At 43.9% G+C, this 72089-nt stretch overlaps 1 protein-coding gene across 1 annotated transcript; it reads left to right on the top strand.

The window, feature by feature from the left end:
* Positions 1 to 14971: 14971 nt before the first annotated feature.
* Positions 14972 to 39789, top strand: LOC126194226 (uncharacterized). The gene is made up of 4 exons (XM_049932748.1): positions 14972 to 15064; positions 25031 to 25105; positions 29776 to 30018; positions 37776 to 39789. The coding sequence occupies exons 1-4, from the start codon at positions 14983 to 14985 to the stop codon at positions 39512 to 39514; spliced, it is 2139 nt and encodes a 712-aa protein (XP_049788705.1). The 5' UTR covers positions 14972 to 14982; the 3' UTR covers positions 39515 to 39789.
* Positions 39790 to 72089: the final 32300 nt, after the last annotated feature.

Raw genomic sequence — 72089 nt, 5'->3', positions numbered from 1 at the left:
GTAGATGCAAGTTATGGAGCAAAAATGTCAGATGTCAGTGCGCACATGGGATTTGTTTTTAATATATCGGACAAATCTTATAGGGTTCTCAGTTAGGTGACGTTAGGAGATTCTGCTACAAGGCATGCTCTCACGATACGTTTTTTAGGTTTGTAAACGCCAGCATAATATACCTCTGCATTGGTAAAACGGGACCTGCAATAAGAGTACAAAACAACATCCTCTAGAATAATAACTTGTTGTTGCTCAATTTAAAATGATTGTGTTTTTTTCCGACAAGTGAACAAATGACGTGAAAGGTTGTATTCTGTAATGTTATTTCACATGTTTTAGTGTTTGTATATACATGAGCATGACAGTTTATTTACACACACTGATTTTAACACCAGGGACGCTCTCAAACCATGCAATTTTGTTCAACAAACTGAAACATATCCAAAATATCCACGGGTGTACTGCCGGTCTACAATGTCCAATGGGCACAATATTTCGGCGATCATACATGTCGTCATCATCAGGTGAACTGACGGACTGAGCTTTTGATTATCAAATACGCCGGGAGAAACTAAAGACTCACATGAAACATATCGCTTAACATATATGGCTTTTTTTTTCTTTGAAGTTTAAGTTCTCGCTTTTCGTTTACTCTAATGAAAGTTTCGGGGTAATGATCGATAGTTTTCGCAGTGAAACAGTGGAAGTATTTCTGATTATACACAGGATGGACACGTATAGGAGATGTTAGATAAGTTAATACATCCGTCAGATGTATTGTTATAGAGCTCCAACCTCTGCAGTTTGGTCATCTGTAATCGGTGGTACTAGTGTAGCTTTTTTTCACATCGTTGTATGTCACGAAATAATAGGAGGCAGAGAGCCGGCCGGGGTGGCCGAGCGGTTCTAGGTGTTACAGTCTGGAACCGCGCAACCCCTACGGTCGCACGTTCGAATCCTGCCTCGGGCATGGGTGCGTGTGATGTCCTTAGGTTAGTTAGGTTTAAGTAGTTCTAAGTTCTAGGGGACTGATGACCTCAGAAGTTAAGTCCCATAGTGCTCAGAGCCATTTGAACCATTTTTTGAGCAGATAGAGAGAGAGAGAGAGATGTGAATTGTATACTGTAGTCGAACATAAAAGAATGACTGTATCGATGTCGTTCTATATTGATAATTCAGTAATGCCCTCTTGCATGACAATTTATGATTTGAACGTGATGAATACTTTCAAACTATACCGACTTTGTACATAAAACTAAAAGGAAATGGACTGCGTCTATTATCGTGGAAACAGAACATTTCTTATCGCCACAATAGTATAGTTTTTTAATAGATGTTGGCGTATAAGATGTGCATTGACATTAAATACAATTGATACAGTGAAATGTCTTCCTTCGGAAAATGGTGAGTGCTTGTGGGGGCAGAATGCTGGCGGCGGGGGCACATGACTCATAGGCTCCCACAGCTGCAATTTGAGACAAACAACACATGGTCGGAGTAGCTGTCATTTATCTTGGTTTGTTGTGTGGCTCTCTGTCGTCACGGCATGCTGTGTAGGTGTAGCTTTTGTGGGCACTGATGCTGACTGCCTGGACTGCCTCGTGCTCTGCCGGGGAGGCTGCACGAAGGCCCCCTGCTGCTGGGGTGGGTTGTGCAGCTGTCTGCTGAAGTGGCAGAATCTGTTTCCCATTTGTTAAGCTGGTTATTTCCTGACCGCTCATCGAGGATAACACATGTGTCAAATGGTTCAAATGGCTCTGAGCACTATGGGACTCAACATCTTAGGTCATAAGTCCCCTAGAACTTAGAACTACTTAAACCGAACTAACCTAAGGACATCACGCACACCCATGCCCGAGGCAGGATTCGAACCTGCGACCGTAGCAGTCCCGCGGTTCCGGACTGCAGCGCCAGAACCGCACGGCCACCGCGGCCGGCTAACACATGTGTCACTGCTGCCCCCTCTCTCCTCGTGTGATCTTTTGCTGTCGGTTTTTCTGGTAGTTGTGTTATTACGATGATTTCCTCAATGCCCGGTACATGCGTCGCATTATGACACATTGTTTATGAGTGCTGATTTTTTTTTTCACGACACTTTAGATGTCTAATTAGGACAGTGAAGCATTTTCCATCAATTGTCATAGCGTGTATTGGCACCGCCAAATTTCGAGCATCAGGGCTGCGGGGTGATTGTCGAGCAATGCAGCGGGAGGCGTCTGTAACGAACTCTGACGTCAAACAGCTATAGGCACAGTCGTCAGCTGTATGCTTATTAAATTCATGTATGCGCAACACCAACACTTCGTCAGGTGAACAGATGTCCTACCACAAACAATGATAGTACCTCCCACTCTAGCCTTCTTCCCACCAGCTTGAAGGAGTCGTCCTGTTTGGGTTTTGAGTACGGTTCCCAGTAGTATTGTGAATTTTTTCCCAGCAGGATAGCACTAGTTGTGTGATATGGTCAGTTTTTGAGCTGTATCGCGATTTTAGGGGCTCCTTGTGTAGCGTTATGCATGTACATGTGTAATTAGTTCTGATCTTTATGATTCTCCTGTAATTAGGAGCGATCTTTACCTCAACCGGCCGCAGTGGCCGTGCGGTTCTAGACGCTGCAGTCTGGAACCGAGCGACCGCTACGGTCGCAAGTTCGAATCCTGCCTCGGGCAAGGATGTGTGTGATGTCCTGAGGTTAGTTAGGTTTAATTAGTTGTAAGTACTAGGCGACTGATGACCTCAGAAGTTTAGTCGCATAGTGTTCAGAGCCATTTGAACCATTTACTTCAGTTTCCCACCTAAAATAAATAAACTGCACTAACCTAACCTTCTGCTCCTGCATCTGGATAGTTTCCTTTCGGCCCAGGAGGAGTGGGGTTCGAGCCCAGAAAGGGCACCGTCATTTTGAATTTCCAGTTGAATTTCGGGTTCGAGGTGGTGTGTAACGTCAGTAAAGCACTGAGACATAGAAATTACCGCCATTTTTGAAACTTCCACCTTTTTTTATTCCCAAAAATTCGTAATACCCGTGAATAGCTCACGTATGTGGGGAGGGGGGGGGGGATTAGGGAGGGGACCTCGATGCTTGTGCAACCTGCGGAGAACTCACGACATCATATGTTGTTGAGGGTGGGGGTGTAATTATTGATCAATTTAATTAATTTCGGTAAATAATTTGATATCAATTTCACATCAAAAGTGCACCAGTAAAGCTGATGATGTTTCCTGCATGGTCGTAACTACACCAATTGGTGGACTACTTCTGCATTGTAGCCTAATGGTTTTGTGTACTCGTGTCCACACTTCAAATAAACATTAAAGAGTTGCTTTTTCCACACATACTTGGAGTTACAAACCAACCTAGAAACATAAGACTTGTAATAGCCATAATTATTAGTCTGCAAATATGTAAATACTAACGCAGTGTTGTTCAGTACACTGTCCACAGTCACCAATAGAAAAATCTGCAGTTATAGCCCCTTGCACCCCGTATTTCAGGAACAACGTGCGCTCCATGCACACACTATCTGATCGAAAGTGTGTGGACTCCCATTAATGGCCATTAATATGGGATGTTTCCACCTGTCACCTTTATGACGGTTAACTCTACTGTGGGCACTTTAAATAAGATGTCTGAATGTCTGTGGAGGAATGGCAGCCCATTCTTCCACAGGAGCCGAGACCACAGAAGGAAGTGATGTTCGATGCTAGAGTCCAAAGAGAAGTCGACGTACCAACTTGTCCCAAAGATCCCTCACAGAATTTAGGTCGGGACTCTGCGTAGGCCAGTCTGTTTCAGGAATATGGTATTCCACAAAACGCTACCACACAGAAGCTGCTTTGTGACAAGCTACATTGTCACTTGAAACAACGCCATTTCCGAACTGATTCTCTACTTCTGAGCAGGCTAGCGTAGTGGTCAGCAAACTGAACTGGCAAACTGAACTAGCATTCGGAAAGACGACGGTTCAAAACAGTGTCCAGGCATCCTAGTTTCCGTTTTCTGTGATTCCCCTAAATTGCTTACGGGAAATGCCGGAATCGCTCCTTTGAAAGGACTCGGCCGATTTCCTTCCCCGTCTTTTCTTAATCCGAACTTGTATTCCGTCTCAAATGATGTAGCTATCAACAGGATGTTAAAAATTAATATTCCTTTCTTGTGTCTCTGATGTATGCAGTACACAACGCTTAATTGGAATAAGGGGGCCGTACACCAACCACGCAAAATATCCCCGTACTGTAACAGCTGTTCCTCTGTGCTGGCAGTACACGGTGTGGCTAGTAACATTCTCCAGGCATTCGCTAAGGCGAAACTCTTCCTTCGGATTCCCAAAGCCTACAGTGTAATTCATCACACCCAGTGACTCGTTTCCAGTCATCCACTGTCCAGTGCCGTTGCTGTTCGCACCCCTTGAAACTTCGCTTATCGTTAACTACAGATATGTAGTCATTCTTTTAAAATTGCTAAGTAAATCCACTGGGTTAGCAACATTGCTGGTACCACTTTGGAACTCACGAGTGACTCCTTCCTCTGCTTCCATGCGAATGTTTTACAATCATCTTTAGTAACGCTCCGAAGTACTTATCCGTCACTGCAAGAAGTCTACCTGGTCTTGGTTTGGCTATGGTTGTTCCTTCGAGTTTCCGCTTCACAAACACTTCACTAAGAGTCGATTTGGGCAGCTTTCGAAGAGTTGAAATGTCCCTGATGGATCTGTTATTCAGGTCACATCCAGTGGCTACTGCACGTTCGAAGTCACTGAGCTTGCTTCCAGTGCACGAGGTCCCGGATTAGATTCCCGGAAGGGTCAGGGATTTTCACCTGCCTCGAGATGACTGGGTGTTTGTGTTGTCCTCATCATTTCATCATCATTCATGAAAGTGGTGATATTGGACGGAGCAAAGGCTGGGAATTTGTACGGGCGCTGATAACCACGCAGTCCACAAACCAAACATCATCACCATCTTCTGACCGACCCATTCTGCTGTCACTGCCGCTCTGGTGGCAACACTGTACTCCCCGCCTCCTTTTATACTGGCGGGCCGGCCTCTCGTGGCATCTAGTGGTCAGTTCTGCATTAAACAAATGTGTCCAGATACTTTTGACCGGATAGTGTACTATTTCTGACCTAATTTTGGTGTATTTCCCCAATGTTGCGAACGACATTGAAAGAAACTACTTTCCAACGTCGTAGTAATTTAAATTTCTTTGTTCTTATTCACATCACATCTTAATGTACTGATCCTGCACGACGTGTTGGCAGCCATTCTCAGCGTCTGCGGTTTCTGCCTTCGCGGAAAGGTGAAGCGATCGTTTTCTCATTCATCTTCGTGCGATCATCGAAGTCGTGGGATTTCCGCGTGAGGGCCCTTGCGTCTTCAGTACTTTCCTTGGTAATTGGACGCTAGCATTCAAAACACTACATGTCGACAGGCACATAAAAGACATGACTAAATAACTTAAGGGCCGTTTGTCTTACGAAATATCCGTACCTATGATACGGAAAGCATCACAACTAACACCAATACACAAGAAAGACAATAGTAATAATCCGTTGAATTATATGTCGGTATGAATGACATCCGTTTGTAGTAGGGTTTGGAACATATAATTCTTGAAGGAATTTCGGAAAACCGTGTTTAGTAACTCTTGCTTTAGTGCCTCTGTCAACGGTAATATTACCACTGCTAAAGTGCAGCGAAGGTGTTGGCTGTGCCTAGCCACTGGTATATTTTTACATACGACCAGAGTCTCTTTGGATTGTCTACCAGATTTCGAGGCACAGTTTCACTGTGGAAACTACCAGAAGCATCTCGCACCGAAGACGACGATAAATTTCGAGCTTCAGTGAAACTTCGCCAAACTTCAAAATTTGGCATGCTTTTTTCGTAGCTTCCACAACATGGTTCTCACCTGTTTAATGTACCCTTGGGGATTAGTAACATCTCCTATTAATTTCTTTGGCATATGTCTCTCAACTGCTTTCGATACTTTATCTTTGAATTGAAGCCACGGCTGGTCTACGCTTATATAGTCAGTTTAGAAGGAGTGGAGACTTTCTTTTAGGAAGGTGTCAAGCGAATTTTTATCCGATTTCTTAAACAGAAGTATTTTGCGTTTAATTTTGGTGGATTTGAAAGTTACGTAATTCAGTCATGCTGCAACTACCTTACAGTCACTAATTTCTGCATCCGTCCTATTTACTCAGACTTACTTGTTTCAAAGATGCCAATTATATTTCCATAACCATTTACATTTCGAGTGTGCTCGTGAAGTAATTGCTCAATATAATTTTCGAGCAAAGCAATCAGTACTAATTTCTGACGATATTTTGTACCTACCACCGGCTTTGAACATGCATTTTCGGAAAAATGTCGAAGTTAGATGATCATCTTAAATTAGAATCATCATATAAAAATAATGTAGAGAAAGCGAGTCAAGCACTGCGTTTCATTGGCCGAAGATTTAGAATATGCAACACACATACTACGCTTGTCCATACTCTTTGAGATACTTCTACGCGGTATGCGATCTTTACCGACAGCATTGATGCATTTCTTAGACGGCCAGTTCGTTTTGCATTATCAGGAAATAGGAGATAAGTGTGTTCCAGCTATAGTAATCTAGTAGGGACGGCAATCTTTTTTTTTTTAAAAAAAAGAGCGCTTCTTGGGGCGCTATGTTCTCGCCACCTTTATCCTCCGAATGCGAAAATATTTTGTCGAGTTCCATCTACAGAGACATAAATGAACACCGTAATAAAATAAGACAAATCAAAATTGGCAAGGGGAGGATTATGTGTAAATTCTTCCCAGCTACTCTTCTAGAGCCAGCCGCTGTGGCCGAGAGGTTCTAGGCGCTTCAGTCCTGAACCGCGCTGCTGCTACGGTCAGAGGTTCGAATCCTGCCTCGGGCATGGATGAGTTAGTTATGTTTAAGTAGTTCTAAGTTCTAGGGGACTTATGACCTCAGATGTTAAGTCCCATAGTGCTTAGAGCCACCCTTCCAGACTGGAAGATCGAGAAATTGTCTGAAAATGCTGCTCTAACAGACTGCCAAGCATTGAAGTGTGGTTTGGAGAGAAGGTCTGTAAAAGCGGAGAGAGAGTAGGGGATAGAGAGATAGAGAGACGTGTTGGCAGAAGCAGGGTTAAGACGAATAGCGTCGGGACAGACATAATATCGTGGGACTCTATCCGTTTTGTATTATCGCGAAATAGGGGAGATAGTGTCACAGACATGATACATGAATTGGAGTGGCAATCATTAAAACAAAGGCGATTTTCGTTGCGACGGGATCTTCTCATGAAATTTCAATCACCAGTTTTCTCTTCCAATTGCGAAAACATTCTGTTGCCAACCAGCTACATAGGGAGAAATGATCATCACGATAAAATAAGAGAAATCAGGGCTCACACAGAAAAATTTAACTGCTCGTTTTTCCCGCGTGCCGTTCGAGAGTGGAACGGTAGAGAGACAGCTTGAAGGTGGTTCATTGAACCCTCTGCCAGGCATTTTATTGTGAATAGCAGAGTAATCACGTAGATGAGATGTAGATGTAACTGCTAGGGTTTGCCCTGCAACGGAAGGGGAATTGGTAATGTGACCATCCTCTCAACGGGTGAGCTTATTTTCAAAATTTTACCGCAATCTCTCGCAGACTAGTGACAGTATCTGTCACAAAGTATGCCGTGAGCCGCCACCGGAATTGAAAATTCTCTCCCACTGACATCAAAAGCACAAGCACGAAAATAATTTCTACACGCATTTGTCTCTGTTGTCTACTCTGGGCAGATGATGTCACGTCATCGCAGCGGAGCGATGTAGCGTAGTCTGAACCTCGTTTTCCGTCATTTTCCTCAACGTCTTAAAAGCAAGTAAAAGGATAAGATATTCAACAAAGCTACGGCAGTTTGGTTTCAATATCCTTAATCAATTCAACTATAGATCACTCTATTTAGAAATGTAAAGAGAGATATCCAAAGAACAAGGTGGAAAGCTGGGCTGTTCAGCGCTAGGCAGATAGTAAATGACGATATACTGTAGGCAAAGACATAGAGAACTAAATCCTTGGCTGTGCCAGTTGAAGGCCCCGACAAAAGCAAAAGTAGAACAAAATTAAGTAACTATTGGGGTACATAAGTCTTCTCTTTAATGTTTCTTTCGTATAAAAATACTAAGTACTTTCTTCAGAAAGGTATGTCTAGGCAAGCTGGTCATATTAAAAGAAATTTCTCACGTTTTCTCGGCGTGATTGATTAATGGAGTACTCAGGTGAACAGCCGAGTTGTCTCCGTTTTTGCAAGATATTTCGACGACTGACCAACTCGATCTTTCTACAGGTGCTCCGATTTGTGCTGTTCTGTGCACTCGCTGCCTACACTTCAAAAAGACTGAAGTACTGTTGGTCTCGCGCCGCTATTTATAGCTGATTGTAAGTTCGTCTCTCGACGTCCACTGCGCCATTTGATGCTATTTTGTTTCTCAGTGTCTGCACTGATATTCCGCGAAATGCACATCCTCTCCGTGCTACGCAGCTCAGGTTGGATTTGATGGCCGGCGAGGTCTTTCTGAATTCGTGCTATACTTCAAGCTTCGTCTAAATTGAGACCTCTGTCTGTGTTTGTCAGCTTTTTCGACACATTTATTTCCATAGGTTCCTTAATCATGCTGTCTCAGAAATTCACAAAACGATACTAGGCTCTTCATACTTTATTTCATGGTTATGTTTGAGGCTCATTTCATAATTATATTCGAGGCAGTGGTCAGTGACAGCCGATTTGCTTGATGGTTTCAGTAGGGTATGCCGGTAACGTTCCTTGTATCGCTCCTGGACTGTTCTAATCGTCTACTCTACGTAAGACATGTCACATTTGCATGGAATTCGTAGGAGACCTAGATCGTCTTTAACGTTACAAGACTTTTCATCTTTGTTGACAGGAGCGATAAGTGCTGGACGACATGTTTTCTCCGTCGTCAATCGATCTTCTGGGGTACCAGGCCAGGATAAGGATGGTAAGCACTTTTTGGCTTCTCTTCCTCTTCTCAGTCTCAACCTCTGTCGCCAGCGTCTTTAATTTTGGCTGTAATACCTACTCGATTTGAAGATCTGCGTATCCATTGAGATCAGTCCGAGTAGGTTTTCTATTAAACACTGAACTAATACGTCGAGGATACATTTGCAACTTCCATCGTGAATTTTATGTTACGATGGACAGAATGTAAATTTTCCAGTTTTTCCGTTCCACATTTTCCACCTAATCACTCCATAATGTGACGTCCACTTATTGAAATAAACAAGTTCGTTTCAAGTGGGCATATCATAGTGCCTTTTCCTGAAAGCGTTCCATGTATAGGTTCCCCCACGAAAGGCGATAATGGACTACCCACCGCCAAGCCATCGGTTTTGTTCGTACTATTTCGGGCTGAAGAGGAAGTAAGCTGATGTCACAACGTGTTTAAAAATTTCTGTAAAAGAATTGCTGATTCCATGGAATCGGTGAGACTCTCCTAAGGAGGGAGACTTCATGGAAACTGACATAATAATCCGAGCAGTTCGCTCAGGTGGTGAACAAAGTCAGCTAATCTGCAAATATGGTGTTCGCACTTCCCCCCTCTGTGTGGAAAACGTTTTGATACTATTGATGTAGCTTCCAGTGAGATGATCTGAGTAATCAGACAGCTCAACAATGAAGGATCCCTACCCAGTATACAGAAGTTGCCAAAACATTGGGAAGTTGACAGAAGCAAGAATCGAGAATTACAGTATACTGAAGAACTGCAAAGATATTTTGTAAAACAAATTTTCTTCAGTTCTATCTTACAGTTTGCAAAATCTTTGAAACGACCTAGGTATCTATAGTGTATAAGGCGAACAAGTCACTTCGATTTTTGTATATTATCTACGTGCACGTCAGACAGAGAGAGCAAGTTATGTTACTGTTCAACAATCTTTGGTCTTGTTATGGCATAGTCTTTGCCTTTGAGCAATCTGATACATTCTTTGTTGAAGTGTGGTAGGTAATGGACGTATTCAGTAGTGTTGACTTGTGATTGTATCTGTTAGGCGAAGAAAGATCTATTGTAAAGGATAGCAGGGATGAATATGATGTATGTAATGGAAGGCGGAAAGAATATAAATTTTGAATAATGTTGCTATTTTTGAAGAGAAGTTTGAGGTAAGACTGCAGCAGTGTGCTGTTTGCTTTTTAGAAATTCTCTGTTAACATTGCACCGTTTTAAAAAACATTGTTAAATTTGTTAAGCATACTTACGTTCAAACCAATACTATGTGTGAAGATCACGTGAAGCTTTACTCCGTCTTTTTGAATACATACTTCATTCTAAAATCGTTGTCATGTAATGTCGTTTCATAGGAATAGCTACTCTCCCATCCCAAAATGTAAAGAAGGTTGATGATTACACATTACTACATTACATCATACGATATGCAACAGTTTGAATATTGTTTGGAAATTTTACACCTAAGAACCAAGGAAACTGGTACAACTGCCCAATATCGCGTACGCATTCGCAAGTACACAGAAGTGCCGCAGCATGACGTGGAATGGACTCGACTAATGGTTGAAGTAGCGCTGGAAGGAAGTGACACCATGAATCCTGCAGGGCTGTAAATAAATTCGTAACAGTACGAGTGGTGGAGATCTCTTCTGAACACCAAGTTGCAAGGCTTCCCAAATTGCTCAATAATGTTCATGTATGGTGGGGCTGGTGGCCAGCGGAAGTGTTTAAACTCAGAAATGTGTTCCTGGAGCCACTCTGTAGCAATTATGGGCATGTGGAGTGTCGCAATGTTCTGATGGAATTGCCCAAGTCCGTCGAAGTGCACAATGGACATGAATGGCTGCAGATGATCAGACAGGATTCTTACGTACGTGTCACCTGTCAAGAGTTGTATCTAAACGTATCAGGGTTCCCATACCATTCCAAACGCACACTCCCGACACCATTACAGACCTTTCACCAGCTTCAACAGTCCCCTGCTGTCATGCAGGGTCCATGGATTCATGAGATTGTCTCGTAGTCGTACACGTCCATCCGCTCGATACAATTTGAAACGAGACTCGTCCGACCAGGCAACATGTTTCCAGTTATCAACAATCCAATGTCGGTGCTGACGAACTTAGGTCAGGCGTCAAGCTTTCTGTCGTGCAGTTATCAAGGGTACACGAGTGGGCCTTCTTCGAAAGCCCATATCGACGATGTTTCGTTCATAGTTAGCAATCTGATACTTGTTGGTGTCCCAGCATTTAAATCTGCAGCAATCTGCGGATTCTCTTCAGTCGCAGTTGGTCCCGTTCTTACAGGATCTTTTTCTGGCCACAGCGATGACGGATATTTGTTGTTTTACCAGATTCCTGATACTCACGGTACAGTCATGAAATAGTAGTGCGGGAAAATCCCCAGTTCATCTCTACCTCGGAGATACCGTGTTCCACCAGTCGTGCGCCTGCTATAACACCACTTAAATCTTGATAACCTGCCATTGTATCAGCAGTAATCAATGTAACAACTCCGCCAGACACTTGGTTCCTGCTACAGGCGTTTCCGACTTCAGAGCCGTATTCTGCCTGTTTACACATCTGTGTATTTGAATAATTATTCCTATACCAATTTCTTTGGCACTTCAGCGTATTTAAAAAATGGAAATCTAGCTTAGCCACTGCCTGCTTGCTGTTTGCTGTTGTATTTCCGAGAAATCTGCAACAATGTCGTCAAGACGCGAAGTAAATGGAAATTGTGATTAGAGCCAAATAATTGCTTTACTTCAGTTGCGCATCTAATATAAAGACAAGTTGTACTGAGACCAGTTACAGTTCATTTCAAATTCTCTTGAATCAAAGATTAGCATATGAGTTTAAGTTAGAAAAAAGTTTGTGAGTACATTATTTTAGTAATGCGTTTTTTTATAGAGTGGGAGGTAAAGCTGGGCTAAATTTAATACAAAAATATATAGTAGGGAGCTTACAAATGATGTAAAAAAAGCTGGACGAATATTCAGATACAGCTTTATAAATTTTTGAGTGAACATCAATTAGCTTTAAATTTACAGAAATTTAAGATTCTGCACTTCATAAAACGCAGAAAAGTAATAACCTACGGTTACACGATCAGTGAGTCGCTGTTGGAAGGAGCACATAGGCTCAACTCGTAGGTAATGCAGGGCAGACTTCGGTTCATTAGCAGGGGTCTGGGACAACGCATGCAGCGTACAGGGCTGACTGCTTACAAATCAGCTGCGAGTACCACCGTAGTAGACTACTAAGGACTGCAGGAATGGCTACAGACCCGTTCGAGTCACAGGAAACCTGAATTAAGAGGTAGGCGCCAATTATTCCTCGAAATCCTACTTCCGAGATTTCAAGAAGCAGTATTATGGAAAGAATCCAGAAATATTATTCAGGCCCCTACGTATCGTTCTCGTAGGGACCGTGAAGACAAGATTAGACAGGACGCTATGAGGTGTTTAAGGAATCACTTTCTCCCTTTCTCCAAACGCTATTGGAACGAGATGAAACTCTAACATATTGTGCAATGCTAAGCATCCTCTACTATGTACTTCGCACTGGTTTGTTCAATATATATACGTTTGGAACTGGGTTTTTGTGATTTCTCCGTCCATGACTAAGCTTCGCTATATTGTCACATTCCCCGTGAGATGTTCCATATGAAAAATACTGCTGTGAGTTTTCCATGATTTGTTTCACCTACATGTACATCTACACGAATGGTCTCCAATTTATACTTAAGTGCCTGACAGAGGGTTCGTACAGCAACTTTCAGCCTGTTTCTCGACCGATTAAATTCTCGTAACTGGGGTTCACAGTCATGTGCAATTTCGAAAAATGACAACTTATATACAGTGTACACGAATAATAATTTGATATGACTCATGCGAAAGATGTTAACAACAGCCGGCCACGGTGGCCAAGCGGTTCTAGGCGCTTCAGTCCGGAACCGCGCGACTGCTACGGTCGCAGGTTCGAATCCTGCCTCGGACATGGATGTGTGTGATGTCCTTAGGTTAGTTAGGTTTGAGTAGTTCTAAGTTCTAGGGGACTGATGACCTCAGAAGTTAAATCCCATAGTGCTCAGAGCCATTTGAACCATTTTTTTGTTAACAACAGCAACTAAAATTAAAGACCCAACTTATGACGTGCCTCGCATATGCCACATGATTTTTAGATTTTGACTTGTGTGAAGGACAATTATTTTCATATGGTTATGGAGACACTGCCAAAATTGTAATAGTAGGTTGCACAAATAAATGATTTTACAGCTGAAGTACATCATATCATGCACAAAATTACTCGATCGTTCCACGTGGTAAGAATGAACTGCTAAATCCTTCCGTACGAACTCTGATTTCTCTTATGTTATTACGACGGTTATAGCAGCTATAAGGCGGGTGTCAACAAAATATTTTCACATCTACATCTACATGATTACTCTGGAATTCACATTTAAGTGCTTGGCAGAGGGTTCATCGAACCACAATCATACTATCTCTCTACCATTCCACCCCCGAACAGCGCGCGGGAAAAACGAACACCTAAACCTTTCTGTTCGAGCTCTGAGGTCTCTTATTTTATTTTGATGATCATTCCTACCTATGTATGTTGGGCTCAACAAAATATTTTCGCATTCGGAAGAGAAAGTTGGTGACTGAAATTTCGTAAATAGATCTCGCCGCGACGAAAAACGTCTTTGCTTTAATGACTTCCATCCCAACTCGCGTATCATATCTGCCGCACTCTATCCCCTGTTACGTGATAATACAAAACGAGCTGCCCTTTTTTGCGCCCTTTCGATGTCCTCCGTCAATCCCACCTGGTAAGGATCCCACACCGCGCAGCAATGTTCTAACAGAGGACGAACGAGTGTAGTTTAAGCTGTCTCTTTAGTGGACTTGTTGCATCTCCTAAGTGTCCTGCCAATGAAATGCAACCTTTGGCTCAACTTCCCCACAATATTATATATGTGGTCTTTCCAACTGAAGTTGTTCGTAATTTTAACACCCAGGTACTTAGTTGAATTGACAGCCTTGAGAACTGTACTATTTGTCGAGTAATCGAATTCCAACAGATTTCTTTTGGAACTCATGTGGATCACCTCACACTTTTCGTTATTTAGCGTCAACTGCCACCTGCCACACCATACAGAAATCTTTTCTAAATCGCTTTGCAACTGATACTGGTCTTCGGATGACCTTACTAGACGGTAAATTACAGCGTCGTCTGCGAACAACCCAAGAGAACTGCTCAGATTGTCACACAGGTCATTTATATAGATCAGGAACACCTGATATCACTTCAGTTTTACTCGATGATTTGCCGTCTATTACTACGATCTGCGACCTTCCTGCCAGGAAATCACGAATCCAGTAGCACAACTGAGACGATACCCCATAGGGCCGCAGCTTGATTAGAAGTCGCTTCTGAGGAACGGTGTCAAAAGCTTTCCGGAAATCCAGAAATAAGGAATCAAGTTGAGATCCCCTGTCGATAGTGGCCATTACTTCGTGCGAATAAAAAGCTAGCTGCGTTGCACAAGAACGATGTTTTCTGAAACAGTGTTGATTATCAATAGATCGTTCCCTTCGAGGTGATTCATAATGTTTGAATACAGTATATGCTCCAAAACCCTACTGCAAACCGACGTCAATGCTATAGGTCTGTAGTTCGATGGATTCTCCTACTACCCTTCTTAAACACTGGTGCGATCTGCGCAGTTTTCCAATCTCGGAGGAGAAAATCGCTGACAGAAATTTCTCGAACAGAGTAGAGTGCAAGGGAAATCAGTATACGATACGCGCGCTGTGGGATGGTTTTCTTGACCTGTGGCCACGTAGAGCCCTTCCAGTGAGTGGAGGTGGGCTGGGCGTCAGAGCTCGTTCCAGGTAGCGACCGCAGCTGCGGGTATAAAGCGCGGGGCGGTGCCAGCCATCGCCAGTCCACGGCTGACCGCGCCATGGCCACCTCCTGCACTCCGAGGATCGCCGTCCTGCTGCTGCTGCTGCTGGCTGCCGCCACGGCGCGCCCAGAGCACAAGGGTGAGTCTCCTGCCGTGTCTCGCCGAGACGTGCCTCAGCTTCATACATTCCGCTTAATGGACGTACCCTTTCGCGGCTAAGACCATTCACGTTCAGCAGTATTTTATAACTTTAACTCCATTTCACATAACACAAGGCTTCTATAGATGATTCATTCGCATTCAGAGCTTGATTTTAGCCAAAGTACTACACATACAAATATGACTGATGCATGAATAGAACCGTATAATCACCGAGATCGCATTTTGCACTCTACAAATGTTCTCTGAGTGACCCTTGAAAGCTGACAGTTCTTAAAAGAAACTGTCATGCAATATAAAATGACTTTTATCTTAATAATATAAATATTTATATATGTGTTTGGGGAGAGAGAGAGAGAGAGATTGATTTTTGATTGAGATTTTTACTACACTCCTGGAAATTGAAATAAGAACACCGTGAATTCATTGTCCCAGGAAGGGGAAACTTTATTGACACATTCCTGGGGTCAGATACATCACATGATCACACTGACAGAACCACAGGCACATAGACACAGGCAACAGAGCATGCACAATGTCGGCACTACTACAGTGTATATCCACCTTTCGCAGCAATGAAGGCTGCTATTCTCCCATGGAGACGATCGTAGAGATGCTGGATGTAGTCCTGTGGAACGGCTTGCCATGCCATTTCCACCTGGCGCCTCAGTTGGACCAGCGTTCGTGCTGCACGTGCAGACCGCGTGAGACGACGCTTCATCCAGTCCCAAACATGCTCAATGGGGGACAGATCCGGAGATCTTGCTGGCCAGGGTAGTTGACTTACACCTTCTAGAGCACGTTGGGTGGCACGGGATACATGCGGACGTGCATTGTCCTGTTGGAACAGCAAGTTCCCTTGCCGGTCTAGGAATGGTAGAACGATGGGTTCGATGACGGTTTGGATGTACCGTGCACTATTCAGTGTCCCCTCGACGATCACCAGTGGTGTACGGCCATTGTAGGAGATCGCTCCCCACACCATGATGCCGGGTGTTGGCCCTGTGTGCCTCGGTCGTATGCAGTCCTGATTGTGGCGCTCACCTGCACGGCGCCAAACACGCATGCGACCATCATTGGCACCAAGACAGAAGCGACTCTCATCGCTGAAGACGACACGTCTCCATTCGTCCCTCCATTCACGCCTGTCGCGACACCATTGGAGGCGGGCTGCACGATGTTGGGGCGTGAGCGGAAGACGGCCTAACGGTGTGCGGGACCGTAGCCCAGCTTCATGGAGACGGTTGCGAATGGTCCTCGCCGATACCCCAGGAGCAACAGTGTCCCTAATTTGCTGGGAAGTGGCGGTGCGGTCCCCTACGGCACTGCGTAGGATCCTACGGTCTTGGCGTGCATCCGTGCGTCGCTGCGGTCCGGTCCCAGGTCGACGGGCACGTGCACCTTCCGCCGACCACTGGCGACAACATCGATGTACTGTGGAGACCTCACGCCCCACGTGTTGAGCAATTCGGCGGTACGTCCACCCGGCCTCCCGCATGCCCACTATACGCCCTCGCTCAAAGTCCGTCAACTGCACATACGGTTCACGTCCACGCTGTCGCGGCATGCTACCAGTGTTAAAGACTGCGATGGAGCTCCGTATGCCACGGCAAACTGGCTGACACTGACGGCGGCGGTGCACAAATGCTGCGCAGCTAGCGCCATTCGACGGCCAACACCGCGGTTCCTGGTGTGTCCGCTGTGCCGTGCGTGTGATCATTGCTTGTACAGCCCTCTCGCAGTGTCCGGAGCAAGTATGGTGGGTCTGACACAACGGTGTCAATGTGTTCTTTTTTCCATTTCCAGGAGTGTATAAGTCGTAACTGGTACCTGAATTTTGGTTGCTGTCTCCTTGAATGATCAGCTTCTCCACCAGTTGCTGACGTATCGTAATTCGGAGGAAGTTATTGGGTTGGGTTGTTTTGGGGAAGGAGACCAGTCAGCGAGGTCATCCGTCTCATCGGATTAGCGAAGGACGGGGAAGGAAGTCGGCCGTGCCCTTTGAAAGGAACCATCCCGGCATTTGCCCGGAGCGATTTAGGGAAATCACGGAAAACCTTAATCAGGATGGCCGGACGCGGGATTGAACCGTCGTCCTCTCGAATGCGAGTCCAGTGTGCTAACCACTGCGCCACCTCGCTCGGTGAAGTTATTGTTCTTTAAGGTTTAAAATACGACTCTGTTAGTTACTTGGCCGTATTGTGGATAGCTTTGGGCCCAAGTTTTCGTAGCTTTTCATACCTTTTCAGACCACTGTTGTAAGTAAATAAGGAGATTGCTTGGGCACACAAACTTCCTTCATACTACACGTCCTGCTACATCAAAATTGGTCAGTGGAGTTCAGCACCATACTATTGTACAAGAACATAATCCAATTACTGTAATTAAGAAATTATGAGACGTTGTTACTTATTGAATGAAAACTACAGAGAATGCATTTCCTTTCTTGTATAAAAAGCCGGCCGAAGTGGCCGCGCGGTTCTGGCGCTGCAGTCTGGAGCCGCGAGACCGCTACGGTCGCAGGTTCGAATCCTGCCTCGGGCATGGATGTGTGTGATGTCCTTAGGTTAGTTAGGTTTAACTAGTTCTAAGTTCTAGGGGACTAATGACCTCAGCAGTTGAGTCCCATAGTGCTCAGAGCCATTTGAACCATTTCTTGTATAAAAAAAATGGTTCAAATGGCTCTGAGCACTATGGGACTCAACTGCTGTGGTCATTAGTCCCCTAGAACTTAGAACTACTTAAACCTAACTAACCTAAGGACATCACAAATATCCATGCCCGAGGCAGGATTCGAACCTGCGACCGTAGCAGTCGCACGGTTCCGGACTGCGCGCCTAGAACCGCGAGACCACCGCGGCCGGCCTTTCTTGTTTATCAGTGAACTTTGTACACTTACAATTCTGTCAATTGATAGACGGCGACGACAATGAAGTTCACCGCCTTTTCCAAAACCGAGATATCTCTATTCTTCACTTCCTGAAAATTTGTATTCATAAGTGTTTGGCAACTCTTACACATACTTTACTCGGTTTTGTCACTAACATATCAATTTTCATTAAATGTAACAATACGTTCCGAGCGACTGCCTAGCAACACGCCCTCTTTCCACAAGATACACATTAAAAGTCCTCTTTAAAAAAATAAAACTATTGTTTTTTTTTTTTTTTTTTTTTTTAGTCCATACTCAAAGATTCACAACTACTATAGTTGCGGAAATTGCGCGCTAAAGAGTTTCTTGCTGTCCAGCTGCGCTTGACTTTACCTCAAGTACTTTTTGTATCAAATTTACATTTACGGTATTTACAGACATTACTGAGCTTCTCAGAATAAAATCAGGCACAAATTAGTTAAAAAACAGCAGTGAGGCACACATAACATTACACCCTCTGGTCACACGACATATTTCCATGCTGTAGTGAAGTTCGTGCAGCAACATCCTATCAACGTGTTGGGGCGTTCTCTGATTCCGTGTTCTTGGCAGTGGGTGTACTTAAACAGGATCCTTAATGTAACCCTGAACGAAAAAGTCGCAAGGTGTTAGGTTAAGCCGACCCTGGGAGGACAACGGAATAGAGGCACATCATCTTCGCTACTATGTTCGATACAGCAGTGTGGAAATCTTCAACTTTTGTAGTCCTGTCTTCCTCAGTTGCGTGTAATATTACGGTATATTGATAATTTTTACTTATGGACAGTATGACAGCAACTGAATAGAACACAATTTTAGTGCCATACGCGTTTCGCCTTTATTTTCTGCAAGGCATCATCAGTGGCAGGTTGCGTGGACAGTTTCTTACATATTACGCTCCTGTTGCATTTTTGGTCTTCTTATGAATGCCAATTTGCGGTTTTTCCCCACGTTCCACAGGACTATGAAATGAACGCTTGTTTCAATACGTATTCATTTCATACTGCTATGGAATGTGGGGAAAAAACCATAAATTGGCATTCATAAGAAGAAGAACAACACCAAAAATGCAACAGGAGTGTAATTGTAAGAAACTGTCCACGCAACCTGCCACTGATGATGCCTTGCAGAAAATAAAGGCGAAACGCGTATGGCACTAAAATTTTGTTCTATTCAGTTGCTGTCATACTGTCCATAAGTAAAAATTATCAATATACCGTAATATTACACGCAACTGAGGAAGACAGGACTACAAAAGTTGAAGATTTCCAATATACAGCAGTGTGGAAGTACATCGTTTAGGAAGTAACGAACATCGGTGCTCCCCGACCTGTTGGAGGATGGAAATCTCGGAAACAGCTGTCAGTTGTGGAAACAAGCACAACTGCAACGTATCAGGGTAAGAGATATCTTCCCAGTCTCCTCAAGAAGAAAAGCGGCCCATACAGCTTCGTCTGTCACATTCCACGGAAAACATTAACCTTCGGCGAATTTTGTTCCCGCGCCACGATTTCAGGATGATTTTCAGTTCCCCATGCTCTTACAATGTGGCGATTAACCTTTGCAGATAAAAGGAAGGTAGCTTCTTAGCTGAATATCAGCTTCGAGGTGGAATGTTAATCCTCAAGGACTTCCTGCATTGTGGGGGAAAAACTAAAGGAGCCGGCTATTATCTTTCGGTTGCAGCCGGCCGCGGTGGTCTAGCGGCTCTAGGCGCGCAGTCCGGAACCGCGCGACTGCTACGGTCGCCGGTTCGAATCCTGCCTCGGGCATGGATGTGTGTGATGTCCTTAGGTTAGTTAGGTTTAACTAGTTCTAAGTTCTAGGGGACTAATGACCTCAGCAGTTGAGTCCCATAGTGCTCAGAGCCATTTGAACCATTTTTCGGTTGCAGACCGCTCAGTTTGAAATGCAACCGCCGCCGCATAACTTTCCAGTTTGTTTCATGCGGTCTTCCAAATTTGAGACTTCCATCGACCGTTGATCTTTTTGCACTGCGTACGAACTTTTCCTCATCCTCCTCACAGCTGACACACTCTATCGACTGGAACTTTTGTGTTTAAGGACACAACTTGTATCTGTAAATTGTCGATATCAAAGTACAGTCCTCTACTTACATGGTGATCCTTCTCCATATTTCCTTCTGAATGCATACTGCACTGTTATAAAAGAGAAACATCCGCATATTCTAACATACAAAAACTTGCCGCTATTTGGTCAAGGAACTACACTCTCACAAAGCAAACTCGCTATTTAAGGTTATACTCATGCATCAGTCACATCTGTGTATGTAATACTTTGGAAAATGTAACATTTTCAAAACGAGTGAATCGTTTATAGTAGCGCTGCAAAAAACGCATTTCGGAATACAATGTTCGCACCATCCGATTGTCGACACTCAGCTCAATTGGTAAAGTACTGAAAGCTCAGACAACACATTTCAATCACTCATAAAATGAATACACATTGTACAGCGGATCCTAGCCTTACATTAAAATCTTCCTCTTCTGCCAGGACGCGAGAAGCGCCAACTGGACACTCTCGATCCCCACAGATGATGATAACACGATGACCTGGTACGCGGTTACGGTCTGTGGTGTGATTTTAATGTAAGACGAGGACCCATAGTCTACTGTACTTTTCTGTTAGTTTTGTTAACACTGCAAGTATTTTTCAAAGACAAAATAAATTTCGTGTAACCAATTACGCTGCTATGGGTATCCTTTTATTTGAAATATAGGCCTATCAGGTTATCCGTAATAGAACATTTTATAAATTTTGGTACGTTTGTTGTATGACATATGAGTTACTTATGGATAATATTATGTTAGCCTTGTTCAATTTTACACTTTCTATTAATTTTTCCATTTTAATTTTTATGCGTATAGGACGCAAAATATTCCCCATAATATTGCATGACATAATGAAAATTGCATAGTGCAAATGTTGTTAGAGTTTTTAGTATTTAATCGTGATATCTGACTGTCGACAAACTGATGATGATATTGCCTCTCGAAACGTGTTTTTTATGTGAAGTGGTATTAAAGTGATTGAATGCTAGCAATTATCGACGATGAAGTATAACAACATCTACCTCAAATTCGAAAAATGGGTAAAAACATTAAATCATCCACTGTTCTCTGTATTTCTTCATTGTGTTTCATTATATTGGATTCATTTGCCACTTTATCTACCTTATGTGTCCCATACGAATTATATAGTTACGTACCGCCTAGCCTCTGACTTGGAACCAAGAAAACTAAAGTATTTCCTTGGTCCTCTATAGGTATGGTTCTGGGAACATAAGATTCCTGTGTGTTAATAATACACAGAAGACACAAAATAACTTTTCAAATTGTCTTGATATTCTTATTTTTATTGTAACATAACTTCACTTCCGAGTAAGCAGTTGCATTTTTGCTTCTTTTATGCTACTGTTAAACACGGCACATTGTGGTAATACTGATCACTTCGCACTGTAATGGCGATATGGCGGATATTTGATAATGGCGGACCAGGTAACAAACAGTGTCCGGTTGCTTTCATTGACGATCTAGAACTAACTTCACCGGCATCGTCTCCTTCATCGAGAAGGAGACCAAAGAAAGAAAATAAAGAAAGAATTGCCGTGCGGGGTAGCAGCGCGGTCTGCGGGGCCTTCTCACGGCTCGCGCGGCTGCCCCCGTCGGAGGTTCGAGTCCTCCATGCGTAAGTCAGTTCCCATGTGTAAGCCTAGGGACCGATGACCTCAGCGGTTTGGTCCCATAGAATCATGCCACAAATTTCGAAAAAAAAAATTCGTAGAGAGTATCAAGAATCGTTGCCCTACTTTAACGGTGGTAGTAAAATATATTTAACATTTACACATTGACATGTTTTGTTGTTAAACAGATATTATACAGTCCAGCAATTATCACTATCTTGATTATGTTCCAACTTTGTAAAGTATGTAATGTGAAATGAGATAGGTTAAGTCATGCCGAGAGATTATACAGCGCAACATGAGAGTATTGTAAGCTGACGATTTAATAAAAACTGCCATAGTACTACTTTATATTCAGGAATTATTTAATATTACAAAATAATAGCAAGAGATAAATATGAACGCCACTACCAATGAGGGTCGTAATTCGCAGATCTACATAGCACATGAAGTACGATCGATTTCTTATTACACATCTAGTCCGCTGAGGAGAATTCGAAATATTTCTACCTACATCTGTTCTCCTCAAGCCATCTTACGATGTGTGGCGGAGGGCGGAGTACTTCGAGTACTACTATCATAATCCCCATCACCACCACGACCTTTCCCTGTTTTCCCTCCTCATAATCTCTAATTTCTGTGATTTTTTTGCCGTTGTCATTTCGTCAAGTGGCTGGTAATAATGATTCCCAACTCTTGCTGGAATACACCCTTTCGGAATTTCACAGGTAAACCTCTCCATGATGCACAATGGCTGTCTTGTAGCGCACATGCCAACGTAACCTTTAAAACAATGTATTGACAAATCGATCCATGCCACATTCTGTAGGCTCACTTTAACAACTCAAGAACATTGAGGTGGGTGATATCTTCCTATTCCTAGAGCAAAGTAGGAATTTCAAATTTACAATAACGTCGTCAGAAGGAAGCCACTGATATTACAAGAAGTGTTCCGCGCTACACACTGTGACCACCTGTCTCCATCACCTTACCGATGCAAACAATATCAAATAAGAACCCTCTACCTTACGTCAAAGGTGTCAACGATCGAACAGGCAATGTTTCTTGCCGAGGAGGCATGGAACGCCTAAAGCAGAATTTGATAGAAACCACCAAGGCTGCTGTAAAAGCTCTCAATATCGCACGTGTACACGAGATGCACTGCGAGTGCGGTGTCGCATACAATGGGAAAACCGGAAGGCCTGTTACCACCCGAATAGCAGAGTTATGTTCGACTGGGGCAGCAAAAGCAATTGGTACTAGTGGAATCCCAAATGCGATTTTTGGGAGGCTATTAAGTTTCAGAAAGCCCGACAACTCGCGAGACAGTCATCTGTGGGCTCGTATACAAACTAAGAAAGGCGACTGAACTTCTGAAGCAGCCTAACAGCATGGATAGAGAGGACGTTCTGGCAGCCCGCATTGAGACTGCAGGCCACCAGCATCATCGGACAGTGCCGAGAGCAGATTAACAAACAGCGCTTGAAAAGTTGTCGTGGTTGCTCTACGACTAACAGAAGAAAATCCCTGTTCCATATAGCCTGCCACGTCCCCTCCCCGCCGGCCGGGGTGGCGAGCGGTTCTAGACGCTACAGTGTGAAACCGCGCGACCGCTACGGTCGCAGGTTCGAATCCTGCCTCGGGCATGGATGTGTGTGATGTCCGTAGCAGCATCGCGGTTCCGGACTGAAGCGCCTAGAACCGCTCGGCCATAGTGGTCGGGTGATCCTCCAGTCCTCTCAGCTCTAACGGAATACTCCTCTCCATATCGGGACTCCGCTTCACCACGTCGCATCCTTCCCCCCCCCCCCCCCGCAGCTTTCCTCCCTCACTTTCCAAAAGCTTGGCCAACGGTTCCTCCCTGCTCCACCCTACATCCATTCAAAAGCACTCTCCCTCCAACAATCCTCCTCACCTAACGGTCATCTATTGTAATTTCAGTAAAGTTAAGTGCTTCGTTTCTGTTTTTCATTGAAATTATTTTGGCTCATATGGTTCATATGGCTCTGAGCACTATGCGACTTAACTTCTCAGATCATCAGTCGCCTAGAACTTAGAACTAATTAAACCTAACTAATCTAAGGACGACACACACATCCATGCCCGAGGCAGGATTCGAACCTGCGATCGTAGCGGTCGCGCGGTTCCGGACTGCGCGCCTAGAACCGCTAGACCACCGCGGCCGGCGAAATTATTTTTAAAAAAAGGTCGTGATTTACATAAATCTTCAGTGACAAACGTCTGTTTTAAAAGCTTTAGAAACAAAATTATTTAATATTTTTAATGTTTTTCTGGAGTACGTGTATTTTATAAATGCACTCCGCCGAAACGGGGCAATGTTGCGCTGCCAACCGGTCCTCGCCTTGATGGACGATAGAATGAAATATAAACAACAACAAAATCACTGGTGGCTAAATCAGCCCACATCCTGACACAGGTCGCTGTAACATGACCGAAACGTCGATTCTTTTAGCATTTTAAGTATTTTATTAAACGGCCTTCCTGCAGTGGTGACACAGGTGCCTTTCAGATCGCCGAAGTGAAGTGCTGTGTGTGTGTGTTTGAGGTTTATGGACGCTAAACAGCGTGGTCATCAGCGCCCAGTGAAGTGCTATTGGGCTTGGGTCCCGCATGGGTGGGTGACCGTCCGGGTCTGCTGAGGGCTGTTGGCAAGCAGGGTGCACTCAGCCCTTTTGTAGCCAACTGAAGAGCTACTTGACTGAGAAGTAGCAGCTCTGGTCACGAAAGCTGATAACGGACGGGAGAGTGGTTTGCTGACCACATGCCCCTCCATATCCTCATCCAGTGACGCCTAATGGCTGAGGATGACTCGGCGGCCGGTCGGTGCCTTTGGGCCTTCAGAGACCTTTTCGAATGGAGCTTAGTTTTTAAGTATTTTAGTAAAGGACGGGGCACTACGTTCAGAAAGATTTTGTTGAAAATAAAGTAAGTAAGTCCACTGCAGAAAAGATATTTCTGTCGATCACGTAAACAAAGCTAGTGAGACATGTTTCTGATGAAAATCAGTTGAATGCAAAATTGCTAATGTTCTGGAAAGTATTTTATGGTTTTTCCCACTATGGTTACATAATGCAGTACCGGCTATGTCTGAGCTATTCGTGGCGGCTGTTGTTTCGTTACACATCCACTGAACATATTAATAGTGCCTGATGCAACTGAATATTTCTGTGGAACGCAAAACTGGTCTCGGACGTCATACAGCTGCGTACGGCGAGGCAGAGGGAAGGAACTACAGCAGAAAGAGTGCCGCCGCGTGCAGTCGCGATTACGCAAAGGCCAGGCTTTGATGTTGTTCTGGTGTTGTGTTGCAGGCGGCGTCAAGGGCGTGAAAGGCATCGCGGCTGGCGTCGGACGTCCCTCAGGCAGTGGGTCCCTATCTGGTGACGGTAAGTGTCTGCTTATAGGCAGCCGCAATTCGTGACGCCTGAACGGAACCGCAAAGAACAGAAAAAGAAACGAATTTTATTCCTCGTGTCCACATCGTTGTAGTGTTCGTGTATTCTTGTCGCCAGCTGTAACAAAATATATGAAATCGACATCTCTCTCTCTCTCTCTCTGTAGGCCTATGTATCTACCTATCGGGTGATCAAAAAGTCAGTATAAATTTGAAAACTTAATAAACCACGAAATAATGTAGATAGGTAAAAACTGACACACATACTTGGAATGACATTGGGTTTTATTAGAACCAAAAAAAACAATGTATTGCTAGACGCGTGAAAGATCTCTTGCGCGCGTCGTTTGGTGATGATCGTGTTCTCAGCCGCCACTACCGTCATGGTTGGCCTCCCAGGACCCCAGACCTCAGTCCGTGCGATTATTGGCTTTGGGGTTACGTGAAGTCGCAAGTGTATCGTGATCGACTGACGTCTCTAGGGATGCTGAAAGATAACATCCGACGCCAATGCCTCACCATAACTGCGCACATGCTTTACAGTGCTCTTCACAACATTACTCCTCGTCTACAGCTATTGTTGAGGAATAATGGTGGACATATTGAGCATTTCCTGTAAAGAACATCATCTTTGCTTTGTCTTACTTTGTTATGCTAATTACTGCTATTCTGATCAGATGAAGCGCCATCTGTCGGACATTTTTTGAACGTTTGTATTTTGTTTTTGGTTCTAATAAAACCCCATGTCATTCCAAGCATGTGAGTCAATTTGTACCTCTCTATCTACATTATTCCGTGATTTATTGAGTTTTCAAATTTATACTGACTTTTTGATCACACGGTATTTCTGTAACGGCCGTAATCGGTCGTGTAAGAATTTTTTGTTGGAGCACCTGGAGTTGCCATTCACATAAAACTAGTACTAAATAATACATGTAGTGTTGCACGATGTGAGTATTGCAGCCTGTCGTTTCAGTATGTGGGTGATAGAGAGGTGAACCCTGCAATGCTCCTTTTTCTGATGAAACCTAGTTACATTTGTCGCGGAACGTGATCTGGCAGAGCACATTGGTGTTTTGAAAAGTTTCTGCACTAACATCGAGAGCATGTGCATGATGTGAAGACTCGAGTGCGAAGGGCAATTAGTTCCACATAAATTTTCGGACCGATCTTTTTCCACCAAACACTAATTTATAGTGGCTATGTGAACCAATATATAAACTTTCTAAAATTCTTCAGCCGCGTCAAGGGATTTAAAATCCAGGAGCTCTCGGCCGATTGTTATGGGGCTGCTGCTGACGTTCTTAAAGAGCCGCTCTGACTCCTCTGACGTCACTGGTGCTCACTCTAGCATCATTTACGGTAATGTTTTCGTTGCGCACCCACCGCGCCCTCTTCACACTTCCCATGGCTAGTTCTGAAGCTCTCCTTCTTTGTGATAACACCTTAATAAAGCCGGCAGCCTGAAGCTAAGCACAGCTTTGTACCCGGACATCGAATGGTTGAAGCGGGCGCGACGGGGCGCAGTAAAAACAATACTGCATGTGTGGCTGAAATGAGCACCAACTGGCGTCACGAAAGGAGAGCTGCTGTATAAGGAGGAGGAGGAGGAGATTAGGAGGAGGAGATTAGTGTTTAACGTCCCGTCGACAACGAGGTCATTAGAGACGGAGCGCAAGCTCGGGTGAGGGAAGGATGGGGAAGAAAATCGGCCGTGCCCTTTCAAAGGAACCATCCCGGCATTTGCCTGAAGCGATTTAGGGAAATCACGGAAAACCTAAATCAGGATGGCCGGAGACGGGATTGAACCGTCGTCCTCCCGAATGGGAGTCCAGTGTGCTAACCACTGCGCCACCTCGCTCGGTATGCTGTATAAGGACGGCAGTAGCAGATACACAATAGTCGCCGCTGACAATAACCGACGAGCACTCACCGAAAGCTCGTGCATTTTAAACCCTTGACGCACCTGGAACCGCGAGAAAATTTTGTCAATTCGCATAGCCGCGAACCCATGAGTTCGTGTATACTGCAACCTTTTCTTTTCTTCAGAGAACTAAAGGAAATACTTGTGACTATTTCATGCATGACAATGGAACTGAACACATTGTCAATACAACTATGACTGTTTTCCCATGTGTTTTTGATGATATGAATAATCCTATTTCACGATCAACCTCTCCATCGTGTGCAGACTGCAGTATTCAGTTGCAATACTGGTGCTCAACAACAATACGTGAGAACTGGTCAGTCGATACACTACCGCCAATCTGCAAGTTTCAATTTCAGTTAGTGCTCATTTCTGTAAGTAAATGCTACTGACGTGCTAAAATATGGAAAGGTTTTTCAAGACCGTTCCTAATTGGTCTGCCTTATTCTTGTCAAACTGCCCGAACAACTGCACGGTGCGTCAGGCGGTGTTCGCAGTCACAGCCTGCCTACGACAGTATCTAAATACCGCCGAACCCAGGAACCAGCGCTTGCAATGAACGTGAAGCACCCTGTAAATATTCAGAATTGCTATGCTGAGGAAGCAATGGCGGAATAAAAGAAAGGTTCATAAGTAGGTTGAAATTCAGGGTGAAAGGATATCAATGGTAAGATTTGATGATACTGTAAAAGTGAAGAATTACAGGACGTAAACAAGAAGACGCTTGTGGGTTAGCCATAATCGGACACTAGCACATTTCAGATATAGCTTATGCATTCGCCCCTAACATTAATCATTCAGAATTATTAATGGAAGGACATTTCATTAACTGCATTTAAAATTACTCAGTAAATGTCTGAAAATGGCCTTGTAAGCCGAAAACCGATTTACACAATAAAAGTAATACTGTGGAACAAAAGCAAAATGGTGCTTCTCATTTATTATACATTTAAAAGGATTTTACAGTCTTCATAACAGGTTGAAATTATGTCAGCATCTGACTGGATCTTAACAGTATTTCTCTCTCGCATAACACATCACCGTATAGTACTGCATAAAGAACAAGATCGCCGAGAGTAGAATTATTATTTTCTACCACGCTGTTAACAAGTAACGAAAACATCAGGGGAGCTGTTTACTTTCTCGATGACTCTCTGCTCGAATAGCCTGCATTCTGACTTCCAACAAAGTCGCATTAGCGTGGATTGTGTACTCAGTCTTAAGATTTTTAATGTTGAAGTTTTCCGAAGCCCTCCAAAAGTCCATATGTATTTTCGAAGGAGCGACAGTTAATGACCAACAGCAAATCAACGCCAAGAACATTACTTCCAGTATACCTGCCGACGTCACAAGCACAAAATGAAGAGTGAGAAAACGGGTAATTCAGTAAACAAGGGTCGTCCATTTGAAAGGCTTAGGTAGTACAATATTAGAACCAGAGTTTAACATAGCTTTGGGGGACTTGCTGTAAAATAATGCAGAAGAAATAGATAACGGGTGTTCGGAATTTCTAAAAACGTTGATAGAAGTGGCAACTAGTCAATATTCAAGCTGGTCTGTAGAATCTATGAGGTGGTAGATGTACCATAAGGCTTCCAGAAAAATATCATACACACAATTCCGAAGATAGCAAGGAGAGATAAGTGCGAGAACTATCGCACAGTCGACTTAACAGCTTACGACAATGTAAACTCGTGCAGTTCCGAAATAGTGAAAAAATATTGTCAACTTATAAGGAAAGATGGTAACGTGCAATACATGCAAGAACCAAGAGGTAACGATAAGAACAGAAGACCAAAAATGGAGTGTTCGGATTGTAAAGGGTATACTTCACGGCTGAAGCCTTTCTCCCGTGCTGTTCAGTATCTACGCTAAGGAAGCAATGGCGGAAATAAAAAAAGGTGCATGAGTAGGTTGAAATTCAGGGTGAAAGGATATCGATGATAAGATATGATGATACTGTAAAAGTGAAGAAGAATTACAGGACCTGTTGAATGGTATGAACAGATTAATGCGTGCATAATGTGTATTGAGAGTAAACCAAAGAAAGACGAAAGTAATGAGGAGTATCAAAAATGGAATTAGCTCTAACTTGACACCAGAATTTGGTAATGCGTAAGCAGACGAATTTTGTTAGCCTGGAAAGAAAATAACACGTGACAGACGAAGCAAGGAGGACACAAAAAGCAGAATAGTACAAGGGAGGGGACCGTTCCTGGCCCAAAACAAGTATCGAACATCGCCCTTAACCTGACAAAGAAATTTGTGAAGCCGTTCGTTTGGAGCACAGCGTTGTATATTAGTGAGTAATGGGTTGTGGGAAATCGGAAAAGAAGACAAGCGACGGGTTTGAAATTTGATACTATAGTAGGATGTTGAAAATTATGGGGACTGGTAAGGTGAGGAGTGATGAACTTCTTCGCAGAATCGGTGAAGAAAAGAACATGTACAGAGCATTGACAAGAAGAAGGGAGAGGATGATAAAACAAAAGATATTAACTTCTATGGTACTAGAAGGAGCGGGTAAAATCCGTCATGGAAGACAGAGACTTAAATTTATCCAACAGCTAATTGGGAATTTAAGGTACAAGTGCTGTTCTGAGACGACAAGATTGCCACAAGAAAGGAATTGGTGGTGCGCCGCTTCAAATCCGTCACAAGACTGATGACTTAAAATAAGAGGCTGACAACCGTATACACTTACTGACAGTACTTTTCTCCGCTATGTGGCACAGGCGCGTGGGTGGGCTCTGGCAGCTCCTCCAAGTCGTCGTCGTCCTCGTGGTCGTCGTCGGGCGGCGGCTCCGGCAGCGCCAGCGGCAGCCAGTCGGGCAGCTCCTCCTTCGGCACTGGAGGCTCAGGCTCTGGCTCCAGCAGCAACGCCGGCTCCTCCTCCTCCGCGGGTTCTCTGGGAGGCGCCGGCGGCTCAGCCTCTGGAAGCCACAGCGGCAGCCACGCCGGATCTGCGTCCGGGTCAGGTGAGAGTACATCCCAGTACACACTCTTACTTCTCCACTGGCTTCCAGAGTGCCAAATGTGGGCGAACTGCCCAAAGCTCTTTGCTGAGGTTCTCGCCCACTGGTGGACAATAGAATTAGACTGCGCGGCTGCTGTCCATACGGAGGATCTGGCCTCTGAACGGCCACGATGATAGCAGGCTTCTAATAGTCAATTTTTCCTAGATACTTTTATTTCTCGCTCCCTACATACAAACGCTGGTAATTCTAAGACCTTTTCGCTTGAAAATTTCTTAATTTTCAATTAATAGGAGTACTGCACAATTTCTGTATTGGTCACTAAGTAAGAAGCCACCTGTTGATAAAACAATGACTTTGTTTGATGCGTTTCCGGCAGAATCCATTCTCAGATCGTCCTCAAACCAGATGTGCATAGCAAATGACAGAAAATGTAGCTACAGAAAAAATATACAAGAGTACGAAATTACTAGTACCGTCAAAATTAAACAGCTATAATACACATCATGAACATCGTGGTGAGATATATAAAGACAGTATGTAACAAACAGTGAGGTCATGACAGACTAGCTGACTAGTTACAACACGATAACCGTGAACATAATTTAAGCCACCATAGAACCGTGATGAATACAAAAGTAGTGCCACGTAGCGACAAAGGCAGAATTTTTTTTTATATTTCATAATAAAATGTAGTATATAAAATTAAACTTTTACAAAGTGCGAATAATAAAATGAGAGAACAGAAATTTACAGTTACGTAAAAAATGCCATCGACAAAAAAGGCTCACATGTAAAATTACCAATAAACACAATAAAAATTCCAGAACAGTTACATAAATTCAAGGCAGCAAGGCAGTTTAATAAGATACAATAAAATATAAATAATAAAAGCTGTCGCAAGATAGGGTAAGAACTCAAACCCTTGCAGGGTTAGATGAGGAACGTCGTGCAAGTGAAACCCGATAAAAGATGAAATAAATAATTCTTTCTTTCTCTTACGCCACATTCCCGCAGCGATCGCAGGGTCGGCGTGGTTACAACGGATTTGGTAATGTTAGTGTTAGGGATGGCCGGATGCCCTTCCTGCCGCCACCCCGTAGCCCCCAGGATGGAATCAGAGTACCCCAACTGTCTGCGTCTAGTGTACGAGTAAATCGTGAAATAGTGCGGACGTGTTTCAAATGTCTGCGACGCGTGTAACTGAGGCGGAACGTGGGGACCAGCCCGGTATTCACCTAGCGGGATGTCGAAAACCGCCTAAAAACCACATCCAGGCTGGTCGGCACACCGGCCCTCGTCGTTAATCCAGCGCGCCTTCCCGAGTCCAGGAAGCAGCGCGTTAGCGGGATCGGCTACCCTGGCCGGTTAAAAGATTTAATAAATAATGTAATAATGACAGACCATAATAACACAAAGGAACACAGAGGGTGTAATATAATTTACAAAATCATTAAGCTAAGCGATGACAACCTATTTAGTACATGAGCATTAATTATTTGACATCAAGGATGCTGTGGAATCAAACCCTCAAGAAGTACATATAACAAAAATGATAAGTATGAAAAACAGCTACGTGGAGGTATAGGTATAAAGAATGGGGTAATACATGCGGAAACGCTTGAAATCAATGGTCCAGTTTTTCATTGAATATTTAAAAGAACCACTTGCGTCTAGACGACAGCTGTTCGTTTAAAATGCGCCTCGTTTAAAATGCACCTCGTTTAAAATGCGCCTCGTGCATAAAGTTTGTAATTCCTCTAATATATCCAACTCACGCTCTTTTGGCTGAACGTGGAGTATCTGCACTCCTCTCTCTATTAGTAACATAAGCTGCCCCTCTCACGACTGAAACTGTCTTCCTGGTTATCGCGTTATAGCTAGTGAGTCAGTCTGTCGTGACAGCTTGTTTGTCACATAGTGTCTTTATATATCATATCACCAGATGCTCACGATGTGTATTTTAGCTGTTTAATTTTGACGGTACCTGTAGTTTTACCTGTAGTTTCATACTCGTGAATATTATTTGTATAGTTACGTTCTCTGCTATATGCTATGTATTTCTGGTTTGCACACCAGCTGACAATGGGTTCTACCCGGAACAAATTGGAAAAAGTAGATAAACTGTTTATTATTTCGAAGATAATCCCCATAACTGTTAATACATTCATCCCACTGTCAGAATAGACGATCAGTGGCTTAATAGAAAGATATTTGCCGTTGCCTACGCGACTATGATTGCACACAGGCGCGTACCTCTTCGTCCGAAGCAAATTGACTTGCTTCAAGACTCCAGAAATATTGAAGTCGCATGAGATAGATCGGGATTATATGGATAAGTGTAAACGCTTTCCAGTGAAACTTCTGCAGCACAGTCGAAACAGCCGTGGCACCGTGTGGGCGGACATTATCCTGCAACAGAATGATGCCGTTCGTCAACATTCCCGGGTGTTGATGGCGCACTTCAGTTTTTGCAAAGTGTCCAGGAACCCTGGCGCGTTAATAGTAGCACCTTTTTCCAGAAAGGCCCTTACACTCAAAGAAAAGGGTCATCATGAGTTTCCCGGAGATGGCGTTCTTGTTGTTTCGCCTACGCTCAGAAGTTTCGCTGGTAAGTACTTACATATCAGTTATAAAGTCCTGATTTATCTTCATGCGATTTCAATGTTTTTGGAGTCCCGAAGGAAAACATTCGTAGCTGTCGATTTGTTTCGAACGAAGAGATGCACGCTTACGTACAATCACAGTTCCGTAGGCAACAGCAGACATGTTTCCACGGAAGCACTGACCGTCCTCTCTGTTAGTGGGATAAATGTATCAACAGTTATGGCGACACCTCTTGAAATAATAAACAGTTAACTTACTTTTTCCCATTTGACTCATTTTCATTTGACTACCTCTTATACTAGGTAGATGGCTTTGAATTGCACAACAGTGGAGAAAGATCGTTCCGTATTTCTGAGGTAACCGGAAGGTCTGTGCGTAACGTGTAAGCGTTACGAGCTCTCACCCCTGTCTTCTCGTGGTTACCACTATAAGCTGATGTGATAATAGTAGAAATACCTGTATTGGTCTCTGCTACTCGATGAAATTTTGGAAGGAAAAAGTAATCACCTGTGTACTATCACTGATTAAAGACAGCTACACAAGGTGAGCTAGCTGAGGTTAGGAGAGACACGAAATGCAAACTCCAACATGACACTGACCGGGGGTTGACCGTCACAGATTTGGCGCAAGTATCGTGACGCAGATTGAACTGTCTGTTCAGAAAACATGTTTCAAGGGTTAGTATCTCTTTTGCTTACCTTCCTACCAGGTGGAGACCAAACCTGTTTCACACATTTCCGAATATCGCACGAACTGTACACGGAGCGCTTATCTCCTTCAGGTGTCTCCTCTAGGGCATGTCCCTTGGTTGCCGTTTTACGGTGAAAATGATATTAAGGACTGGCACCCGTGTGGCGCTTGATGGTGACACGTTGACACTTGCTATTTTTCCTTCGACGGCGTGAGCATCCCCCGCTTGTATGCCAGTACTCAGCATTCCTAGGCCTAAAAGACGGCAGTGTTACGAATTTGCACCAGCGGAATCTAGCAAACATACTGTCGCGGCAACTCTAACACAATCATATTACCAGAAACCTCGAGGTAGTCAGTCCGGCGTCCAGGTCGTGTTGTCTAGGGATAAAAGCGGAACAACGGTGAGAGCGTCTGTGGTTTTACTGTTTGCCCATCGCCGTCGGCCAGCGCGTCTAGTTTCGCCTCTCGGTTTCCCCTAAGTTGCAACTGCCGGCAGTTGTAAGCCACGACAGTATATCTTTGACAGTGCGGATGTTGTCTGTTAAAGGAAAAACTTATGTTTACCTACTCACCTCTTCATTCTAAAGTGTAACATTTTATGTGAAGCATTATGTACATAATCAAGACTCTAATACTGCATTTTTCCAACCTCTGGTCACAGAGGGTTCATTTGGTGGAGGAGACCAAACAGCAAGGTCATCGGTCTCATCGGCTTAGGGAAGGAATTCGGCCGTGCCCTTTCAAAGGAACCATCCCGGCATTTGCCTGGACCGATTTAGGGAAATCACGGAAAACCTAAATCAGTATGGCTGGACGCGGGTTTGAACCGTCGTCCTCCCGAGGCCAGTGTGCTAACCACTGCGCCACCTCGCTCGGTCTTCTGGTCACAGAAATGGTATCACAATGGTTTTGACTTCCTAAAAGGCCAGCATCACATGGCCCTTTTACAAAGACAGGAAATAATAAAATACTATGAAACTATATAACGAACTCAGCCAAACTTCCGCCTACAACTACACGCATTTCAGTACGTTACATAGTAGTTTGTCACATACAACTGAGAACTGACGAGACAGAGAGAGACGCTCACTGTGTGAACGTATTCTGATCGGTGAAACAGAAGACTACAATTAATTGCCTAAGAGTATAAGTCTTGTATCTTTCAAAACGCAGACATTAAGTTGAAAGTATTAATATAACTGATTCGCCTCGATGGACGATGGATCCACCACATTCCGTGCGGATGTACATTTACGTCCGATATTTCTAAGTAGCGAGCATGAAGGACATGGACAGGAATTGCGGATAGGTGGCACTTGGTGGGAATGTAGATCGGCCGAAAGGCGTGCCTAGATAATCCGCGCTGTTGCGATAAACTCTCTGTCCCGGTGACGCAGTAGTTAACACAACTACCCTATTAAGTGGAAGATCAGGGGTCAGAATCCCGGTCCAACACACATTTCCGCTCGCCGTTGCTGATGCCGCACAAAGTCCTGATGCAGCTGATATTTATAATCTCTTCCCTTTCCTTTTCTTTGTCCCCCCTCCTACTTCAATTTACATAATCAAAATGCAAAATTGATTTTGGGTGGGATATACTCGTCTCAAAGTAAATAACTGACCGAAATTACGTAACTACTAGTGTAGGTAGTTAGACACTCACTTGGGTTAGATGCCGCCAAAAAGGTCTCCGTCGGTTACAAGTGTACACTGAACAGTCCGTATGAAACACGTGAAGATACAGTTAGCAAGTGCGAACCGTCAGAAAAAGAAACCCTAACAAAAGAAAAAGTAAAAAAAAAAACAAGGAAGACACACCATAACAGATTAAAAATTATTTAAAATATAGAGATTTTTGTTATTTTTCATAACTGATGTGTTTTTGTTTTTTAGTTATGGAAACCTACTCTAAGTTCTTCAAGTGTCTCTAAACGTACTCTTTATAAATGTAATGCTGTCTAACAGGATGTAAATGTATCATTACATACGTCTTCTGCGTTCACAAACATCGTGGAGAGCTGATCATCCAGAAGTGAAGTTATACATACACCGAAGAGCCAAAAAAGCTAGTACTCCTGCGTTATATCGTGTAGGTCCCCTGCGAGCACGCGGAAGTGTCGCAACACGATGTGGCATGGACTCGGCTAATATCTGAAGTAGTGCTGGATGGGACTGACTCCATTAATCCGGCATGACTGTCCATAAATCCGTAAGAGTACAAGGGGGTGGAGATCTTTCTGAACAGCACGTAGCAAGGCATCCCAGATATCCTAGATATTCTCAATATTGTTCATGTCTGGGGTATTTGATGGCCAGCGGAAATGTTTAAACTCAGAAGAGTGTCCCTGGAGCACTCTGTAGCATTACTGGACGTGTGGTGTGTCGCATTGTCCTGCTGTAATTGCCCACCTCCTTCAGAATGCACAATGGACATGAATGGATGCAGCTAATCAGAAAGGATGCTTGCTACATGCCACATATCAGAGTCGTATCTAGACGTGTCGGGGGATCCCATACCACTCAAACTGCGCACGCTCCACACCATTACAGAGCCTCCACCAGCTTGAAAAGTCTCCTGCAGGTATGAAGGATTCCATGGTTCATAAGGTGGTCTCCATCCCTGTACACGTCCTTCCACCTGATACAGTTTCAAACGAGACTCATCAGACCAGGCAACATGTTTCCAGTCGTCAACAGTCCAATGTCGGTGTTGACGGGCACAGGCGAGGTGTAAAGCTTTGTGTCATGCTGTCGTAAAGGATACACGAGTGGATCTTCGGCTCCGAAAGCCCATATCGATGACATTTCGTTTAATGGTTCGCAAGCTGACACTTGATGATGCCGCAGCATTGAAATCTGCAGAAATTTGCTGAATGCTTCCCCTTCTGTCAGGTTGAACGATTCTCTTCAATCATCGTTGGTCCCGTTCTTACTGGATCTTTTTCTGGCCGCAGCGATGTCCGATATTTGATGTTTTACTGGATTCCTGATATTCACGGTACACTCGTGAAATCGTCGTACGTGAAAATCCCCACTTCATCGCTACCTCGGAGATGATGTACCCCATCGTTCGTGCGCCGACTATAATACCACGTTCAAACTCACTTAAATCTTGATAACCTGCCATTGCAGCAGCAGAAACTGATCTAACAACTGGGCCAAACACGTTTTGTCTTATATAGGCGTTGCCGACCGCAGCGCTGTATTCTGTTTACATATTTCTGTATTTGAATACGCGCGCCTACCTTTGGCGCTTCAGTGTATTTCTTCTATCGTATTCTTCCTCTTTTCAATTTATTGATTAGCAAATGTTGGCGGGGAATATTGATGGCCGTGTGGTAAGCACTGAAATCCGTCCTCTGTGGGAGTGAAGAGGACTGAAGAAAGCAATGTGGTAAAAATTAATGTTTCTTGTACATCCAATTAAACAACTTCGATATTGTACATATGAGTAGCATCAACATAACCCAGCTTTATACTTACTGGCGGTTTATACGTTAGTAGCTACAGAATGAAAAAATATAAGTTCCATAATATGTACTTTTCCAGAAGACAGACAACTCACTACCACGTTTCTGACCATAGTTTGCCGACACTCTCGATGTAAGTTCATTCTTTCACTGGTCACGGTGTTACAGAAAAAATCGAGAAATTTAGTCTCAACTACGAGTCCATTTAGGACAGTTTCACATAAAAGTTTTTAATTTGGCAACAAGGTCGTATAATGTGGATTAATTAAGAATTAGGGAGCACATTGGGGATTGGTTAAACGTATTGAACAGTAATATTTCGAGCATATTTTACAGTCGCAAGTTCAAAATATTTACATTTACCTATCGTTGTAGTCGCATTTATTTTATAGATAGAAAGAATTTTAATTTTTAAATGAGTTTAGTATTCGGATCAAATGCAAGCAGATTTTAAGTGCAGTCTGATAGCAATTTTGATAATTAAACTAGCAACTCATCATCTTCATTGGCACAATACATTTTGTGCATGCTTCTTGTATGTCGTGTGATCGAATATGTTTTAGTGAGAGCATACTTCTCTTTGTCACTCAGTGGGAAATAGACTTTTTCCCAAATGCTAACTGCTCGATGGTAGCAGTTTCAGATATGGTAAGAATAATCAGAGCTCACACGGAAAGATTTAAGTGTTCGTTTTTCCCACATACTGTTCGAGAGTGGAACGGTAGAGAAGTAGCTTTAAGGTGGTTCGATGAACTCTCTCCTAGGCATTTAATTGTGAATTACGGAGTAATCATGTAGATGTAGATGTATGATAGTTTTTTATTTATGTTTCAGTTTACTTTCTGAATTTTATTTCAAGTAGCAAGCATTCTATAACAGAAAAATTAATGATTATATTGCAAAAATAACCAATAAACATTTAAATACTTTCAGTTAAAACGTTTTTATTCCATTTCAATTTACAATGTAACTGTAGCACTGTTCCTACAGGTGGCAGCAGCTCTGGGTCTACCTCTGGATCTACATCTGGCAATGTGGGTAGTGGGTCAAGTGGAACAGGAGGTGGACCAGCTGGAGGGTATGGTGGAATCACTGGAGTGGGATCATCAGGAACAGTAGGCCTTGGAGGTGCCACAGGTGGTGCAGCAGCCACTGGAGGCAGTGCTGGATCCCAGTCTGGTGGGTCTGGTCATGGTAGTGCTGGAGCAAGTGGTATAGGAGGTGGCTCTGGAACAGGAGGAATAGGGTTTGGTGCCCATACAGGAGCTGGTGGACATGGAAATGTAGCTGGTGGTTCAGGTGGAAGTGGCGCTGGAGGCTTTGGACCTGGAGGAACTGGTTCTGGCAATGGTGGATCAGGTACAGGAGGCTATGGTTCTTCTGGATCCGGAAATGTCGGAAGAGGAACTGGACCTGGAGGCATTGGAGGCAGTGTTGGTGCACCATCTGGTGGGTTTGGCACAGGTGGAGTTGCTGGTGGCTCAGGGATATCTGGAGAGCATGGTGGTGCAGGTGGCATTGGAGGTATTGGTGGAACTGGGTCAACTTCTAGTGGACATGGAAATGGAGTAGCTGGTCATGGGACCCAAACTGGGTCTGCAGGCTTTGGTGCAGGTAGTTCATCTGGTGGAGCTGCTGGTGGATCAGGTATATCTGGAGGATATGGTGGTGTAGGTGGTGCTGGAGGTATCAGTGGAACTGGGTCAACTTCCAGTGGACATGGAAGTGGAGCAGCTGGCCAGGGAGCCCAAACTGGGTCTGCTGGCTTTGGTGCAGGTAGCTCATCTGGTGGTGCTACAGGAGGTTATGGAGGCACTGGTGGTATTGCAGGTGGATCAGGATCTGGCAGCATTGGTCAAAGTGGTGCTGGCAGTGCTGGTGCAAGTGGTTCAGGAGGTTTTGGTGCATCTCAAGGAGGTTACACTGGAACTGGTGGTGCCTTCAGTAATGGTGGCACAGGAGGTGCTGTGGGACATGGTGGTCCTGGAGGGGCTGGTCATAGTGTGGGAACTGGTGGAGCTGGTAGTGCTGGTGGAAGCCAAGGAGGTTACTCTGGAAGCTCTAGTGGGGGCTCCTCTGGAGCTAGTGGCCTGGGTGGAGTATCTGGTGCTGGTGCTGGCAATTTAGGACATGGTGCTGGTGGGGCTGGTGGTTCTCTGGGTCATAGTGCAGCAGGTAGCCATGGTGGAATAGGAAGCTCTGGTGGTGGTGCTGGTAACTTTGGTACTGGTTCCATTGGAGGAGGTTCTGGAGCTTCTGGGCCTGGTGTGAGTGGTGGTATATCTAGTGGAGGTGCTGGAGGTTATGGCGGAAGTTCTGGTGTTGGAAGTGGTGCTGTTGGTGGAGGCAATCATGCTGGAGGTGCTGCTGCTGGCTCTGGGCACGGAGGTCTCGCCACTGGCTCCTCTGGACAAGGTGGCAGTGCTGGCTTAGACTCTGGTTCCTTAGTCGGTGGTGGAGCAGGACAGTCGGGAACTGGCTTTTCGGCGGGAAGTTCGGCTGGATCCTCCTCTGGAAGCTCTGCTGGCGCTCTTAGTGGCTCTGGCGGCAGCTCTGGAGGCTCAAAAGCCAGTTCCGGCAGCTCTGCAGGCAGCGACGCCAGCGCTGGATCAGGCTCTGGTGCGTCTTCAGGCAGCAAGGCCAGCTCCAGCGCGAGCTCAGGAAGTGCTACGGGCAGAGATCCCCATGCCCGCAAGGGCGTCAAGGGATACCACGGGAGCCATCACTGACACGCAACACTGTTTGCATCTGCACACAGATAATCTTGCTGAATTCTAGTATGTCGCAGTGTATGAACATTGTGTTCTGCCAAATTGTACAGACATCTATCTGTGATCTATTATACTACATTACATTTCAACACAATTTTCTAACTGTTCAGTGTGCCTGGCTCTAAGTTATCAGAAAATGTGAATTTTTTATTGAATCAGTTGGGTGTAAGAGTCAAGTAAATCGTTTATTTTCACGCAGTGAATCCATTTCATAATTAATTAACTTTTGTCATTTTGTAATACTCATGTATGAATGTTGTTTCTCAGTGAGTTTGAAAATATACAACTGTCAACAAATGGATTTTTGTTTCATTAGTTTCCTTATAAATAATTTCCTAAATTACGTCCAATTTATATATTCTGTTAGTATTTTGTTATCAACAAATTACTTCTAGTTATGAACAACAGTTTTCTGGCACACTGCAGAATTTTATCTAGCATTCTGGAACTACGCAGAAGTTGCTCTTCCAAAAACGAAATGCTCCAATTAAAAATAAACTTGCCCGACAGAAACCTGGTCATGAAAATCATTATATGGCATATTTTGTCGTAGTTTGGCGGATTCACGACATGCTCCTACAGTGGTGATAATACATAGTTTTCATTGTATCGTACGGGTACACATTGCAGTCGATCGCAGTCAGGTGTTTCGCACGTTGTCTGTCGTAAAATCGTTGTATATGGCAAATGTGGCTGACAGCAGCAACGTGATACCGGAAAGACTTTAAAAGAGAAAGGCCTTTGAGATGCTGTTTTGGAGCAAACGCTAAGAAAGGGAAACCTGTTCCCGGAGAAACAGCCTCCAACAACATGTGAATGCCATAACGACCTACAGAATTGCAATGTTGCTGTCTGTATGAGCAGTTCTAACAAAGCTATCGACTCAGACCATATGTCTCGTAATAAACGCAACCTATCACTAAAGATAAGCACATAAGCCAGTAACTCGAACAGAACTGTACTAAAAAATGCACCAGTGAACCGAATGATCTTGATGGACAGTGATATTTAAGATCATTTCGCCGTGTGCGTGATACGAACTAAATAGCTTACGTCTGTTTCATACCTTGTTGAAAATCTTATTTTATTTTGTTTTAAGGATGGAGCTGTCGGTCGCAATAGTTGCTTTAAAACTGTGTGTAAAAAGCTAAACTTGAAAGTGAAGCCGGCCGAAGTGGCCGTGCGGTTAAAGGCGCTGCAGTCTGGAACCGCAAGACCGCTACGGTCGCAGGTTCGAATCCTGCCTCGGGCATGGATGTTTGTGATGTCCTTAGGTTAGTTAGGTTTAACTAGTTCTAAGTTCTAGGGGACTAATGACCTCAGAAGTTGAGTCCCATAGTGCTCAGAGCCATTTGAACCATTTTTTTTTGAAAGTGAATCGAATATGAAGATCTGACTACATCTCGTTTTACTTGACCGACTGTCTGGTCACGCTCGACTGTTCATGGTGCGTGCACGTCACACACCAGCGTGTGAATTAGCCGCTGACCATGTAAGAAGTGAAGTGATGAGATCAGTGACTCACTGATTGTGCTGAGTATAGAATTTAAAAAAAAAAATTCGTATGTTGAAAACTGAGGAAAAACAACGGACGACAGCATCGTTGCTAACATCGGAAGTTAAGCAATTCTCACCTCGATTACTTATTAACACAGAAGTTGTGCTTTTGTCTCTTTTTAATCTTTATTTTATTGTTTGGTGCGTTTCCGTGACAGGCAACATACGCCGCATGGGGACTTGGTCTATTTCCTACGAGTGTTCTCCGACAAAAGAAATCAAATACCTGAAAGCATAAGCTATTTACATTTCACGATACCTGGAAAAAGAAAAAGGCTATAGTATCCATAAATAAGAATTTAAAAAGATAAAATCTTTTTTTGTGAAAATTGTATGAGCAGTGAGAAAGTCAAATGTTGAGGAAGAAAATAGTTTAGAATGTTATTTGGACCTTAAACGTGAAAAAACGACACAAAGGATAAAGTAAGAAGCCGCAATACACTGCCCTCTAAATAATGTTTGATGTATTTGAATGCAGTTACATCCTCGAGCAAATATATATTCAAACAAAATTTTTCTATTCTGTGAGCCGGCCGGTGTGGCCGTGCGGTTCTAGGCACTTCAGTCTGGATCCGCGTGACCGCTACGGTCGCAGGTTCGAATCCTGCCTCGGGCATGGATGTGTGTGATGTCCTTAGGTTAGTTAGGTATAAGTAGTTCTAAGTTCTAGGGGACTGATGACCACAGATGTTAAGTCCCATAGTGCTCAGAGCCATTTGAAGCATTTTTTTTTTCTATTCTTTCCGTTTTCAGCGTTGTAGAGAGTTTACCATCGATTATGAATTTCGCTTTAGTCTTCAATAAAACCCGTTATCATAACTAGTATCTTAATAATTATGTTACCCTATGCCGACGTTTTGTTATAAGAGCAGCAGATATGTAGGCCAAATGAATTTGGTTAGAGAATTCAGCGTGTTATGACTTCAGTGGAGTGAAAATGCTAAATCTCACCTTTGTCAGAAGCAGCAAAAAACAATAGATCTTTTTTTGTAAACAACTTATAGGTTTCCAAAGATGGACAGGATATTTTGATACCACAGAGTTTGCTGCTAACTTCATCCACGCAAAAAGATAAAAACACATATTACAAAATAAATCAATTTATTAAGAACGCTCTAGGCGGTATAGTAGGGAACTAATTGGTTCCAAGTGGCGATAAGACAGTTTATGTTTCAAGCATAATTAATACTTAGACGCTGCCCTTTTTTGTGGTAATACAGGAACAGAAATACAGCAGTTGTAAGTAGTGGAGCTGCAGTCAACAAAAATGATTTATAATATCTTTCATATTTTTTAAAAGAGAATAGAAAAACTAAATTCAAGAAAAATCTTTCAGAATTGATTTCTGTTTCTTTCACATACAACACTCTTTGGTTCAGATGTTGCAAAGAACTCCCTGTGCTGCTAACTAAGAAATGGCAACATCGCCATCAGGTTTTCCGCTTTTGTAAGTGACGAACATAGCTGGTCTTCTATAAGAAGTACGTAACGGCATACGTCAGCGATGGTTTTTCCTCTTATTCACATTAAGAACAGTTAATAGCTTTTTGTGACGGATGAGTGTGGGACACTTAGACCATACTGCATATGGAGCTCTTACTCCCCTGCATTGATAATGTTCCAACAGCATCTTTCAAATCAAATCAAATCGAAGCTCAGAAACTTGTATGTTATCCCCTCAAACCATCCCAGGTTAAACGCAGGAGTCTTTCACACACTGCACTTCGAGCTCCGGAGGGAAGAACTGCTTCGCACACAGACCAAGCACCACCAACTAATATATATTTGGAACACTTTCCCATGGTTTGGCATTTTAAACAAGTCTGGTAACATGCAACAGAGTACTGAGAATACAACAGCAATGAAAAAGCTTTTTGCGAAAACATGCAACTTAGAAAATTTGACATTCCCACTCTTCGTTTGCTGACGAATGGCTTGCCATTCGCATCTAGCTGTTAGTGGTAGCAATACCAACGCTTTTTACATGATGTGCACTAACAAGGGGGGAGGGGGGTACTTTATGCCCACCACAAAAGAAACAAAAAAAAACGCATTTAGTTAACTGCTGTTAGCTTATAGCGATAGGTTGTTGTTGTGGTCTTCAGTCCTGAGACTGGTTTGATGCAGCTCTCCATGCTACTCTATCCTGTGCAAGCTTCTTCATTTCCCAGTACCTACTGCAGCCTACATCCTTCTGAATCTGCTTAGTGTATTCATCTCTTGGTCTCTCTCTACTATTTTTACCCTCCACGTTGCCCTCCAATGCTAAATTTGTGATCCCTCGATGTCTCAGAACATGTCCTACCAACCGATCCCTTCTTCTAGTCAAGTTGTGCCACAAGCTCCTCTTCTCCCCAATTCTGTTCAATAGCTCCTCATTAGTTATGTGATCTACCCATCTAATCTCCAGTATTCCTCTGTAGTACCACATTTCGAAAGCTTCTATTCTCTTCCTGGCTGAACTATTTATCGTCCACGTTTCACTTCCATACATGGCTACACTCCATACAAATACTTTCAGGAACGACTTCCTGCGATAGGTACTGCTGTGTAATTAGGGTCTAGAAGCTGAAAATATCCTTTAGCAAATTGCTTTTGATGCCTCAGTTGAACGATGATGCAAATATGTCCAAATGAATGAGGACTATGTTGAACGGTTGTGTTGTGTGGAGGAAATTTGTGGTAAGGTCTTATGGGACCAAACTGCTAAGGTCATCGGTCCCTAAGCCTACACACTACTTAATCTAACTTAAACTATGGACAACCAAACACCCATGTCCGAGGGAGGATTCGAACCTCCGACAGGGGGAGCCGCACGGACCGTGACAAGGCGTCTCAGACGACGCAGCTACCCAGCGAGGCTATGTAGAGGACAATAGTTCAGCTATTATCTGTAACAGTTCCGCTGTTATATCTTCAGTATTAAAATTTCCTATGAGAGACGAAGCATTACTTTTGATCCATCCTCGTAAGGCTACCGAAATAAAGGGAATGGTAGACGAAAGAGGTTCTGTTAGCAAATTAAAATTAAAGAATGAATACTCCAACTGCATCATTAAAACTGCCTAAAATGTCACATCTTCAGATTTACGTCATTTCTGATACAATAGTGTTGGACGACGTCGATAATACTCCATTGAGGCAAAGATCATGATGCATGTCTGGCGCGGCGCAAACAGCTTCTGGTCCTTGATTCTGCCAAGGAATTTCTATCGTGTAGGAGCGGGCAGCACTATCTGCCGCACAGAATCTCTCTGTATGCAAACGATGCTACGTTCACTTAAGTGGGAGCTCGACTCGCGGCTACTTACGCGAGCGGTCCGTAACTTCCTGTTTCTCTCACGGAACTAGCAATATAGGGGTCGGGAGCAGGTCGCCCTTCGCGTTTAACACGTTTTCTGGAAGTCTTACAAAGACAATTTGTTCCAAATATGTACATAGTTATCCCTAATACAAGTCAACCGTGGTACTACTCGATTCTTTAGAAAATCAAAAACTACAATCTCACCACAGTTATTTCAAGGAAATAGGAAGCCCGGGATCACTGGTGATGGACAAGCTTGTGATTCTTTTACAATTTTAATTTGACTCAAAACAGACTTTATTATAAACTTCAATTCGGACATTTACCCTCTTAATGATGCAATATACAAATTTCACTTTAATTGAATTACATAAACACGAATAAGAATCAAATTTTGCGTCCGCAACCAAAATCATAGATAGTAGGCACGGTGAATAATCAAACAATCGATCTTGTTTAACCATGTCTCAAAAGACTAGTAACACTATATGTGGTGTCACCGCCAGACACCACACTTGCTAGGTGGTAGCTTAAATCGGCCGCGGTCCATTAGTACATGTCGGACCCGCGTGTCGCCACTGTCAGGATCGCAGACCGAGCGCCACCACAAGGCAGGTCTCGAGAGACTTACTAGCACTCGCCCCAGTTGTACGGACGACATTGCTAGCGACTACACGTACGAAGCCTTTCTCTCATTTGCCGAGAGACAGGTAGAATAGCCTTCGGCTAAGTCCATGGCTACGACCTAGCAAGGCGCATTAACCATATCTGGAGAGAGTCTCACTTGTATTATCAAGAGCAATGTACCGCAGAAGTGAATAAAAGTTTATACGAGAAGCTCCGTTCTTTTCTTTATAGCTTTCATTACGTATCCTGTTTCAGACTTAACGCAAGACGGCGATAGTTGACGCGTGCCCTTCCGGCTACTTCTCAGTGTGGCGTAGCTAGCTTGTTACGCCACAACAGTATACACTTCCAACCCAAAGTTACCCAGCCACATAATACCACAACTTCATTAAAAAACAAAGATCTGAAAGCTTAATAAAACTGAACTGCCCACATAAATTTTTGGACAACATGGTTGTGGAGATGCAGCAGTGATTAGTATGATTAATTATTTATTCAAAAACAGTCTTAATTGCATGTATTATTATTATACCGCCAACCGGTTTCAACCCGACGTAGGGGTCTTCTTCTGGGCGTTTACACCATTGGTCAAGTCCTGGTGGTGTCACTCCTGTCTACAGAACGGCAGATGTGACATTTTAGGCAGTTTTAATGTTGCAAAAGGAGTACTCATTCTTTAATTTTAATTTCGTGTATCAATCCCTTTATTTCGGTAGTCTTGATCCATAACTACCGTTCTGTAGATAGGAGTGACACCACCAGCAGTCGACCAATGGTGTAAACGCCCAGAAGATGACCCCTACATCGGGTTGAAACCAATTGGCGGTATAATAAGAATAAATCCGATTAAGGCTGTTTTTGAATAATTGCCCACATAAAGGTCCACAGTGAAACATGTTTATACTAAAAACGCAAAGTGGGCCAACCAAGGTCGCAAAACTGGTACATAGGAAAAATAACAAGTTGCACGTTCATTAAAGATATACAAATGATAAACATAAGTGTTAAATAAGAATGGCTAGTAATAACCAGTAAAATGACCTACAGAAACGCTAATATTAACCAAGTGGCCTCACTTAACTAACGGACATGATGACTCAGAATGATTCCCAAATTGCACTTAACTTTAGAGAACAGCGTTAAGGCCCACAGTAGTATTTGGAAGCAATAACGCTACGGCCGCCAGGAAAAACGAGCCTTCACTCCCCACGGCTTGTGCACAGGCTCACTAAGAGGCGGTATATATACACTCCTGGAAATGGAAAAAAGAACACATTGACACCGGTGTGTCAGACCCACCATACTTGCTCCGGACACTGCGAGAGGGCTGTACAAGCAATGTTCACACGCACGGCACAGCGGACACACCAGGAACCGCGGTGTTGGCCGTCGAATGGCGCTAGCTGCGCAGCATTTGTGCACCGCCGCCGTCAGTGTCAGCCAGTTTGCCGTGGCATACGGAGCTCCATCGCAGTCTTTAACACTGGTAGCATGCCGCGACAGCGTGGACGTGAACCGTATGTGCAGTTGACGGACTTTGAGCGAGGGCGTATAGTGGGAATGCGGGAGGCCGGGTGGACGTACCGCCGAATTGCTCTAACACGTGGGGCGTGAGGTCTCCACAGTACATCGATGTTGTCGCCAGTGGTCGGCGGAAGGTGCACGTGCCCGTCGACCTGGGACCGGACCGCAGCGACGCACGGATGCACGCCAAGACCGTAGGATCCTACGCAGTGCCGTAGGGGACCGCACCGCCACTTCCCAGCAAATTAGGGACACTGTTGCTCCTGGGGTATCGGCGAGGACCATTCGCAACCGTCTCCATGAAGCTGGGCTACGGTCCCGCACACCGTTAGGCCGTCTTCCGCTCACGCCCCAACATCGTGCAGCCCGCCTCCAGTGGTGTCGCGACAGGCGTGAATGGAGGGACGAATGGAGACGTGTCGTCTTCAGCGATGATAGTCGCTTCTGCCTTGGTGCCAATGATGGTCGTATGCGTGTTTGGCGCCGTGCAGGTGAGCGCCACAATCAGGACTGCATACGACCGAGGCACACAGGGCCAACACCCGCCATCATGGTGTGGGGAGCGATCTCCTACACTGGCTGTACACCACTGGTGATCGTCGAGGGGACACTGAATAGTGCACGGTACATCCAAAGCGTCATCGAACCCATCGTTCTACCATTCCTAGACCGTCAAGGGAACTTGCTGTTCCAACAGGACAATGCACGTCCGCATCTATCCCGTGCCACCCAACGTGCTCTAGAAGGTGTAAGTCAACTACCCTGGCCAGCAAGATCTCCGGATCTGTCCCCCATTGAGCATGTTTGGGACTGGATGAAGCGTCGTCTCACGCGGTCTGCACGTCCAGCACGAACGCTGGTCCAACTGAGGCGCCAGGTGGAAATGGCATGGCAAGCCGTTCCACAGGACTACATCCAGCATCTCTACGATCGTCTCCATGGGAGAATAGCAGCCTGCATTGCTGCGAAAGGTGGATATACACTGTACTAGTGCCGACATTGTCCATGCTCTGTTGCCTGTGTCTATGTGCCTGTGGTTCTGTCAGTGTGATCATGTGATGTATCTGACCCCAGGAATGTGTCAATAAAGTTTCCCCTTCCTGGGACAATGAATTCACGGTGTTCTTATTTCAATTTCCAGGAGTGTATTTGTATATAGTCCGACCGGCCTCACAGTGAGCGGTCCTGACAAGAATCCATAACCGCACCGACGCCAGGAAACGAGCAGACTTATCAAATGGTCTGGAGCACAAATAGATTGCAATTAAAACCAGGTCAAATCACAGCCATACTAGAATATATAATAAGCATTCCCCCAAATTCTTATGGAGCAATACTCTAACATTACCCGTCTCCCAGTAAATTAGCTGGAATCTTAGAAATCACTTCCAGTTGCCTTAAGGCACTTTCAACATTAAATAAACATACCAAATCCTGCCGTGACAAATGATTAAACCATTAACTCTACGGCTGCCGGGCCCGTCCACAACCGCAATCAGTCCTAAAGCGGTCAATATGTCCTAAAACAAGTTAAAATTCTCATGAAAACCACTTAAAACAACTCCACAGATGATGAGAAATTAAATGAGGAACATCAGCTTCCTTAAAATAGCCACTGTGGAACCAAGTTCAGATCCATCTCCGGCAGCTACCCATGCCACAATAAGTTTCAACAATCTTCTTAGTTAAACACAGAATAAAAGTCATACGTAACTTGGAGCTTGCAATTTACCAGCTGGGAAGCTGTTCAGCGTGAGACTACGAACCCACCACAATTTTGAACGTCAAGGTGCCCAGTGATCGGCACCGTACATCCGGCGCGACAAAAGACAAGGGCGGCGAGCACGGCGAAGCCCATGCACCTCGGTTAGGGACGCAGGCTTGTTTTCAACACACGTTGGCTCGTTGAACGCCGACCGGTGTCTCTCTCGTCACACGTTCACACGGAAAACAGCCGGGGGGAGCAGTCAGATAGCAAGACAGCCGAATATCGATACCATCGATGCAAGTAGAACACCCTAGCGCCAGCCGTCAAGGCTCAACAGGAAAAATAGTTCGTGCGAAATATAGCGTGCTTCATGCATACACGAAATCTCACAAACGACTGATGACGGTGAACGGGTAGAGTCCGTCTTCCTAGATTTCAGAAAGGGGTTGGGTGCGGTACCACGTCGTTGACTACTAATCAGGATACGCCCATACGGAATGAGCTTTATGGAGCAGATACAGGAGCTCTGCAACACCGTCCTAGTGGAGGTGGGTATTTATTGCCTTTCTCCGACCTGTTATGAGTTATCAAATGTGTACCCCTCTCGTGTGGAAGGCTGTGATGAGTGTATGTACAGTGTAATGTTGTTATGGATGGAGAAAAGGGAGAGGATGCAACCCGGTGTAGGCACTTAGCCTACTCCCCTCGACTAGCGCCGAGGGGAGTGGCAAATTTAACGATCGCATCCGGTGGGCGGATCGCCATCAATAATATCACATGCTGTTACTTCACGACATACTGCAGAGAAGTATGGAATTTCGGACTGTGATAGAGGACACTGGTGCAAAGATTGATCAGAACTTCACGCCACCAACTCCTCTCCTCTTGCCGGCCGAATACTGCAAGTTAAAATTTTCCATCAGCAGGATTCGAAACGGTTTACCCCCAAGTCGAGCATTACTCCACACGTGCGCTAAAGCACATTGTACGTGTTTCTCATCGCAAAGCACGCCGGACGAGTTTTCCATCATGGTTGAAACACGCTTTGAAATGACTTGCTTCACCTCGCAGAAAGCGATTTGCGACCATAGCACTCTCAAATAGCAGTTGTCGGCTGCCTCTAGCACACGAATTACACAATTTGTTTACGAAAATGGACGTTCATAGAATAGTGTCCTTAACTCTGCTAGCGATCGTCGAATTACTTTGGGAGAACTTCGAATAAGATTCTGGCCTTGTCGATGGCTTGAACAGTGAAATGCTAGCAGAGAAACACTACGTATGCTGCGCAATGATCTGAGATGCATGCTGATAAAAGTTATTCGTAACTCAGTTGAGCCGGTCGGAGTGGCCGTGCGGTTCTTGGCGCTACAGTCTGGAACCGAGCGACCGCTACGGTTGCAGGTTCGAATCCTGCCTCGGGCATGGATGTGTGTGATATCCTTAGGTTAGTTCGGTTTAATTAGATCTACGTTCTAGGCGACTGATGACCTCAGAAGTTAACTCGCATAGTGCTCAGAGCCATTTGAACCATTTTTGAACGCAGTTGAATCTCCATCACATTTTCGTTTCAAATTAAATATAGTTAAAGTACAGTAACTAATGTCAGTTTTCGCATTCGTAACATCCATGTTCTGTATTTTGTATTGACTACATCACTTTGAAGTAAGGTACTTCGTCACATAGAGTTCAAGCTCGAGATTCGTTTCTTAATTTCTTTCAAATGAAAGAGGAGATTTTCTCAAAGCTAGTCACTATCACTGAGAAAGATATTTAACAGAAAGATACAGACATGAGACAGTCCATAAATACAAAATAGGTATGTATCTTTTACACAAAGTTTCAAATAGCATTAGCTTCCAGGATGTAACTTCTGTTTACTCTCTGACATAGACGCAGTTACGTTAATATTTCTAGCCGCTGGGGAAGCGTTTCAGTCATTGTCCTACGCAGCAAGAATTGCAGCAAATATATTATTTACAATAAATAACATCGACTATTGCAGATAATACTTCTATAAAATTAATAAAAATGTTCAACGATCTCTTAGAAAACAAGAGGTCAAAAAATTGTAAATAGCTAAATACGAACCTGCTACTTTTGTTACTGTTGTTTACACCACTACCAACCATTGAACAGTTTCGCCACTACAGAGGGGCCTAAGTTATATGGTATACAATGTCTAAAGGCTGTAACTGCAAACGCCATTATTTGACATGTAACTATGACAAATTGTACGAGGAACGATGCGCTTTTGCTAAATCATCATACTGTAATAGAGGTGAAACGGTATACTTTGACAGGACGGTAGTTATAGCACAGAAAACATCGAACACGAAAAGCCTTTTAACTACCAATAAGTTCTTCCCTGCCATTTTATTATTATAAATAGTGCCTAAAACGACGTTTTCGGGAGAAACAGCTTATATTCACGCCACGCACTCTAGAGTACAAAACCTACCACATACAATACCCAACTCAGTTTCGCTTAATAGAGTACAGCTGGGCTATAAGAATAATTTCCATTTACATCAATTTTTTTCCGGAAAATTATTAACTAAATTTGCGTTTTAGAAATGTAGTATTACTTCTGTGGGTATGCCTATCCAATTGGTGAAAGGTGGTTGTAAACTATTGTCAAACATTTGTGTTATGCTGTTATTCGATTTGACTTCCACATGGGCGAAAGTGCATTTCAGTGGGGCTATTTGGTTAGTGGCCGGCGCTATGTGAATAATGTAAATTATGGGCGAATACACAATTAAATTACGTGGAAGGTTAGCTGAAAATATGCTAATTTCTATTTAATACTCAATACATCTAATAACACAATAATAATTACAATAATAACCACCGAGTTGCTAGTTATAAGCAACTAACAGTGAAATACATGTACCGGTACTGTTGTTGCTAGGACTATAGGATAGACCACTTTCAGAAATGGTAGTATGAGCCAAAATAAGAAAAAGTGTTCTGTGAACGTGGACTCTAAATCGCATGCCTAAAGAGGTATGAGCAATTGTTCATCTACGATAATGTGAAACACTTCTATTGAAGAGGTGCTCGTAGCTCTTAAAGTATGCATTTTAGAGGACATATTTCCTGGACATTTTTTCTTGTTTTGGTACGTACTACCAGCTCTAAGAGTCACCTACCTGCAATCGTAGCAGCAATAGTATCAATATACACGACATTCCAGCGTGTGTGTGTTATTCCGAATTACGATGCAACGTTCCTTTGGGCATGCATGCATGTCCATAGGAACAGGCAGTGCGTAGATTACAGCCGTTTCGAAATATGTGAAACGTATTCGCCATTGCGGCTATGGGCAACCATCAGCTTTATAATGGGACGATAATGAAAATTTGTGCCGGACCCGGACTAGAAGGCGGATTTCCCGCTTATCACGAGCGATCGCCTTATCATTAGGCTATCCGACCACGACTCATGGTGAGAGCCAGGCTTCAGTATGACGTCAGCCATGTGCCTACAACCTGTATTCGTACATCCATTATGTATGTTCCCGTACGGGCGAGACATTTTACTTGAAAGTCGCTCGCCGGGTGTCGGCGGGTAAATACGATATTGCAGTACCTGTGTTATTCCGAATTATTTGCAGTGTTCCTTTGGACATGGGTACAACAGTCTGCTTTCCGCAATCGTGCGGCTCGGATATCTACCTCCGTCCCTGCGGCGGAGCTTCATCTACACCTACATGGATACTCTGCAAACCACATTTAAGTGCGTGGCAGAGGGTTCATCGAACCACCTTCACAATTCTCTATTATTCCAATCTCGTATAGCGCGCGGAACGAATGAACACCTATATCTTTCCGTACGAGCTCTGATTTCCCTTATTTTATCTTTGTGATCGTTGCTCCCTATGTAAGTCGGTGTCAACAAAATATTTTCGTGTTCAGAGGAGAAAGATGGTGATTGGGATTTTGTGAGAAGATTCCGTCGGAACGAAAAACGTAATTCTTTTAATGACGTCCATACCAAATCCTGTATCATTTCTGTGACACTCTCTCCCATATTTCGCGATAATACAAAACGTGCTGCCTTTCGTAGAAGTTTTTCGATGTACTCCGTCAGTCCTTCCTGGTAAGGATCCTACACCGCGCAGCAGTATTCTAAAAGAGGACGCACAAGCGTAGTGTAGGCAGTCTCCTTAGTAGGTCTGTTACATTTTCTAAGTGTCCTTTGGTTAGCCTTCCCCACAACATTTTCTATGTGTTCTTTCCAATTTAAGTTGTTCGTAATTGTAATACCTAGGTATTTATTTGAATTTACGGCTTTTAGATTAGACTGATTTATCGTGTAACCGAAGTTTAACGAGTTCCTCTTAGCACTCATGTGGATGACCTCACACTTTTCGTTATTTATGGTCAACTGCCACTTTTCGCACAATTCAGATATTTTTTCTAAATCGTTTTGCAGTTTGTTTTGATCTTCTGATGACTTTATTAGTCGATAAACGACAGCGTCATCTGCAAATAACCGAAGACGGCTGCTCAGATTGTCTCCCAAATCGTTTACATAGATAAGGAACAGCAAACGTCTTATAACACTACCTTGGGGAACGCCTGTAATCACTTCTGTTTTACTCGATGACTTTCCGTCAGTTACTACGGTGACCTCTCTGACAGGAAATCGCAAATCCAGTCACATAACTGAGACGCTATTCCGTAAGCACGCAATAGTACTACGGGCCGCTTATGTGGTACAGTGTCAAAAGCCTTCCGGTAATCCAGGAATACGGAATCGAACTGAAATCCCTTGTCAATAGCACTCAGCACTTCAGGTGAACAAAGAGCTAGTTGTGTTTCACAGGAACGATATTTTCTAAACCCATGTTGACTGTGTGTCAATAGACCGTTTTCTTCGAGGTAATTCATTAAGTTCTAACACAATATATGTTCTAAAATCCTGCAGCATATCGATGTTAACGATATGGGCCCGTAATTTAGTGGATTACTTCTACTACCTCTCTTGAATATTGGTGTGACCTGTGCAACTTTCCAGTCTTTGGGTACGGAGCTTTCGTAGAGCGAACAGTTGTATATGATTGTTAAGTATGGAGCTAATGCGTCATTTCAGAAGGCTGTGTTCAGTAACTCTGCTTTGGCAGCACTGTCTTCGATAGTATCTCCATTGCTATCCTGCAGAGAAGGCGTTGATTGTTTCTTGCCGCTGACATACTTCACATACGACCAGTATCTCTTTTGATTTTCTGCCAGGTTTAGAGACAAAGTTTTGTTGTGGAAACTGTTCGAGGCATCTCGCATTGAAGTCCGCGCTAAATTTCGAGCTTCTCTAAAAGATCGCCAATCTTGGGGATTTGGCGTCTGTTTAAATTTGGCATGTTTGTTTCGTTGTTTCTGCAAGTTTTCTAACCCGTTTTGTGTACTAAGGAGGATCAACTCCGTCGTTTGTTAATTTATTTGGTATAAATCTCTCAACTGCTGCCGATACTATTTCTTTGAATTTAAGCCACATCTGGTCTACACTTATATTATTAATTTGGAATGAGTGGAGATTGTCTCTCAGGAAGGCGTCAAGTGAATTTTTATCTGCTTTTATGAATACATATATTTTTCGCTTATTTTTCGAGGATTTGGGGATTACAATATTCACTCTTCCTACGACAGCTCTGTGTTCACTAATCCCTGAATTGGTTTTGATGCTCGTTATTAACTCAGGATTATTTGTTAAGAGGTCAAGTGTGTTTTACAACCGTTTACTATTCGCTTGGGCTCATGAACTAACTGCTCGAAATAGCTTTCAGAGAATGCGTTTAGCACAATTTCAGAAGATATTTTATGCGTACCTCCCGAATTAAACATGTATTTTCGCCAACATATCGAGGGTAAATTAAAGTCACCACCAACTATTATCGCATGAGTCGGGTACGTGTTTGAAATCAAACTCAAGTTATCTTTGAACCTTTCAGCCACTGTATTATCTGAATTGGGAGGTCGATGGTTCAAATGGCTCTGAGCACTATGGGACTCAACTGCTGAGGTCATAAGTCCCCTAGAACTTAGACCCACTTAAACCTAACTAACCTAAGAACAACACACACATCCATGCCCGAAGCAGGATTCGAACCTGCGACCGTAGCGGTCGCGAATTGGGAGGTCGGTAAGAGGATCCAATTATTATTTTATTCCGGTTGCCAACAATGACCTCTGCTCATACTAACTCACAGGAAGTATCTACTTCAATTTCGCGACAAGTTAAACTACTTCTGACAGCAACAAACACGCCACCGCCAACCGTGTTTAGCCTATCTTTTCGGAACATCGTTAGGTTCTTCGCAAAAATTTCGGCTGAGCTTATATCCGGCTTTAGCCAGCTTTCAGTGCCTATAACTATTTGAGCATCAGTGCTTTCTATTAGCGCTTGGAGCTCTGGTACTTTCCCAACACAGCTACGACAATTTACAATTTTTATACCAATGGTTCCTGCCTGTATCTACGTTTTTCCTGTGTTCAGCCTGCACCCTTTGTGGCTGAAGCCCATCTTGTGTTTTCCCGAGACCCTCTGAACTAAAAAATTGCCCATTCCAGGCCACACAGCCCCTGCTACCCGTGTAGCCGCCTGCTGCGTATAGTGGACACCTGACCTATTTGGCGGAGCCCGAAACCCAACCACCCTTTGGCGCAAGTCGAGGAACCTGCAGCTTACACGGCCTCAGAACCATCTGAGCCTGATTCAGACCCCCCACTCGGCTCTGTACCAGAGGTCCGGAATCAGTCGTGTCGACTATGCTGCAATTGGTCAGCTCTGCTTTCATCTTGCAAGCAAGATTGGCAGCCTTTACCATTTCTGTTAGCCGCTCGAAACCAGAGAGAATCTCTTCTGATCCAAAATGACACACATCATTGGTACCGACGTGAGCAACCACCTGCAGTTGGCTGCCCCCTGTGTTCTTCATGGCATCCGGGAGGACCCTTTCCACATCTGGAATGACTCCACCCGGTATGCACACGGAGGGCACATTGGTTTTCTTACCCTTCTTGCCAGCCAAGCCCCAAAGGGGCCCCATAACGCGCCTAACGTTGGAGCTCCTAACTACCAATAACTGCACCCTCTGCGATTGCCCGGATCTTGCTGGCTGAGTGGTTTCCTCTGAAACAGGACAGGCCACAGCATCTGGCTCAGCGACAGTGTCAGCCACAGACAGCACCTGGAACCTGTTTGTCAGAAAAACCGGGGAGGCCTCACGTGCGGCCGCCTGGGAAGTCTTTCGCCGCTTGCTACGCCCCAGAGCGCCCTCCCACTCGACCACAGGTGAGGGTTTAACCTCAGTGCGAGCAATAACTGGGTTGGCGACCGGTGAGGAGCGATCGGAGGACTCTGACGTTCTGGACGTCCTTTGGATCCGCACGGCCGGCCCACAACAGTGGTGCCCAGCCTGAAGTCGTGTAACAGAAGCTTCGCGCGCACGCGGTTGCTTACTTCGTGATAGTCTTCGCTACTGCTTGCACTTTCCATCTAGAATGGCTCATTCGTATCGACAGACTACCATCAAGATCAGCTTTAATAATGAATTTGCACGATCGAAGGCATTTAAAGAGGAACGGTTTATGTGCGAAGAAATTAAAATTGAGCCATAAGATACAATTGGAATCCATTCTCTATCACAAGGAGTGTGATCTATGTCACACCGATCAGTGACAGGCTTTGTGACAAGATCGTACCCGACCGCAAAGATGGACTTAAATTTAAATATCCTGACGCCACGTCGTATAGATCATGCGAGGCTTGGATTAAGAAATGTTGAGGTTCCGGTTGACATCGTGATTGCCGCGTTACAACCCTGTGGTAGGGTAATCAGCTATACAGCAGAAAAATGGACAACCTTTACCACGTACCCGGTACTTAATAGTGTGCGACAAATGCCGATCGAGTTAGCAAAACATGTGCCGTCTTATCTCACAATTGGAAGCTGCAGGGCGAGACACTTACAATGGTCAGCAGAAAACTTGCTCCAGTTGTGGCCAGGAAGGCCGCGCCCGCTCGACATGTCTCGAACGGAGAATTGTATAAGTACCAACAGGTGAGGCTGTAACAACACCTACGGCGACATCACGCCCTCTCACATAAGCAAACGTGTTCTGGAAAGACGCCTCACTGAACAGTGGGATCACGCAGCAGGTGCACAGTCCCGTCGAAAAGCCGACGTCAGATGACGACATGAGCATTGTGGTGGCGGCAACGCCTCCCACCGAGTAGCACCGACCGATTCCTACAATACAGAGACCGGGAAAGAAAATGGTCATCGACAGTCGAATAGTGCCAACGCCTGTTTCCGTCTCAGACTGCAGTGGCGACAGAGACATTCGCCCACATTCGGATAGAGAAACGCACACAAATAAGCAACGATCCCCGAAACGGCACAAGAAACGATGTCTCACCCCGTCAGATAACTGCTTGATACATACGCAAGGCGAGGTTCAAGAAGTGACCTTGGAAGAGGTCATCTTACAGAGGGTACCGTGACTTCACATACCGAACACCACAGTCTCGACAACAGTATTCGTCAAGAGCGACCTGGAAAGTTCGACAGCGCAGAGCTACCAGCTGTCGTCTGCCAATCCAAGGTAGCAGAAGACGCGACACGGAGGGACGGGGTTGGAAAGACTCGGCCAACGGTAAACTTATTCCAAGGAGACTGGGCTGATGATTGTGAAGGGGACCCACTGAGGTCGCAACAGGCGACACGCGGGGGGCGGGGGCCCTCTAATGTTAGAAATATAACCGACGATGGCGGACAGGACGGAATCACATAACGTGTCAGTACAACAGATGTCGCAAGTTCCCATGGCCGATAAGCATACGACGGAACGAAGACAAGCTTATCGGCTTGACTATCAATATCAATTCCATAAGAACGCAGATTCAGATGTCTTTACTCAAAGATAGGCTAAAAGCGGTGGACATCGTCCTCCTCCTCCTCCTACAAGAAGTATACGCCGATGAATTTCCTGTCGCATTTCCTGCGCATCACACGCCTCCAAACCTGGCAGCGGCATCACGGCAGAGGATTTATTGTACCTACCGTCGGTGCGAGGATTAGCACTGACAGTTCTTGATGTATGACTCATCAACATCTACGCATTGGCCGGTACAGGCAGGGGACGCGAGCGTTCCCGCTTCTTCACAGAGGCAATTGCCTCGATCTTCCAAGGTCGACCGTTTAAATCTAGGCGGCGATTTTAGTTGCAACGAAAGATCAATTTCCTCCCTATACCCCGCGACCATAACTCCGAATGTTGGTGCAGAATATGCTTCTGGTTGATGTCTGGGAGCATATCCATGGTATCAGTGCAATAATTATATAGTCTACATCGTAGGCAGGCAGTGTGACGACGTCACACGATGGACTTCTATTTCACGATGCTACGTAAATGCGTCGAACAAGTGCCTTTTCCGGAGCGGCAAGTGGTGGAACAAAGAGCAAAGGCCAGAATTATATCCATCATGCGTCGCCACATGGAAGGTACAGTGGTCACGGCACGGATTCTAGACCGGGTTACAGGAGAACGCCCATCGACGTATCACACCATTAACGAAAGCAAAAGACGATTAAGAGCCCTAGTACATGCCGTTGACACGGATGACCAGCCGACACCTAACATCGCAACAAGAACTCGGCAATACATTGCACTCACCTTTATACTGTAATGCATACCGATATGCATGCATGCATATGCATGAGGCACCGCCTTATCGTAGCACTGTCCATGTGAGCGGGAGAGTTTGTGTGCTCCAAGGAAGCTGAGAGCTATATCGGCGGTAGCGTAGCTACTGGCAGGTCCAACCTAGCCGGGCAGGTCTCAGCAGAGGAGCCAGACAAAGTGTGCCTCACAACGACCCGTCTTATATCCTATATCCTATATATCCTATTCCCTACCGTCTCCTCAGTTACCATTCCTTCTCTTTCTCTAATTACCTTAACACACCACTGCCTTGTGGTTGGTCTCGGGAGGGATGAAGGCTAAGGGAGAAAACCCTGAAAGAAAATCTGGAGTGCGGCCCCAAAGGCGGTTGGAAGGCATACTACGTCCCCTTTCGACAGCTCCTGCAACCGAAGTGATACCAGACGTATTGGCTTGCCTTTCCTCTGGATATTATCATTTAGGTCGAGAGGGAGACCGTGATGATTGGGCAACTCACGTGTCTTCATATTTTTCGCTCAGGCTTGTAGCATCCTGGAGAGGACACTTTAGCGACGTCCAAGGACTTCGGCACAACACGGGAAGAGGCAGTTACCGGTTATAAGCTCTGTCTGATTGGCGTAAGACTCGAGTGCCAGGGGCCACTTCCGACGGTGGGAGAGATCATTGCATCTCATTGGACAGCTACCGCCCGCCTCAAGCTGGGCAGCCCCCAGCCAATAAGGTGCTGTCCCGCCACTATCCGCCTGCTTCACGGGGTGTGTGAAGCTTAGAAGTAATTTTCGACAAGCGGGTTGGTATAATACACCTACCAACAACAAAAATGAAATAATAAAGAAATCACTATTTCGTATTGCCACCTGTAATGTTAGGACCATGTGTCCAAGGTACATTGACGATGCCCAAGAGGTTGATTTCATCCGTAAGACTGCCGTAATTGACAGAGAGCTCCATCGTTTGAATGTAGACATCGCGGGACTGCAGGAGACGCGGCTTCCAGACGCGGGCTCTATCAGGGAGGATAATTACACATTCTTCTGGCAGGGGAAGTCTCAAGACGAGCCAAGACTTCACGGCGCAGGATTTGCTGTTAAAAACGCCCTCCTGGACTGTACTGTGCCACCATCCGGTGGAACAGAGTGAATTATTGATTTGAAAATATGCTCCTCAAGTGGCACTGTCAACATCCTAAATGTGTACGCCCCTACCTTATCATCCAGCATGGAAGAGAAGGATCTGTTTTATGACTTACTCAGTGACAGAATAGCCAAGGTACCTAGCACCGAGACACTGTATATTCTAGGGGACTTTAATGCTAAGAGTTGGATCAGATAACGACATATGGCCGAATTGCCTGGGACATAATGGGGTGGGAAAAATGAATGAAAATGGCCAGAGACTGCTTGAAGTTTGCTGCTTTTATGGACTCTGTATCACAAACACATATTTCCAGCTTAAGGACCAGCACAAGGTGTCTTGGAGACACCCGCGCTCTCATCACTGGCATCAACTTGACTTAGTCATAGCTAGGCGTACTGGTCTCAAAAATGTGCTACTGACACGAAGTTATCATAGTGCTGATTGCAACACAGACCACGCCCTAGTGGCGTGCACATTGAGGCTCACTCCTAAGAAATGTCACCACGCTAAACCGAGAGGTCATCCCCGTATCAACACAGATCATGTTCATGACACACTAAGAAAGCAGGATTTTGCCAGTAATTTTGAAAGTGCTTTCCCAGGAAACGTGCAAGCAGAAAGGAATGTTGATAAGAAATGGGCAAAACTCTCGGATGCAATCTACAACTCAGCAGTATTGGCCTATGGAATAAAAGGAAAAAGAAATAAGGACTGGTACGAGCAAAATTTGGAAGAAATGGAACCAGTCACTGAGGCTAAACGGAAAGCCCTGCTTGCTTACAAAAGAAACCCAAATGAAAGAACTCGAGATGAACTACGAAAAGCAAAGAACAGGGCACAGCAAACATCCAGGAGATGCGCAAATAACTACTGGCTGAATGTATGTGCAGGTATACAGAAAGCGGCCGACTCTGGGAATGCTAAGGCAATGTACGACGGTATTAAGAAAGCAATTGGACCAACTGTCAGAAAAACAGCTCCTCTGAAGTCCAAGCCGGGTGAAGTCATTACTGATGAAGGCAAACAAATGGAACGCTGGGTTGAACACTACCTCGAGTTGTATGCAGCCGAGAATGAAGTTTGCAAGGATGCATGTGACGCCATCAAACAAATGCCAGTTATGGAAGAACTAGATGCAATGCCTACTATGGAAGAACTTAGTAGAGAAATAGATTCTCTTGCTAACGGAAAGGCCCCAGGTGAAGATGGGATCCCTGCAGAGGTTATTAAGTATAACAAGTCTGTTCTTCTCAAACATTTATATTCACTTATCACAACCAGCTGGGAAGAAGGTTATGTCCCGATGAGTATGCGGAATTCGAGGATAGTTACTCTATGTAAACAGAAAGGGAACAGAAGTGACTGTAACAATTACCGAGGCATTTCATTACTAAGTGTAGCCGGGAAAGCTTATGCAAGAGTCATCTTAATGCGATTATAGATCTTAGCTTCCAGAATCTACCCAGAATCTCAGTGTGGCTTCAGACCCGGCCGATCAACCGTAGATATGATCTTCTCCTTAAGACAGCTACAAGAGAAATTTCGTGAGCAGCAGAGGCCACTTTATATTGCTTTCATTGACCTTGTTAAAGCGTTTGATTTAGTGAGCAGAAATGGACTTTTCAAACTGTTGCAGAAGATTGGATGCCACCTAAACTACTGCAGATAATTGTGTCTTTCCATGAGAAAACACAAGAAACAATTTGCTTCAACGGTAAAACATCAGAAGCATTCCCTGTTAATAGTGGTGTGAAACAGGGGTGTGTGTTAGCTCCTACATTATTTGGGATTTTCTTTTCCCTTCTGCTCAGATTTGCCTTTGAAGACTGTGAGGAGGGAGTGTATCTACATACGAGGTCTGATGGAAATCTTTTCAACATTGCTCGCCTCAAGGCCAAGACCAAAGTAAATACAGTTATTATCCGTGAGTTGTTATATGCGGACGATGCAGCTCTAGTAGCGAACACAGAACATGAGCTGCAGTATATAACCAACAAATTATCAACCATTGGTTCTCTTGCTGCCTACTTCGTGACCATCAATCCTAATGTTAACTTTCTCGACGTTCTCGTTTCAGCTGCTTCTCATTACCTTCCTCCTCCTTCGATTTGCTCTCAGTCCATATTCTCTACTCATTAGACTGTTCATTCCGTTCAGCAAATCATGTAATTCTTCTTCGCTTTCACTCACGATAGCAATGTCATCAGTGAATCGTATATTCATATCCTTCCACCATGAATTTTAATTCCACTCCTGAACCTTTCTTTTATTTCCATCACTGCTTCTTCGATGTACAGATTGAACAGTAGGGTCGAAAGACTACATCCCTGTCTTACATCCTTTTTAATCCGAGCTCTTCGTACATATTGTGTATAACACGTCTCTCCCTACAGCATACACCTATTTTTCTCAGAATTTCGAAAATCTTTCACCACTTTACATTGTCGAATGCTTTTTCCAGGTCGACGAATCCTATGAAAGTGTCTTGATTTTTCTTTAGTTTCGCTTCCATTATCAACCGCAACGTAAGAATTGCCTCTCTGGTGCCTTTACCTTTCCTAAAGTGAAACTGATCGTCGTCTAAGAGATCCTCGATTTTTTTCTCCGTTCTTCTCTACATCATTCTTGTAAGCAACTTGGATGCATGAGCTGTTAAGCTGACTATGCGATAATTCTTGCACTTGTCAGCTCTTTCAGTCTTCGTAATTGTATGGATGATATTTTTCCGAAAGTCAGATGGTATGTTGCCAGACTCATACACTCCACACACTAAGGTGTATAGTATTTTTGTTGTCACTTCCCCCACTGGTTTTACAAATTCTGTTAGAATTTGATCTACCCCTTCTGCATTATATGATCTTAAGTCCTCCATAGCTCTCTTAAATCCTGATTCTAATACTGTATCCCCCATTTCTTTTAAATCGACTCCTGTTTCTTCTTCTATCACATCAGACAAATCCTCCCCCTGGTAGAGGACTTCAACATACTCTTTCCACCTATCTACTCCCTCCTGTGCATTTAACAGTGGAATTCCCGGTGAACTCTTAATGTTAACACCCTTGCTTTTAATTTCACCGATGGTTATTTTGACTTTCCTACGTGCTGAGTCAGTCCTCCCGACAATTCGATTTCTTCGCATTTTTCATGCAACCGTTTCGTCTTAGCTTCCCCGCACTTCCCGTTTATTTCATTTCTCAGCGACTTGTGTTCCTCTATTCCTGAATTTCAATGAACATTTTTGTATCATAGATCAACTGAAGTATTTCTTCTCTCATCCACGGTTTCTTCACAGTTACTTCCTTTTTTCCAACTTGTGTGATTGCCCTTTTTACAGATGTCAATTCCTCTTAAACTGTACTGTCTATTGAGCTATTCCTTATTGCTGTATCTATAGCCTTAGAGAACTTTAAGCGTGTCTCTTTATTCCTTAGTATTTCCGTATCCCACTTTTTTGCCGACTGTTTCTTCCTAACTAATCTCTTAAACTTCAGCCTACTCTTCATCACTACCACATTGTGATATGAGTTGATAGCTGCTCCTGGGTATACCTTACAACCCAGTATTTGATTTAGAAATCTCTATCTGACCATAATGTAATCTAAATGAAATTTTCCTGTATCACTGGGATTATTCTAAGTTCGTCTTCTCCTCTTGTGATTCTTGAACAGAGTATTCTCTATTACTATCAGAAATTTATTACAGACCTCAATTAGTCTTTCTCCTCTCTCTTTCCTTGTCCCAAGCCCATATTCTCCTGTAACCTTTTTTTCCTACTCCTCCTACAGCTGCATCCCAGTGCCCCATGACTACTAGATTCTCATCTCCCTTTACGTACTGTACTAGTCTTTCAATACCCTCATATACTTTCTCTATTTCTTCACCTTCAGCTTGCGACGTCAGCGTGTATACTTGAATTATCGCTGTCTGTGTTGGTCTGCTATCGATTCTGATAGGAACAACACTATCACTGAACTATTCACAGTAACATTCCCTCGGCCCTACCTTCCTATTCATAACGAATCCTGCACCTGTTATACCACTTTCTCCTGCTGTTGATAATATCCTATACTCATCTGATCAGAAGTCCTTGTCTTCTTTCCATTTCACTTCACTGACCCCTACTATTCATAGATTGAGCCTTTGCATTTCTCTTTTCAGATTTTATAGCTTCCCTACCACGTTCAAGCTTCTGACATTCCACTCCCCGACTTGTAGAACGTTATCCTTCCGTTGATTATTCAATCTTTTTCTCATGGTCACCTCCCCCTTGGCAGTGCCCTCCCAGAGACCTGAATGAGGGCTGTTTCGGAATCTTTTGCCAATGGAGAGATGATCAATTACAGGCCACATGTCTTGTGGATACACGTTACGTGTGTTTCATGTAGTGGTTTCAAAAATTGGTTCAAATGGCTCTGAGCACTATGGGACTTAACTACTGAGGTCATTAGTCCCCTAGAACTGAGAACTACTTAAACCTAACTAACCTAAGGACATCACACACATCCATGCCCGAGGCAGGATTCGAACCTGCGACCGTAGCGGTCTCGCGGTTCCAGACTGTAGCGCCTATAACCGCTCGACCATTCCGGCCGGCCGGTAGTGGTTTCCATAGCCGTCTGCATCCTTATGCCTTTGATCAACGCTGATTCTTCCACCTTTAGGGACAGTTTCCCACCCCAAGGACAAGACAGTGCCCTGCTCCTCTTCCTTCTTTGACAAGGCCTGTTGGCAAAATGAGAGTGACTTCTTATGCCGGAAGTCTTCAGCCACCAACGGAACCGTGGACGTTTTGATCGCTAATCAAAGACGTTCCCCTTCTTTTTTTTTTTTTTTTTTTTGTCGTAGCGGACGTCACATGACATCCATTGAAGTTCGTTGATTTCTTCACTTTTTTTTTATTTATTATTATTAACAGAGAGCAGTCCACCCTCTGACCGATCACGCTGAGCTACCGTGCCGGCAACCCCTAGACCACGGGTGCTATCCCGAATTTATACATACATTTTTGCTCTTCATTGAACCAGAGGCGGAAGCACAACTGATGGTGGAGATTACAGAGGAAGAAGTGGCGGAGGTCGTTGGTAGGCGAGCGGTGAATAAATAGCCAGGACCAGAGACCTCAGATAAATGCAGCATTGAGACAAAATGGAAATTTTACAAATTGGTATCTGTTTCCAAGACAAAGAAAGGGCGTATATTTCCTACATTTGGGATGTAATTCGATTTGCCAAATTCTAGAGAAGACATTAGCTTTGCACCATGAAATTTCTGAAATAACTTGTCTTGTACTGTGGTCGATTGTTTCTGATTGTACTATTCTGTTGATTTGTCTGGAATCGAGAACAAATCTAATAGAATCATTCTTCGTTTCAACAATGTGCAACCGCCTATTGTATTAATTCACAGCATGCTCGATTATTCCCTGATTTAGCATCGATACTATCTCCTGTTTAACTTTTTCTCTATATGTCAATGGAATAACATAAGGTGGTACAATAAATTTATTATGTTCATTAATTTTGAATTTTGAGAGAAAACTTCAGGATGTGATTTTAAAGTTTCGAATAATTAATCTGTGTTTGCATCATGCCTGTTTTAGTAACGTCTCTCATAATAACGTTTTCAGTTAAGCCACTGACGGTAATTTTCTCACTGCTGACTATTATTCTTTCTGTGTGTGATCATTATTGTCAAACTCAAGTTCTTGCAAAAGAGCTTGAAAAGACCCATCCTCACAACGTCCTGCCACAACTATGTAGCGTAATCTGACAGGTAATTTGGTCAAACAAATGCGGATTAATTCCGACGGAATGTATGAATTAGTAAAAAATCTGTTCATGCGCATCATGTTCGCAAAGTACTGCACAGGAGTTGAGAAATTCGATTGCTCTTAATTCTGCATCACAATAATGTTATGTTTCACGCGATCTTGAGTTATTTCAGACCAATAAGCGGACAAAAATGAGTGATAAAAATTACCGTTCGAGTGACATTCATGTACTATCGATCTCATTCTTGTCGCAAGTTCTCCTTCGAGATAACTACAAATGAATTCAAGTTTGTGGCCAATTGGAAATGTTGGTGGTAAAGAATAGTCAAATTGTTGTAGGCACTCCCTTGGGTGTATTTCATTGGTAGCATTGCGAAAAATTTTAAATTTCCTAACTGTGAGAAAATATTTGTAATCAAAACCATCGCCTTCCTGAGTGGATGGGTTTTCTTTCATATTGTAACTCGTATTCCAGTGTCCATCAAACATATCACGTTCACTTCCAAAATTAATGCAATCATTGTGATTTGCAACATGATAATTATCGAATCTACTGGTATCGTCATCGCGACAGATCTTTTCTTCGATATTGGCAAGCTGTTCCTGCATGTTTCTCACGTCATGTTTATTTTGTTGATTAATCGCCATCTGCCCTTCTTTGAAACGTTGTCGAGACTAAAATTCTTCGGTATCAGTGAAATGAACCGGCTGAATACTGTCTGACCTTCTATCAGAACCATTGTTCGTTTGCGTCACTCTCTCGGATAATTCTTCCACTCGTTTTTCAACTGTGATAACTGAGTTTGCGTCTTTGAATCTTCAATGTTAGTCAGTTACTTTAAAGACTCGAACTTTTGTGTTAATTCCTCTATTTACGATTCTTGTTATTGAGTTTGTTGTCACTCAACAACACCAACAGACTGAATACACTGTACATGATCATGTCTGGACTCAAGATTATTAATATGAGACTTGAGTTCCTCGTGTACCTGAGTTTTCAGCCGTTCTGACATTTCTTCGAATTTACAATTTAAATTGTCATTTATCTCATCCTGAAACAACTAGCATTTCTCTTCCTGTTTGTTACCAGATCCTTTGATCTCTCCATGAAGTTCGTCATTGGATTTTCTAATCTTGTTATTAAACACTCTAATTTCATTATTGGATTCTCTAATCTCATCATCTTGAGCTAATGTTAATTGTGAAACATTATTACCGAAAGAGGGGAAGACAAAATTGCGTTGCTCTGTAGAAGTAGAAGCAATAGTTGAATCTCTCATAACAAAACCTGATTGTGTCACGGTATTTTGTTCTTGTGAAATGCTTGTCGTTCCCTGCAGTTCATCACGTACAACTGGCCAATAATAACCTACGCTCTGATTATTAACCGTGTGGTCGAATGTTCCCTGACTTTATCGTACTGAGAAGAATTTTCTGCACTGTGTCTCAAATTTTCTAAAACTTATTTTGGAGATACTTCTACAGTCTTTTCCATTCCTGTGGCGTTGTACCAAAACCTGAAAACTCCTGAAATAAAAAATTTTGAATTAATGCTGAGCAGCGCGCAAGCAACAAAAGTGCTGTGCAACAACTACCAACCAACTATTATTACATAAAATTTTATAAATGCAGTAGCAAGAAGAAACATCTCTAACTGCGTTATCGTCCAACTAAACTAAATCTTGGCAGACAGTTTTATAGTTATTATTGACCTAGTGAAAGACATACGGAATTGTGTAAAGCTCCGTCCTTGACAATATGATCGTTACCTATACTTTTCTCTAAAAAATTGCAAGACAATCTAGTGAAGCTTTACTATTGTTATTACAAAATCCGATGTAGCTTTTCAACTTGTGTGACGAAAACTCTTATTCAGTCATGTCAGTGTTCAAACATTTTCTGGAACCTCCTACTATCGGACATGTCAGTGTTCTGACAGTGTGACAGTGTGACAAACCAGAAATTAATTACTCTTCGTACAAATCATGAAAAATCAGTTCTCTAGTAGCTGACTGTGAATTTTAAAAATATTATCTAATATCTCCTATCAATTATACAGCAATGCTCCTGTACGCAACAGACATCTTACCTCGCCTTGCTGCTGCAACTGCGTGACCAGGAACACGCTAAAGTAATTCAAAAGAAATATTTCCATCCAAGCAGAGTGCAGTGCATGATTACAACTACTGACACAACTGCTCCTCTGTTTTCTTGTGTAAAAATTGAATAATCAGGCGGGCTTTGGTCAATAAGTCTTAAGCGGTGTAAAAAATGAAAGGAACCAATAAAAATTTTTTAATTACTATAGTCTGAAAATGAAGATTCATACATTGACAAACTTTACTCAGACCTTTCTTTTCCTTCAACAGTTTCAAAACTTTAATTATTTCACAATGTTTATAATCAACAACCACGTATCAGTTCAGAACAAGTATACGAATATTACTCTTAAATGTATGGACACATAGATGTGACAAAATCCCTCCAGTGCACGAGCAAGCAACAACTACGAGCAGCAAAAAGGCAAATTACCAGAAATCCTCAGTTAAAACCAAAAGCTCCTCCGCCGTTACTAGCACGGTCAGGGCAGGCTGTGACTTCTACCTACCCGCGGCCACTCTCTACGCCAGGCTGCGTCCAACTCCTCTCAACAACTGTTCGCTCGCTACCACACGTGACAATAGTATCTGACTCAAGAGTTTGTGTATGCGCGCTACAGCAGACTCGGTGGCCAACTTTCCAAAAAATACGAACGTTCAACTTTCATGGTCTCCACGGACAACATAAATAGAATTTTCAGTATATCGTCTGATTACCGACCGAATATGAAAAAATTAAAATTCTCTCAGTGTACATCTAGATGAGTGCGCTTTACATCAATGAAAAGTTGTGGTAATAAAAGTAGTATTTGTTGTTATAATTACGCATGTGTTATGAGTAAAAGGAGGTGTTTTATGAACTACAGTGAGGAGCCAAAGAAACTGGTACACCTGCCTAATATCGTGTAGGACCCCCGCGAGCACGCAGAAGTGCCGCAACGCAACGTGCCGTGGACACGACTAGTGTCTGGAGTAGTGCTGGAGGGAACTGAAATCCTGAATCCTGCAGGGCTCTCTATAAGTCCGTAAGAGTACGCAAGGGTGAAGATCTCTTCTGAACAGTACGTTGCAAGTCAAATCAGATATGCTAAATAATGTTCATGTCGGGGGAGAATGGTGGTCAGCGGAAGTGTTCAAACTCAGAAGAGCAATTCCACATTTGTGAGGTGTCACGTAGTCCTGCTGGAATTGCCCAAGACCGTCGGAATGCACAGTGGACATGAATGGATGTAGGTGATCAGAAGGCACGCTTACATACGTGTCACCGGCCAGAGTCGTACCTAGACGTATCAGAGGTCCACATCACTCCAACTGCACACGACTCACACCATTACAGAGCTTCCACCAGGTTGAACAGTCCCTGCTGAGATACTGGGTCCATGGATTCATGAGGTTGTCTCCATACTCGTACACGTCCATCTGCTCGATACAATTAGAAACGAAACTCGTCCGACCAGGCAACAAATTTCCAGTCATCAACAGTCGAATGTCGGTGATCACGGGCCCTGGCAAGGCGTAAAGTTTTGTGTCGTGCAGTCGTCAAGGGTACGCGAGTCGGCCTTCCGCTCCGAAATCCCATATCGATGATATTTCGTTAAATGTTTCGCTCGCTGACACTTGTTGATGGCCCAGCACTGAAATCTGCAGCAGTTTGTGGAAGCATTGCGCTTCTGTCACGTTGACCGATTCTCTTCAGTCGTCGTTGGTCCCGTTCTTGCAGCATCTTTTTCCGGTCGCAGCGATGTCGGAGATTTGATGTTTTACCGAATTGCTGATATTCACGGTACACTCGTGAAATGGTCATACAGAAAAATGCCCACTTCATCGCTACCTTGGAGATGCTGTGTCCTATCGGTCGTGCACCGACTATAATAGCACGATCAAACTCAATTAAAGCTTGATAACCTGCCATTAGCAGCAGTACAACTGCGCTGGACACTTGTTGTCTTGTACAGACGTTGCCGACAGCAGCGCCGTATTCTGCCCGTTTACGTATCTCTGTATTTGAATACGCATGCCTATACTAGTTTCTTTGGCGCTTCAGTGTATAATTTCACGGAAGAATACACTACAGTATCATATAGAGAGAAAACTATTTACCGTATGGGTATATGGTTCAAATGGCTCTGAGCACTATGGGACTTAACAGCTATGGTCATCAGTCCCCTAGAACTTAGAACTACTTAAACCTAACTAACCTAAGGACATTACACAACACCCAGCCATCACGAGGCAGAGAAAATCCCTGACCCCGCCGGGAATCGAACCCGGGAACCCGGGCGTGGGAAGCGAGAACGCTACCGCACGACCACGAGATGCGGGCATGGGTATATGGAAATGATGTTTAGTGAAGTTACAGACAGTCGAAATGGGTCTAGATAAGGTGAGCAGAGCTTTACTCGTAAAGCTGTTTTATCAAAACGACAGCAATAGTTCTGCTGCTCTTCACATTAAAGGCGTACAGAGATGTCCTCGAACCCCCACAGCGCCGAATAAATGTATTTGGAAGCTCGAATTAACTGGTGATTATGGAATTCCTCCAGGGAGAGGACGACGGACAACTGCGCCGTAAATTACTGAAGAAGTTACTGTTGCCATCACTGAGAATGCTGTGCGATCTCCAAGCAGTGCACTAGCTGTGTCACGACAAGTCAAAATCCCGGGGTCCACCGTTCGAAGAGTGCTGCGAACAATTGTGAAACGGTATCTCTAATGCAGTTTCAGGCTGTCGCGGACACATATGGTTGAGCAACGTTTGTAACTTGGAACGGTAACATGGAAGAGAATTAACAAATGTTACTTCGTCATGTGGAAATTAAAATTTGTTTCTTTCATGATTTATTCGTTATTTCTCTTCCGCATCTCCTTAAAAATGTTTCCATAAAGTTTCATCGTGCTGTGATCAATCGTCTTGCATGGTAGCCCTCTCAAATAGATGAAGTTTAATTATAACCACCATGTATTTATGTTTTTTTTATAATTAGGTGTGGAAGGGGGAAATATAGCAATAAAATAAAAGTAAAATGTGAAGGTAATGTTCTCCACAGTAGTACCACCGGTAGTTTTGAACTTACATCTGTGTCTAACTTTCAAGCTACGAGGGTAATCCCAAACGTAAGGTCTCCTATTTTTTTTATAAGTACAGAACTCTGTTTGTGTGGTAGTTGGTCACACTGTTACGAAGAGTGCTTCACGCGCTGTGTGTAAACATGCGCTGTGCGTAAACAGGCGCTCAGTCTTGGCTTGGCAGCCATTGAGAATTGAGCTTCTGTTGGATGTTACCGCCAAGTGCGAATTGCGCTCAGTTACTCGGTTTTTGAACGCAAAGGGCACTGCGCCGATTGATATCTATCGCCAATTGACGGAAGTGTATGGTGAGTCGTGCATGGATGTCAAAAATGTTCGTAAGTGGTGTAGAGAGTTTGCAGCTGATCGGACCGAAATTCACAACAGAAAAGGGAGCGGGAGTCCATCAATTTCTGAGGAGACAGTGTTGAAGGTTGAACAAAGCGTGCGTGAAGATCGGCGGATCAAATGGTTTAAATGTCTCTGAGCACTATGGGACTTAACTTCTGAGGTCATCAGTCCTCTAGAACTTAGAACTACTTAAACCTAATTAACCTAAGGACATCACACACATCCATGCCCGAGGCAGGATTCGAACCTGCGACCGTAGCGGTCGCGCTGTTCCAGACTGAAGCGTCTAGAAACGCTCGGCCACTCCGGCCGGCTCGGCGGATCACCCTGGATGATCTCTGCACGTTGGTTCCTGAGGTTTCCCGAAGCACCGCTCACAGAATTTTAATGGAAACATTGAACTACCGGAAGGTGTGCGTAAGATGGAAGCCACGCATGCTGACTGAGGACCATATGCGGCAATGAGTTGATGCTTTCCACGAATTTTTTCATCGCCTTGCAGCCGAACAGGACAACTTTCTGGACTCAGTTGTCACTGGTGACGAAACCTGGGCATACCACTTTACACCTGAGACCAAGCAACAATCAGCCAGTGGCGGCATCCCTCTTCGCCAAAACCGCGGAGCTGGCGGCGAGCTGGTATGACATGGGCGTACAAAAACTGCCACAGCGTCTACAGAAATGCATCGACAGAAATGGTGATTATGTCGAAAAATAGCTAAATGTTCAAGCTGTAAACCGATGTAAACCATTCTAGAAATAAACAGGTCTATGTACTTATAAAAAAGTAGGAGACCTTACTTTTTGGATTACCCTCTCGTCGTTGTTAGTTTACGCCCCGATTAGGTACAGATTTTAATTTCCCACCGAACCTTCTTTCGCAAGTTCAAAATTTTTTGCTAAGTGGATCTTTTAAAACATTTTGTAACTTTTCAAATTTTGGAAACTCGATATTCATAACAAACGCATGTCACTCCTTACGCCCCCTTTCTCTTAAGTGCAGGTCGCGATGGCAGGTGTAGAAACGCCGTAATCGGAAATTCTTTTCGTTAATTAACATACATTCATTTTCAACTTATTATGATGGCGAATGCTATAGTATTGTGAAAGGTCACTGGATTAATAAATAAATATGAATAAATAAAACACTACGCGAGTTTTGACCAGGATTTCTGATCTTTAGTGAAGCTTCCCCGCTGTTGAGTGTTTTTTTCTCATTTGGAAGACAGTAGGTTTGAATAAAACCGACGCAACCCGCCCTACGTGAAGAAATGGAAAAAGAAACGAGTTGCGCGTCGTGATATGCACTCGCAAAAAGTTTCTCGGTAGCTCATTAAGTGTAGAGGGCAGGTGTTGTGCCGATCACGCCGTATATAAGGACTTCCGAGAAGGCTTAGCGGCGTCTCATTGCCTTGAAGTACTCACCTTCGTCGATGTATGACGACACACTGTGTAATGTTTGGGATTCCCGATGGCCGCCCCGCGATAACCGCCGCAGCCGCTACTCGCTGGGCGTTAGCCAATTCTGCACAGCGACCACGTCACCGTAGGAAACGACTCCGCTCACCAAAACACCTTCAGTGCCTTGGGTTCGATGCGCACGTGTGAGTTCGCAGCGTCATTTTCTCGCGCGTTTCAGCAGTGCGTGTGAAACAATGCAGCAGCGGTCGCTACGGCGGTGTAGCTGCGAACTAGCCGCGA

The sequence above is a fragment of the Schistocerca nitens genome, chromosome 1, assembly GCF_023898315.1.
Source record: "Schistocerca nitens isolate TAMUIC-IGC-003100 chromosome 1, iqSchNite1.1, whole genome shotgun sequence".
Taxonomy (NCBI): Eukaryota; Metazoa; Arthropoda; class Insecta; order Orthoptera; family Acrididae; genus Schistocerca; species Schistocerca nitens.
The sequence above is the reverse complement of the archived record's forward strand: the minus strand, read 5'-3'. Positions and strand labels throughout refer to the sequence as shown.

What these genes read in the sequence shown, in the direction of transcription:
- LOC126194226 (XM_049932748.1), top strand. Translation starts at nt 14,983, where the DNA reads ATGGCCACCTCCTGCACTCCGAGGATCGCCGTCCTGCTGCTGCTGCTG. An exon ending in GGCGCGCCCAGAGCACAAGG is followed by an intron (nt 15,065 to 25,030) that starts GTGAGTCTCCTG and finishes GTTGTGTTGCAG; the next exon opens with GCGGCGTCAAGGGCGTGAAA. An exon ending in TGGGTCCCTATCTGGTGACG is followed by an intron (nt 25,106 to 29,775) that starts GTAAGTGTCTGC and finishes TATGTGGCACAG; the next exon opens with GCGCGTGGGTGGGCTCTGGC.